Below are 72,089 nucleotides of genomic sequence, written 5' to 3'. Positions count from 1 at the left end.
GCACCATATCAGGCAGTTGCAGGGGCTCCCGGTGACATTAGTGCCAGGGCGCTGCCATTTTGCGTGCGTTCGCGCATGCGCGGGAAGTCGTGCATGCGCAGTGTAGCCCCAGGAGTACCGGCGGCCATTTTGCAACTGGCACGGGGTTCGCGCAGGCGCGGTGCGTATGAGGAGTCGCGGCGGCCATTACCTGTAGTGCAGGGCCCCCTAGATGTTACGCATGTGCAGGAAAGTGGCACGGCGGCCATTAGTCTAGCGCAGGCGCAGATAGAGAGAGGTAGGCGGCCATTAGAGAGGCGCCCATGCGGTCCTGATAGGGAAAGCCCCAGAGTGGACTACAGAAGGGAGGGGGAGGTAGTGTGTAAGTAGCAAATGGCTTCTAAGGCCTGGGACATGGTGCAGGGAGCGGCGCTGGGCAGCGCTGATGCTCATGCTCACCTGCTCATGCAGGAGATTTTTCTTGTCCCTGCATGAGCGTCAGCGAGCGCGCTTGTGTGCAGGGTGGGAGGCGGGCATGGAGGCAGTCCGGGAGGCGGGGCTAGGGCGCCACGTCACGGCGCCGACGTCAAGGACTGCCATTGGCTTCTGGCAGTCACGTGACCGGCCCTGCGCTTGCATGAGCAGCAAAATTTAAACTTGCCTGTCTCCTGCATTTCCTGCATTTCTAAAGCCGCGCTGATAGGGATAATGTTTCCACTCAGCGCGTCTCAGCGCATCTCAGCAGTCTTTTTGACCATGTCCGAGGCCTTACACTAGGCCAGGTTAACCTCAGGCCCCAGCTAGGCCCAACTCACCAGTAGATGTGTGTCATGATAGAGAGGATTTGGCCCGGGATTAAAGGGGTTACACCCCATTTGGCCACCCTCTACTCTCATCAGGGAAGCAAGGGGTTAACTGGACTGAGGTCCAGTAAAGTGTTTTGTCTTGCTTCAATATCCAAATGTTTATTCCCCTGTGTAACTGTATTGTGTTATCCGGGTGTTTGCACTCACACATACACTAGGGTTGATGCGGGAGGGAAGGGGTTAATGTCAAAATAGTGATTCTAGCCCTTTGTTTAAGTTACCCTCAAAGATGCCTGCCTACTAAGGAATGCGACCAAATGTTTAGGAAGCTGGAGTGGTTTGTGAGTGTTAAAACTCACACTTACAAACCATAGTTTCCTGCCAGACACTCCATTTGGTAGACTGGCCAAACGCCCTTGATTTAGGAGTGGGGCTACAGAATGAGTGACCTTATTAGATGTCCTCGGCTGAACGTGCTTAAAGCTACATATGTGTATTCGTGGGACTGATTCGCACATAACGATTACAGCCACCTGATGTTTAGCCAGTACTAAGAGACAGATATTAATATCTCTCTTAATTTTAATATTACACGATAATATTTAGTCTTATTGGGAGCATCATGCGTGCCGGAATGTATTAATATGTCTCGCATGCCAGTAAGTTTTACTGAACTGAAGTTATGAAGTTATTTAGATAGGAAAAGCAGTTTTTAAACGTCCTTGGGTGGGAGGAGTTTTACTCTGAGGAAAACTGTCAACCTCACCACTGATTTATGAGAGGGGCTGGGTTTAGGTTGTGTTCAATGGGAAATAATTGTATAAGAACCAGGCTCAGCCTTTGGCTATTGTCCTTCATGTCTTTTCATGTCTTTCGTGTCTTTGTGATTTTGAAGATTGCTGTATGAACTGCCAGTCCAGAATTATGACTGTTTCATCATTTCCATCTTAAGGGAGTGTCCATATTTTGTCTGTTATTTGTATAATCTCGTGTGTTCACCTTTTTCAAGGAATAAATTATATTTTATCATATCTAAGTCTCGTCCAGTTCAACCCAGTTATATTTAGTGGTGTATTATTATTAGGGTGACCACCCGTCCCCCTTTTGCCGGGACATTCCCGGTTTTTCGAGAGCTGTCCCGGTTTCCTGTGTGTCCCGGAAATGTCCCGGTTTTTCCTCCCTGTGTTCCCGTTTTTTTTTTTTTGGCATCGCCGGCGGTGCGCGAGTAATTAGCTGCGGTGCGCTGTGCACGAGTCTGCGGCGGCGCGGAGGAGGAAACTGCAGCAGCCCGGCTGGTAAGTATATATTTTTTTTTAATGCCCCCCCCCCCCGGCAGTTTCCTACCTTGTTGGCCAATCCCCTGCGTCCCGGCATTAAGCCCCGCCCCCCGGCATCATCCTTCACCAAGGCCCGGCATGTGGGAATGGATGGAAGGAAGGGTGCCGTGGGGGGGGCAGGGCCAGGGTGCCTGGGGGCGGGGGGCAGGGCCAGGGTGCCTGGGGACGGGGCTTCCGCTTCCTGCAGCAGAGCACCCGTGGTGTGTCTCTGCCCGCGCCTGGCTCCTCTTGCGTGGTGTCTCCCCCCCCTCTGCCCGCTGGGGTGATATGAGGTGGGTTTTTGATCCATTGCCTCCTGTCCTGGCGCTCTCTTCCCCTACGGTCCCCTTAGTTCGGGAGATGGGCGCGGGGGCTGGCAGTGGTGGCTGCGCGGTGTCCCCACATTCTGCCCCGGGAACCTGTGGCTGCCCGCCGGGGGAGGGGGGTTGGCAGTTTGTACCTTGGTGCGGGAGATGGGCGCGGGGGTGGGTGCAGGGGGAGGCGGGGAGCCGCCTGCTCGTGGCTGCCTCTGTCTGTACTCCAGTGTGTGTGTGTGTGTGTGTGTGTGTGTGTGTGTGTGTGTGTGTGTGTGTGTGTGTGTGTACCTGTGTGTGTGTGTGTGTGTACCTGTGTGTGTACCAGTGTGTGTACCAGTGTGTGTGTGTGTACCAGTGTGTGTGTGTGTGTGTGCCAGTGTCTGTGTGTGTGTGTCAGTGTGTGTGGGTACCAGTGTGTGGGTACCAGTGTGTGTGTGTGTGTGTGTGTGTGTGTGTGTGTGTGTGTGTGTGTGTGTGTGTGTGTGTGTGTGTGTGTGTGTGTGTGTTTGTGTGTGTGTGTGTGTGTGTTTGTGTGTACCAGGGTGTGTGTGTGTGTACCAGGGTGTGTGTGTGTGTGTGTGTGTGTGTGTGTGTGTGTACCAGGGTGTGTGTGTGTGTACCAGGGTGTGTGTGTGTACCAGGGTGTGTGTGTGTGTGTGTGTGTGTGTGTGTGTGTGTGTGTGTGTGTGTGTGTGTGTGTGTGTGTGTGTGTGTGTGTGTGTGTGTGTGTGTGTGTGTGTGTGTGTACCAGGGTGTGTATCTGTGTACCAATGTGTGTGTGTGTGTGTGTGTGTGTGTGTGTACCAGTGTGTGTGTGTGTGTACCAGTGTGTGTGTGTGTGTGTGTGTGTGTACCAGGGTGTGTGTGTGTGTGTGTGTGTGTACCTGTGTGTGTGTACCTGTGTGTGTGTGTGTGTGTGTGTGTACCTGTGTGTTTACCAGTGTGTGTACCAGTGTGTGTGTACCAGTGTGTGTGTACCAGTGTGTGTGTGTGTGTGTGTGTGTGTGTACCAGTGTGTGTGTTTGTGTGTACCAGTGTGTGTACCAGTGTGTGTTCCAGTGTGTGTGTGTGTACCAGTGTGTGTACCAGTGTGTGTACCAGTGTGTGTTCCAGTGTGTGTGTGTGTGTGTGTGTGTGTGTGTGTGTGTGTGTGTGTGTGTGTGTGTGTGTGTGTGTGTGTGTGTGTGTGTGTGTGTGTGTGTGTGTGTGTACCAGTGTGTGTACCAGTGTGTGTGTGTGTGTGTGTGTACCAGTGTGTCTCTCTCTCTGTCTCCCTCTGTCTCTCTCACCCTGTCTCTCTCTGTCTCTCTCTCTGTCTCTCTCACCCTGTCTCTCTCTGTCTCTCTCTCTGTCTCTCTCTGTCTCTCTCTCTGTCTCTCTCTGTCTCTCTCTGTCTCTCTCTCTGTCTCTCTCTGTCTCACCCTCTCTGTCTCACCCTCTCTGTCTCTCTCTGTCTCACCTTCTCTGTCTCTCTCACCCTCTCTCTCTCTCTCACCCTCTCTGTCTCTCTCACCCTCTCTGTCTCTCTCACCCTCTCTGTCTCTCTCACCCTCTCTGTCTCTCTCACCCTCCCTCTCTCTCTCTCTCTCTCTCTCTCTCCCTCTCTCTCTGTCTCTCACCCTCTCTCTCTGTCTCTCTCACCCTCTCTCTCTCTCTGTCTCTCTCACCCTCTCTCTCTCTCTCTCTCACCCTCTCCCTCTCTCTCCCCTCTCTCTCTCTCTCACCCTCTCTCTCTCTCTCTCTGTCTCTCTCACCCTCTCTCTCTCACCCTCTCTCATCCTCTCTCTGTCTCTCTCACCCTCTCTCTGTCTATCTCACCCTCTCTATCTCTCTCACCCTCTCTCTCTCTCTCACCCTCTCTCTCTCTCTGTCTCTCTCACCCTCTCTCTGTCTCTTTCACCATCTCTCTCTCTCACCCTCTCTGTCTCTCTCACCCTCTCTCTCTCTCTTTGTCTCTCTCACCCTCTCTCTCTCTCTCTCTCTCTCTCTCTGTCTCTCTCACACCCTCCCTGTCTTATCTTAACTGCCGTATACCTACACCGAAGTAACCTACGCTTCTTTCTTCCAGATCTGACTCAAGTTTCACACGGGAGACCTCGGAAGACAGGTAGGGAACACCTCCCCTCCAGTATAGTACCTTGAGGGACTGCGGATCAGGTAAGATGCTTTAGAAATTGTGAAGAGGGGGCATCCTGACACTGGTTAAGGGGTTCAGAATCATTCACATCTGGGTTTTTTGTTGTTCAATAAGTGAGGTCAACACACGCGCACACAAACACACACACACACAACTATGTAACAAGGACTAATGGTAGTAAGTATAAGTGTACTACAATAAATAAACTGTTATGTAAAAAAAAAAAATGTCCCGGTTTTTTATTTTCAAAATCTGGTCACCCTAATTATTATAGCCTGTCTCAAAGCTACCGTCACAATGTGTAGCTGCTGTGTTGGGAAGGCCCTAAGGTAGGGACTTTGCCCTTTTAGCAGTAGCTTAGTCAGTGAGACAGACGCTGCTGTGTGCTCTGACAAGGAGGGAGCAGTGTGACCAGTGTGTCTGGGATCAGACCTGCATCACCCAAGATAGAGACTATCTGTGAGGTGATATCATCTGGATTGGGAGAGGACGCCATTGCTGCGGATTCAGCGTTGGACACAGACGGGTCCTTTTCCTGTTGTTGCTGAACCCGGGTGCAGGAGCCCCGGGCAGGTATTTCTACAAGTGCACCAACTGTACCCTACATACCGGTTTCCTTACAGGCGCTGATCACGCCTAGTGGGTGTGTTGCTGGACTATTGGGACACTTGGATATGGGTGTAAGGGTATAGCCCAGTTAGGGGCAAGGTTATAGCTGCCAGCTTGTGGCAGAGGGTAACACGGCTGTGTTGCTATATGTGATGTGATGTGTTGTTAATGTTTTGCCCATATAGTAAACAGTTACATATATATCCTTCCTTGTATGTGATTCCTATTTGTGGGTCCTGTGTCAGGGGTCATTCTATACACCTGGAATCCCTGCACAGGTGGAGGCGCTGTAAGCATACGTTCCAGGATACACCCCAGGCTCCCAGTGGCGGAGGTTCAGGCCTCCTGTGAGCCTAACAGGTATTGCACCACACTGGTAACAGATGTAGACTTCCCCACATGGTCCCTATCTGCGATTGGGGGGGAATACCCGCTACAGAGGTAAAACAGGACATGTATGTGTATACCGCTATTACCTCTCTGGGCGTGTATGTGTATACCGGTATTACCTCTCTGGGCGTGTATGTGTATACCGGTATTACCTCTCTGTGCGTGTATGTGTATACCGGTATTACCTCTCTGGGTGTGTATGTGTATACCGGTATTACCTCTCTGGGCGTGTATGTGTATACCGGTATTACCTCTCTGGGTGTGTATGTGTATACCGGTATTACCTCTCTAGACATGTATGTGTATACCGGTATAACCTCTCTGGGCGTGTATGTGTATACCGGTATTACCTCTCTGGGCGTGTATGTGTATACCGGTATTCCCTCTCTGGGCGTGTATGTGTATACCGGTATTCCCTCTCTGGGCGTGTATGTGTATACCGGTATTACCTCTCTGGGCGTGTGTGTGTATACTGGTATTACCTCTCTGGGCGTGTAGGTGTATACCGGTATTACCTCTCTTGGCGTGTATGTGTATACCGGTATTACATCTCTGGGTGTGTATGTGTATACCGGAATTACCTCTCTGGGCGTGTGTGTGTATACCGGTATTACCTCTCTGGGAGTGTATGTGTATACTGGTGTAACAGGGGACTTATCCGTGTTCAGTAATGTTCCTTTAATCTAGCAGTGTGGTAGTTAATTACTAAACACCACCTGCCTGATTAGATTGTTTACAAAAAGCCTGCCTTTGAGACAGGAAGTGACTCTCTTTAGCTCTGACTGAGAGCTGACCTTTGGAGAGACAGAGCAGAGGTTCTTGAGTCCCAGGAGAGACTGACCAAAAGAAACCCAGATCTCTGGAGCTGACCAGTCTTGAGCTCTGCACAACAGAGCTGATTTCAAGACACAGGGAAAACTACTACACCTGAAGCTGAACCAGGAAGTGAGATTTTCCCTCCAAGAAACAGATAAGACTTTTATTCTTAAGAGACTGCTAATATCTGCTTATTTCATGCTATATGTTTGGGGTTGGGAGAAATGCTTAACTAATGGAGATGTGAACTAATTGCATAGGATTTCACTAGAAATACTCCCAAGTGAATGGAAGCTTTGTTCCCCCCCCCTGTGTTTGGATGATTTCCTGATGAAAAGGAAAAGGCACAATAAAGCCTTATTATTATTTCACCTTATAAACGTCTCCAAATTGTGTACCTCTGTGAACGTCCGTCTACAACCGGTATTATCTCTCTGGGAGTGTATGTGTATACCGGTATTATCTCTCTGGATATGTATGTGTATACCGGTATTACCTCTCTGGGAGTGTATGTGTATACCGGTATTATCTCTCTGGATATGTATGTGTATACCGGTATTACCTCTCTGGGAGTGTATGTGTGTACCGGTGTTACCTCTCTGGGAGTGTATGTGTATACCTGTATTACCTCTCTGGGAGAGTATGTGTATATCGGTATTACCTCTCTGGGTGTGTATGTGTATACCGGTATTACCTCTCTGGGCGTGTATGTGTATACCGGTATTACCTCTCTGGGCGTGTATGTGTATATCGGTATTACCTCTCTGGGCGTGCATGTGTATACCGGTATTATCTCTCTGGGAGTGTATGTGTATACCGGTATTATCTCTCTGGATATGTATGTGTATACCGGTATTACCTCTCTGGGCGTGTATGTGTATACCGGTATTACCTCTCTGGGTGTGTATGTGTATACCGGTATTACCTCTCTGGGAGAGTATGTGTATATCGGTATTACGTCTCTGAGCGTGTATGTGTATGCCGGTATTACCTCTCTGGGCGTGTATGTGTATACCGGTATTACCTCTCTGGGTGTGTATGTGTATACCGGTATTACCTCTCTGGGCGTGTATGTGTATACCGGTATTACCTCTCTGGGCGTGTATGTGTATACCGGTATTACCTCTCTGGGCGTGTAAGTGTATACCGGTATTACCTCTCTGGGCGTGTACGTGTATACCGGTATTACCTCTCTGGGCGTGTATGTGTATACCGGTATTACCTCTCTGGGCGTGTATGTGTATACCGGTATTACCTCTCTGGGCGTGTATGTGTATACCGGTATTACCTCTCTGGGCGTGCATGTGTATACCGGTATTACCTCTCTGGGCGTGTATGTGTATACCGGTATTACCTCTCTGGGCGTGCATGTGTATACCGGTATTACCTCTCTGGGCGTGTATGTGTATACCGGTATTACCTCTCTGGGTGTGTATGTGTATACCGGTATTACCTCTCTGGGCGTGTATGTGTATACCGGTATTACCTCTCTGGGCGTGTACGTGTATACCGGTATTACCTCTCTGGGCGTGTACGTGTATACCGGTATTACCTCTCTGGGCGTGTATGTGTATACCGGTATTACCTCTCTGGGCGTGTATGTGTATACCGGTATTACCTCTCTGGGCGTGTACGTGTATACCGGTATTACCTCTCTGGGCGTGTACGTGTATACCGGTATTACCTCTCTGGGCGTGTATGTGTATACCGGTATTACCTCTCTGGGCGTGTATGTGTATACCGGTATTACCTCTCTCGGCGTGTATGTGTATACCGGTATTACCTCTCTGGGCGTGTATGTGTATACCGGTATTACCTCTCTGGGCGTGTATGTGTAATACCGGTATTACCTCTCTGGGCGTGTATGTGTATACCGGTATTACCTCTCTGGGCGTGTATGTGTATACCGGTATTACCTCTCTGGGCGTGTATGTGTATACCGGTATTACCTCTGGGTGTGTATGTGTATACCGGTATTACCTCTCTGGGCGTGTATGTGTATACTGGTATTACCTCTCTGGGTGTGTATGTGTATACCGGTATTACCTCTCTGGGCGTGTATGTGTATACCGGTATTACCTCTCTGGGCATGTACGTGTATACCGGTATTACCTCTCTGGGCGTGTACGTGTATACCGGTATTACCTCTCTGGGCGTGTATGTGTATACCGGTATTACCTCTCTGGGCGTGTATGTGTATACCGGTATTACCTCTCTGGGCGTGTACGTGTATACCGGTATTACCTCTCTGGGCGTGTACGTGTATACCGGTATTACCTCTCTGGGCGTGTATGTGTATACCGGTATTACCTCTCTGGGCGTGTATGTGTATACCGGTATTACCTCTCTGGGCGTGTATGTGTATACCGGTATTACCTCTCTGGGCGTGTATGTGTATACCGGTATTACCTCTCTGGGCGTGTATGTGTATACCGGTATTACCTCTCTGGGCGTGTATGTGTATACCGGTATTACCTCTCTGGGCGTGTATGTGTATACCGGTATTACCTCTCTGGGCGTGTATGTGTATACCGGTATTACCTCTGGGTGTGTATGTGTATACCGGTATTACCTCTCTGGGCGTGTATGTGTATACCGGTATTACCTCTCTGGGCGTGTATGTGTATACCGGTATTACCTCTCTGGGCGTGTATGTGTATACCGGTATTACCTCTCTGGGCGTGTATGTGTATACCGGTATTACCTCTGGGTGTGTATGTGTATACCGGTATTACCTCTCTGGGCGTGTATGTGTATACCGGTATTACCTCTCTGGGCGTGTATGTGTATACCGGTATTACCTCTCTGGGCGTGTATGTGTATACCGGTATTACCTCTCTGGGTGTGTATGTGTATACCGGTATTACCTCTCTGGACGTGTATGTGTATACCGGTATTACCTCTCTGGACGTGTATTTGTATACCGGTATTTCCTCTCTGGGTGTGTATGTGTATACCGGTATTACCTCTCTGGGTGTGTATGTGTATACTGGTATTACCTCTCTGAGCATGTATGTGTATACCAGTATTACCTCTCTGGACGTGTATGTGTATACCGGTATTACCTCTCTGGGCGTGTATGTGTATACCGGTATTACCTCTCTGGGCGTGTATGTGTATACCGGTATTACCTCTCTGGGCGTGTATGTGTATACTGGTATTACCTCTCTGGGCGTGTATGTGTATACCGGTATTACCTCTCTGGGCGTGTATGTGTATACCGGTATTACATCTCTGGGCGTGTATGTGTATACCGGTATTACCTCTCTGGGTGTGTATGTGTATACCGGTATTACCTCTCTGGGAGTGTATGTGTATACCGGTATTACCTCTCTGGGCGTGTATGTGTATACCGGTATTACCTCTCAGGGCGTGTATGTGTATACCGGTATTACCTCTCTGGGCGTGTATGTGTATACCGGTATTACCTCTCTGTGTGTGTATGGGTATACCGGTATTACCTCTCTGGGCGTGTATGTGTATACCGGTATTACCTCTCTGGGTGTGTATGTGTATACCGGTATTACCTCTCTGGGCGTGTATGTGTATACCGGTATTACCTCTCTGGGCGTGTATGTGTATAGCGGTATTACCTCTCTGGACGTGTATGTGTATACCGGTATTACCTCTCTGGGCGTGTATGTGTATACCGGTATTACCTCTCTGGGCGTGTATGTGTATACCGGTATTACCTCTCTGGGCGTGTATGTGTATACCGGTATTACCTCTCTGGGCGTGTATGTGTATACCGGTATTACCTCTCTGGGCGTGTATGTGTATACCGGTATTACCTCTCTGGGCGTGTATGTGTATACCGGTATTACCTCTCTGTGTGTGTATGGGTATACCGGTATTACCTCTCTGTGTGTGTATGGGTATACCGGTATTACCTCTATGGACATAGTGACCTGACCGGGTTGGGGGGCCGCGGGATTTCCCAGAGCAGGGAGAGGGCAGGGCTGCTGCTAGGGGGCTGGGCAGCTTCCTCCATCCTGATTGGCTGCTGCTGGGTAATGATGGTACATGGGGCATTCGCCCGCGCCGAGGCGTGAGGTAAGCGAGTGCTCTCCCTGGCCATGGTGGACGGGCCGTGGGGGGCGTGCCTAGGGGCGTCATGAAGCTGGTTCGCCCTCATTGGGCGAACCGCTCACGTGACCGGCCTGTCACGCCAAGAAATCAGTTTGAACTGATTTCTTGCGCAACACACGCCGCATGGACGCGAACACGGCCTTAAGGCAGTCTGCTCACTCAGCGTGCAGACGCCTCCTCCCCGTCTGCGGTACCATGGCCCCAGCCTAATGCAGCCAATCAGGAGGAGTTGTCAGGAGCCTGGGGGTGGGGCCAAGGAGAGGAGGAAACAGCATGGAGCAGAGAGGTGTATGTGGGAGAGGAGGAAACAACATGTATGTATGTATGTCTATTTATATAGCACTATTAATGTACGTAGCGCTACACAGCAGTAATACTCACGACAATCATATAAATAACAAATAATTTAAATAACACATCATGGGAAGAAGTGCTTCAGAAATAAAATTAGCATTTAGGATGAGGAGTCGCTGCTCAGAAGAGCTTACAATCTAATTGGTAGGTAGGAAGAACGTGCAGTAGGAGGGAGTTCTGGTAAGTGCGTCTGCAAGCAGCCAAGCTTTATGTATCAGGTGTATACTATTAGCCACAGTGCTATTCATATGCTTCTTTAAACAAGTGTGTTTTAAGGTGGGTCTTAAAGGTGGATAGAGAGGGTGCTAGTCGGGTATTGAGGGGAAGGGCATTCCAGAGGTGTGGGGCAGTCAGTGAGAAAGGTTTAAGGCGGGAGAGGGCTTTAGATACAAAGGGGGTAGAAAGAAGACATCCTTGAGCAGAACGCAAGAGTCAGGATGGTGCATAGCGAGAAATTAGGGCTGAGCTGTAAGGAGGGGCAGAAGAGTAAAGCTTTAAAAGTGAGGAGGAGAATGAGTGTGTGATGCGGGATTTGATAGGAAGCCAGGAGAGGGATTTCAGGAGGGGAAACGCTGAGACAGATTTACTGTAGGAAAGAGTAGAGTGATTCAGTGACCACAGCTACAGAGAGAATACACTCTGGCACCCTACCTACTGAAGGTAAAAGACCCAAAGCAGAGACAGACTCTATGCCTGCGATAGGAGAGGTGTGTGAGAGACACAGGCAGACCCAGACAGAACTCGAAGCCCCAGGAGATGAGACTGTGCCAGCGATGTGAGCTAGGAGAGGAGTGTGAGAGACACAGGCAGACACAGACAGAACTGGAAGCCATGGGAGGTGAGACTGTGCCAGCGATGTGAGCTATTAGAGGTGTGTGAGAGACACAGGCAGACAAAGACAGAACTGGAAGCCCCGGGAGATGAGACTGTGCCTGTTATGTGAGCTAGGAGAGGAGTGTGAGAGACACGGGCAGACACAGACAGAACTGGAAGCCCCGGGAGGTAAGACTGTGCCAGCGATGTGAGCTAGGAGAGGTGTGTGAGAGACACAGACAAAACTGGAAGCCCCGGGAGCTGAGACTGTGCCAGCGATGTGAGATAGGAGAGGTGTGTGAGAGACACAGGCAGACACAGACAGAACTGGAAGCCACGGGAGGTGAGACTGTGCCAGCGATGTCAGCTAGGAGAGGTGTGTGAGAGACTCAGGCAGACACAGATAGAACTGGAAGCCCTGGGAGATGAGACTGTGCCAGCGATGTGAGCTAGGAGAGGTGTGTGAGACAGCAGACACAGACAGCACTGGAAGCCCCGGGAGATGAGACTGTGCCAGCGATGTGAGATAGGAGAGGTGTGTGAGAGACACAGGCAGACACAGACAGAACTGGAAGCCACGGGAGGTGAGACTGTGCCAGCGATGTCAGCTAGGAGAGGTGTGTGAGAGACTCAGGCAGACAGGCAGACACAGACAGAACTGGAAGCCCTGGGAGATGAGACTGTGCCAGCGATGTGAGCTAGGAGAGGTGTGTGAGACAGCAGACACAGACAGCACTGGAAGCCCCGGGAGATGAGACTGTGCCAGCGATGTGAGATAGGAGAGGTGTGTGAGAGACACAGGCAGACACAGACAGACCTGGAAGCCCCGGGAGGTGAGACTGTGCCAGCGATGTGAGCTAGGAGAGGTGTGTGAGAGACACAGACAGAACTGGAAGTCCCGGGAGCTGAAACTGTGCCAGCAATGTGAGATAGGAGAGGTGTGTGAGAGACACAGGCAGACACAGACAGAACTGGAAGCCCCGGGAGGTGAGACTGTGCCAGCGATGTGAGCTAGGAGAGGTGTGTGAGAGACACAGACAGAACTGGAAGTCCCGGGACATGAGACTGTGCCAGCGATGTGAGATAGGAGAGGTGTGAGAGACACAGACAGAACTGGAAGCCCTGGGAGATGAGACTATGCCAGCGATGTGAGCTAGGAGAGGTGTGTGAGAGAAACAGACAGCACTGGAAGCCCCGGGAGATGAGACTGTGCCAGCGATGTGAGATAGGAGAGGTGTGTGAGAGACACAGGCAGACACAGACAGAACTGGAAGCCACGGGAGGTGAGACTGTGCCAGCGATGTGAGCTAGGAGAGGTGTGTGAGAGACACAGACAGAACTGGAAGACCCGGGAACTGAGACTGTGCCAGCGATGTGAGATAGAAGAGGTGTGAGAGACACAGGCAGACACAGACAGAACTGGAAGCCATGGGAGGTGAGACTGTGCCAGCGATGTGAGCTATTAGAGGTGTGTGAGAGACACAGGCAGACAAAGACAGAACTGGAAGCCCCGGGAGATGAGACTGTGCCTGTTATGTGAGCTAGGAGAGGAGTGTGAGAGACACGGGCAGACACAGACAGAACTGGAAGCCCCGGGAGGTAAGACTGTGCCAGCGATGTGAGCTAGGAGAGGTGTGTGAGAGACACAGACAAAACTGGAAGCCCCGGGAGCTGAGACTGTGCCAGCGATGTGAGATAGGAGAGGTGTGTGAGAGACACAGGCAGACACAGACAGAACTGGAAGCCACGGGAGGTGAGACTGTGCCAGCGATGTCAGCTAGGAGAGGTGTGTGAGAGACTCAGGCAGACACAGATAGAACTGGAAGCCCTGGGAGATGAGACTGTGCCAGCGATGTGAGCTAGGAGAGGTGTGTGAGACAGCAGACACAGACAGCACTGGAAGCCCCGGGAGATGAGACTGTGCCAGCGATGTGAGATAGGAGAGGTGTGTGAGAGACACAGGCAGACACAGACAGAACTGGAAGCCACGGGAGGTGAGACTGTGCCAGCGATGTCAGCTAGGAGAGGTGTGTGAGAGACTCAGGCAGACAGGCAGACACAGACAGAACTGGAAGCCCTGGGAGATGAGACTGTGCCAGCGATGTGAGCTAGGAGAGGTGTGTGAGACAGCAGACACAGACAGCACTGGAAGCCCCGGGAGATGAGACTGTGCCAGCGATGTGAGATAGGAGAGGTGTGTGAGAGACACAGGCAGACACAGACAGACCTGGAAGCCCCGGGAGGTGAGACTGTGCCAGCGATGTGAGCTAGGAGAGGTGTGTGAGAGACACAGACAGAACTGGAAGTCCCGGGAGCTGAGACTGTGCCAGCAATGTGAGATAGGAGAGGTGTGTGAGAGACACAGGCAGACACAGACAGAACTGGAAGCCCCGGGAGGTGAGACTGTGCCAGCGATGTGAGCTAGGAGAGGTGTGTGAGAGACACAGACAGAACTGGAAGTCCCGGGACATGAGACTGTGCCAGCGATGTGAGATAGGAGAGGTGTGGGAGACACAGACAGAACTGGAAGCCCTGGGAGATGAGACTATGCCAGCGATGTGAGCTAGGAGAGGTGTGTGAGAGAAACAGACAGCACTGGAAGCCCCGGGAGATGAGACTGTGCCAGCGATGTGAGATAGGAGAGGTGTGTGAGAGACACAGGCAGACACAGACAGAACTGGAAGCCACGGGAGGTGAGACTGTGCCAGCGATGTGAGCTAGGAGAGGTGTGTGAGAGACACAGACAGAACTGGAAGCCCCGGGAACTGAGACTGTGCCAGCGATGTGAGATAGAAGAGGTGTGAGAGACACAGGCAGACACAGACAGAACTGGAAGCCACGGGAGGTGAGACTGTGCCAGCGATGTGAGCTAGGAGAGGTGTGTGAGAGACACAGGCAAACATAGACAGAACTGGAAGCCCCGTGAGATGAGACTGTGCCAGCGATGTGAGCTAGGAGAGGAGTGTGAGACCCAGGCAGACACAGACAGAACTGGAAGCCCCGGGAGATGAGACTGTGCCAGCGATGTGAGCTAGGAGAGATGTGTGAGACAGGCAGACACAGACAGCTCTGGAAGCCCCGGGAGATGAGACTGTGCCAGCGATGTGAGCTAGGAGAGGAGTGTGAGAGACACAGGCAGACACAGACAGAACTAGAAGCCCCAGGAGGTGAGACTGTGCCAGCGATGTGAGCTAGGAGAGGTGTGTGAGAGACACAGACAGAACTGGAAGTCCCGGGAGCTGAGACTGTGCCAGCAATGTGAGATAGGAGAGGTGTGTGAGAGACACAGGCAGACACAGACAGAACTGGAAGCCCCGGGAGGTGAGACTGTGCCAGCGATGTGAGCTAGGAGAGGTGTGTGAGAGACACAGACAGAACTGGTAGCCCCGGGAGTTGAGACTGTGCCAGCGATGTGAGATAGGAGAGGTGTGTGAGAGACACAGGCAGACACAGACAGAACTGGAAGCCCCGGGACATGAGACTGTGCCAGCGATGTGGGCTAGGAGAGGTGTGTGAGAGACACAGGCAGAACTGGAAGTCCCGGGAGCTGAGACTGTGCCAGCGATGTGAGCTAGGAGAGGTGTGTGAGAGACACAGGCAGACACAGACAGAACTGGAAGCCCCAGTAGATGAGACTGTGCCAGCGATGTGAGCTAGGAGAGGTGTGAGAGACACAGACAGAACTGGAAGCCCCGGGAGATGAGACTGTGCCAGCGATGTGAGCTAGGAGAGGTGTGTGAGAGACACAGACAGAACTGGAAGTCCCGGGAGATGAGACTGTGCCAGCGATGTGAGCTAGGAGAGGTGTGTGAGAGACACAGACAGCACTGGAAGCCCCGGGAGATGAGACTGTGCCAGCGATGTGAGATAGGAGAGGTGTGTGAGAGACACAGGCAGACACAGACAGAACTGGACGCCATGGGAGGTGAGACTGTGCCAGTGATGTGAGCTAGGAGAGGTGTGTGAGAGACACGGGCAGACACAGACAGAACTGGAAGCCCCGGGTGGTGAGACTGTGCCAGCGATGTGAGCTAGGAGAGGTGTGTGAGAGACACATACATAACTGGAAGCCCCGGGAGCTGAGACTGTGCCAGCGATGTGAGATAGGAGAGGTGTGTGAGAGACACAGGCAGACACAGACAGAACTGGAAGCCACGGGAGGTGAGACTGTGCCAGCGATGTGAGCTAGGAGAGGTGTGTGAGAGACACAGACAGAACTGGAAGCCCCGGGAACTGAGACTGTGCCAGCGATGTGAGATAGAAGAGGTGTGTGAGAGACACAGGCAGACACAGACAGAACTGGAAGCCACGGGAGGTGAGACTGTGCCAGCGATGTGAGCTAGGAGAGGTGTGTGAGAGACACAGGCAAACATAGACAGAACTGGAAGCCCCGTGAGATGAGACTGTGCCAGCGATGTGAGCTAGGAGAGGAGTGTGAGACCCAGGCAGACACAGACAGAACTGGAAGCCCCGGGAGATGAGACTGTGCCAGCGATGTGAGCTAGGAGAGATGTGTGAGACAGGCAGACACAGACAGCTCTGGAAGCCCCGGGAGATGAGACTGTGCCAGCGATGTGAGCTAGGAGAGGAGTGTGAGAGACACAGGCAGACACAGACAGAACTAGAAGCCCCGGGAGGTGAGACTGTGCCAGCGATGTGAGCTAGGAGAGGTGTGTGAGAGACACAGACAGAACTGGTAGCCCCGGGAGTTGAGACTGTGCCAGCGATGTGAGATAGGAGAGGTGTGTGAGAGACACAGGCAGACACAGACAGAACTGGAAGCCCCGGGACATGAGACTGTGCCAGCGATGTGAGCTAGGAGAGGTGTGTGAGAGACACAGGCAGAACTGGAAGTCCCGGGAGCTGAGACTGTGCCAGCGATGTGAGCTAGGAGAGGTGTGTGAGAGACACAGGTAGACACAGACAGAACTGGAAGCCCCAGGAGATGAGACTGTGCCAGCGATGTGAGCTAGGAGAGGTGTGAGAGACACAGACAGAACTGGAAGCCCCGGGAGATGAGACTGTGCCAGCGATGTGAGCTAGGAGAGGTGTGTGAGAGACACAGACAGAACTGGAAGTCCCGGGAGATGAGACTGTGCCAGCGATGTGAGCTAGGAGAGGTGTGTGAGAGACACAGACAGCACTGGAAGCCCCGGGAGATGAGACTGTGCCAGCGATGTGAGATAGGAGAGGTGTTTGAGAGACACAGGCAGACACAGACAGAACTGGACGCCACGGGAGGTGAGACTGTGCCAGTGATGTGAGCTAGGAGAGGTGTGTGAGAGACACGGGCAGACACAGACAGAACTGGAAGCCCTGGGTGGTGAGACTGTGCCAGCGATGTGAGCTAGGAGAGGTGTGTGAGAGACACAGACATAACTGGAAGCCCCGGGAGCTGAGACTGTGCCAGCGATGTGAGATAGGAGAGGTGTGTGAGAGACACAGGCAGACACAGACAGAACTGGAAGCCACGGGAGGTGAGACTGTGCTAGCGATGTGAGCTAGGAGAGGTGTGTGAGAGATACAGGCAGACACAGACAGAACTGTAAGCCCCGTGAGATGAGACTGTGCCAGCGATGTGAACTAGGAGAGGTGTGTGAGACCTAGGCAGACACAGACAGAACTGGAAGCCCCGGGAGATGAGACTGTGCCAGCAATGTGAGCTAGGAGAGGTGTGTGAGACAGGCAGACACAGACAGCACTGGAAGCCCCGGGAGATGAGACTGTGCCAGCGATGTGAGCTAGGAGAGGAGTGTGAGAGACACAGACAGAACTGGAAGTCCCGGGACATGAGACTGTGCCAGCGATGTGAGATAGGAGAGGTGTGAGAGACACAGACAGAACTGGAAGCCCTGGGAGATGAGACTATGCCAGCGATGTGAGCTAGGAGAGGTGTGTGAGAGAAACAGACAGCACTGGAAGCCCCGGGAGATGAGACTGTGCCAGCGATGTGAGATAGGAGAGGTGTGTGAGAGACACAGGCAGACACAGACAGAACTGGAAGCCACGGGAGGTGAGACTGTGCCAGCGATGTGAGCTAGGAGAGGTGTGTGAGAGACACAGACAGAACTGGAAGCCCCGGGAACTGAGACTGTGCCAGCGATGTGAGATAGAAGAGGTGTGTGAGAGACACAGGCAGACACAGACAGAACTGGAAGCCACGGGAGGTGAGACTGTGCCAGCGATGTGAGCTAGGAGTGGTGTGTGAGAGACACAGGCAAACATAGACAGAACTGGAAGCCCCGTGAGATGAGACTGTGCCAGCGATGTGAGCTAGGAGAGGAGTGTGAGACCCAGGCAGACACAGACAGAACTGGAAGCCCCGGGAGATGAGACTGTGCCAGCGATGTGAGCTAGGAGAGGAGTGTGAGAGACACAGGCAGACACAGACAGAACTAGAAGCCCCAGGACATGAGACTGTGCCAGCGATGTGAGCTAGGAGAGGTGTGTGAGAGACACAGGCAGAACTGGAAGTCCCGGGAGCTGAGACTGTGCCAGCGATGTGAGCTAGGAGAGGTGTGTTAGAGACACAGGTAGACACAGACAGAACTGGAAGCCCCAGGAGATGAGACTGTGCCAGCGATGTGAGATAGGAGAGGTGTGAGAGACACAGGCAGACACAGACAGAACTGGAAGCCACGGGAGGTGAGACTGTGCTAGCGATGTGAGCTAGGAGAGGTGTGTGAGAGATACAGGCAGACACAGACAGAACTGTAAGCCCCGTGAGATGAGACTGTGCCAGCGATGTGAGCTAGGAGAGGTGTGTGAGACCTAGGCAGACACAGACAGAACTGGAAGCCCCGGGAGATGAGACTGTGCCAGAGATGTGAGCTAGGAGAGGTGTGTGAGAGACACAGACAGAACTGGTAGCCCCGGGAGTTGAGACTGTGCCAGCGATGTGAGATAGGAGAGGTGTGTGAGAGACACAGGCAGACACAGACAGAACTGGAAGCCCCAGGACATGAGACTGTGCCAGCGATGTGAGCTAGGAGAGGTGTGTGAGAGACACAGGCAGAACTGGAAGTCCCGGGAGCTGAGACTGTGCCAGCGATGTGAGCTAGGAGAGGTGTGTTAGAAACACAGGTAGACACAGACAGAACTGGAAGCCCCAGGAGATGAGACTGTGCCAGCGATGTGAGATAGGAGAGGTGTGAGAGACACAGACAGAACTGGAAGCCCCGGGCGATGAGACTGTGCCAGCGATGTGAGCTAGGAGAGGTGTGTGAGAGACACAGACAGAACTGGAAGTCCCGGGAGATGAGACTGTGCCAGCGATGTGAGCTAGGAGAGGTGTGTGAGAGACACAGACAGCACTGGAAGCCCCGGGAGATGAGACTGTGCCAGCGATGTGAGATAGGAGAGGTGTTTGAGAGACACAGGCAGACACAGACAGAACTGGACGCCACGGGAGGTGAGACTGTGCCAGTGATGTGAGCTAGGAGAGGTGTGTGAGAGACACGGGCAGACACAGACAGAACTGGAAGCTCTGGGTGGTGAGACTGTGCCAGCGATGTGAGCTAGGAGAGGTGTGTGAGACACACAGGCAGACACAGACAGAACTGGAAGCCACGGGAGGTGAGACTGTGCCAGCGATGTGAGCTAGGAGAGGTGTGTGAGAGATACAGGCAGACACAGACAGAACTGTAAGCCCCGTGAGATGAGACTGTGCCAGCGATGTGAGCTAGGAGAGATGTGTGAGACCTAGGCAGACACAGACAGAACTGGAAGCCCCGGGAGATGAGACTGTGCCAGCAATGTGAGCAAGGAGAGGTGTGTGAGACAGGAAAACACAGACAGCACTGGAAGCCCCGGGAGATGAGACTGTGCCAGCGATGTGAGCTAGGAGAGGAGTGTGAGAGACACAGACAGAACTGGAAGTCCCGGGACATGAGACTGTGCCAGCGATGTGAGATAGGAGAGGTGTGAGAGACACAGACAGAACTGGAAGCCCTGGGAGATGAGACTATGCCAGCGGTGTGAGCTAGGAGAGGTGTGTGAGAGAAACAGACAGCACTGGAAGCCCCGGGAGATGAGACTGTGCCAGCAATGTGAGATAGGAGAGGTGTGTGAGAGACACAGGCAGACACAGACAGAACTGGAAGCCACGGGAGGTGAGACTGTGCCAGCGATGTGAGCTAGGAGAGGTGTGTGAGAGACACAGACAGAACTGGAAGCCCCGGGAACTGAGACTGTGCCAGCGATGTGAGATAGAAGAGGTGTGTGAGAGACACAGGCAGACACAGACAGAACTGGAAGCCACGGGAGGTGAGACTGTGCCAGCGATGTGAGCTAGGAGAGGTGTGTGAGAGACACAGGCAAACATAGACAGAACTGGAAGCCCCGGGAGATGAGACTGTGCCAGCGATGTGAGATAGAAGAGGTGTGTGAGAGACACAGGCAGACACAGACAGAACTGGAAGCCCCGTGAGATGAGACTGTGCCAGCGATGTGAGCTAGGAGAGGAGTGTGAGACCCAGGCAGACACAGACAGAACTGGAAGCCCCGGGAGATGAGACTGTGCCAGCGATGTGAGCTAGGAGAGATGTGTGAGACAGGCAGACACAGACAGCTCTGGAAGCCCCGGGAGATGAGACTGTGCCAGCGATGTGAGCTAGGAGAGGAGTGTGAGAGACACAGGCAGACACAGACAGAACTAGAAGCCCCGGGAGGTGAGACTGTGCCAGCGATGTGAGCTAGGAGAGGTGTGTGAGAGACACAGACAGCACTGGAAGTCCCGGGAGCTGAGACTGTGCCAGCGATGTGAGATAGGAGAGGTGTGTGAGAGACACAGGCAGACACAGACAGAACTGGAAGCCCCGGGAGGTGAGACTGTGCCAGCGATGTGAGCTAGGAGAGGTGTGTGAGAGACACAGACAGAACTGGTAGCCCCGGGAGTTGAGACTGTGCCAGCGATGTGAGATAGGAGAGGTGTGTGAGAGACACAGGCAGACACAGACAGAACTGGAAGCCCCGGGAGATGAGACTGTGCCAGCGATGTGAGCTAGGAGAGGTGTGTGAGAGACACAGGCAGAACTGGAAGTCCCGGGAGCTGAGACTTTGCCAGCGATGTGAGCTAGGAGAGGTGTGTGAGAGACACAGGTAGACACAGACAGAACTGGAAGCCCCAGGAGATGAGACTGTGCCAGCGATGTGAGCTAGGAGAGGTGTGAGAGACACAGACAGAACTGGAAGCCCCGGGAGATGAGACTGTGCCAGCGATGTGAGCTAGGAGAGGTGTGTGAGAGACAGACAGAACTGGAAGTCCCGGGAGATGAGACTGTGCCAGCGATGTGAGCTAGGAGAGGTGTGTGAGAGATACAGGCAGACACAGACAGAACTGTAAGCCCCGTGAGATGAGACTGTGCCAGCGATGTGAGCTAGGAGAGGTGTGTGAGACCTAGGCAGACACAGACAGAACTGGAAGCCCCGGGAGATGACACGGTGCCAGCAATGTGAGCTAGGAGAGGTGTGTGAGACAGGCAGACACAGACAGCACTGGAAGCCATGGGAGATGAGACTGTGCCAGCGATGTGAGCTAGGAGAGGAGTGTGAGAGACACAGACAGAACTGGAAGTCCCGGGAGCTGAGACTGTGCCAGCGATGTGAGATAGGAGAGGTGTGTGAGAGACACAGGCAGACACAGACAGAACTGGAAGCCCCGGGAGGTGAGACTGTGCCAGCGAGGTGAGCTAGGAGAGGTGTGTGAGAGACACAGACAGAACTGGAAGTCCCGGGACATGAGACTGTGCCAGCGATGTGAGCTAGGAGAGGTGTGTGAGAGACACAGACAGCACTGGAAGCCCCGGGAGGTGAGACTGTGCCAGCGATGTGAGCTAGGAGAGGTGTGTGAGAGACACAGGCAGACACAGGCAGAACTGGGAGCCACGGGAGGTTACACTGTGCCAGCGATGTGAGCTTGGAGAGGTGTGTGAGAGACACAGGCAGACACAGACAGAACTGGAAGCCCCGGGAGATGAGACTGTGCCAGCGATGTGAGCTAGGAGAGGTGTGTGAGACCTAGGCAGACACAGACAGAACTGGGATCCACGGGAGGTTACACTGTGCCAGCGATGTGAGCTTGGAGAGGTGTGTGAGAGACACGGGCAGACACAGACAGAACTGGAAGCCCCGGGAGATGAGACTGTGCCAGCGATGTGAGCTAGGAGAGGTGTGAGAGACACAGGCAGACACAGACAGAACTGGAGGCCCTGGGAGATGAGACTGTGCCAGCGATGTGAGCTAGGAGAGGAGTGTGAGACTCAGGCAGACACAGACAGAACTGGAGGCCCTGGGAGATGAGACTGTGCCAGTGATGTGAGCTAGGAGAGGAGTGTGAGACCCAGGCAGACACTGTAAGGAATCGGGGAACACGTCCTTTGCGACGTGTTCCCTCCTTACCTGTCCTATCCCAGACCTCCACTCTGGCACAAGCGTGTGCACGTACCCCCGCCCCCTCGGACACACCTCGCTTCTCTCATGATGACGTGCACTGCTCCCCAGCTGCGTGGCAAGTACTCATTTAGCCCACTTGTCTCCGGCAGCCAATCCTTGCCTCCGCAGAGGCCGCGCCTCCGCTCCGCCTCCCTTGCTACTGGTTCCTGTGTGCTACAAATACTCTGCAGTTCCTTTCCTACCTTTCTGAGCATAACTTGTTGTAGCCTTGAGCTCCTGCGTCTGTTGTGCATTTCTCCTTGTCCTGTGTTCTTTTGCAGTTAACTCTTCGTGTACCGACCCGGCTTGACTTTGGAACCTCTAGATATTGACCCCGGCTTACCCTCGACTCTGCGGACCTCTCCAACCCAGACCACGGCTATACGGACCTCCACGATTCTGACCTCTCCAACCCCAGACCACGGCTATATGGACTTCCACTATTCTGACCTCTCCAACCCCAGACCACGGCTAACGGACTTGACTATTCTGACCTCTCCATTCCAAGACCTGGGCAAGTATCAGGACTAACCCGCTCTCTCCAACCCAGACCCGGATACGTTTGACAATCCGCCTGCCAGGCACGCTTCCGCTGCTGTGGGTGCGTGGTTTACTACTTCCCCACCTCAGTATCGGGTCCTGTCTTGCTCGTGGGCAGCACAAGCGTTACAGACACAGACAGAACTGGAAGCCCCGGGAGATGAGACTGTGCCAGCAATGTGAGCTAGGAGTGACAGAAGATGAAACACACTTCCTGCTACATTGCCCACAATACTCTGAAGTGAGGAACTCACAGCTCTTATCCAGAACTTTAATGACATAGAAGAGAACCAAAAAATAGCGATCCTCTAGGGAGAAGATGAGGACACAGCAGGACTGGCTGCACACTACATCAGCGCCTGTCACAGGCTGAGACGCCCACTAACCCCCACATCCCTGCGTGTAACTGTTACCCATGTACCATGCAATCATTATACCCTACATGTCACGAGAGACCAGGCAAAATACACCTTTATACCGGGATCTTATCATTGAGCAAAGCCAATAAGTAAAATAAATTGTAATTTATTCCATAGAAACAGGCAAACACACATTGAATTACAATAGACAGAAAAATATACACTTACTGGGGGTCTGGGGTTGACAAACTGACTTTCCCAGTTGAAATAAAGTCTTTAAAACAGTACAGTGCTGAAGTGGGGACTTAGAAAACATTCCTTTTTAAAAAGTCCTGCAGCCTTCCTCCTTGCAATCGCAGCAAGGCATCTCTGGGCCCGGTCCGACCCGTTCTTGCCCTTATGGCAAATTGGACTTCTGGAATCACTTGGGAACACATGGAACCACATAGGAACACATGGACCACCCAAGAAAGAACAACAGCAGAGAGAGTTCTGGGAGGGTGATGAGCTGTCTTATACACTTTGGGACAGGCTGTCCCACAGCATACCCCCCAACCAGTGGCATGGGAATTTCATCCCTGGCCACTCACACACTTTGCCAGGTTTGTAAAACCTGTGCCCACACACTATTCAAACCCACCCCGCTCCCCACCACCTCAATGCCACTAAGTCTGGGCTAGGTTACAGGGGCCCTTTGAATTGAGGATATCGGTGCTCCAGTTAGCCCTCCTTGCTAACAAAGGGTTCACACTGTAGAGGGATAGGGGGATTGGCCCGGTATTAAAGGGGTTGCACCCCATATGGCCACCCCCTGACCTCACCAGGGAGGCAAGGGGTTAACTGGACTGCGGTCCAGAACTGTGGTTTATCTTGCTATAACATGAAAAATGTATGTTCCCCTGTTATAATGTACCATCATCATACCAGTGTCTGCACCACACACACACTGGGATCCATCCGGGAGGACAAGGGTTAATAGTTGAATAGTGATTATAGCCCTTTGTTTAATGTTCCCGCCTTTTCAGGCACCATTTTGCAGAGTCCCATAGGCCGCCATTGAAGCTCCATTCATTTCAATGGCGGAGGGAGCGGTTTTGGACCTGTTTTCTTCGAAGACCAGCAGGTGGCGTCCGAGAGGAGGAGCGGCGGTTTACCATTGTAAGTCAATGGGCCCATTGACTTCAATGAGGATTCCTCGACGTCGGCCTCCAGGAACGAGTTGGCAGCCGTCCAAACCGCAGACCGCAAATGCGGATACTTTGTCTAAAAAAAGAGTTTGATCGCTGTTAGTTCAAGTTCAAAGACAAGTGGCGTGGGAATCTTAGGTTCTAGGGCACCAAGGAATAAAATTCTTTTTGCCCCTAGCTCCTAGGCCTCCCCTCACTTGACCACCACCGGGTCCAAGAATCCAGGATCCCCAGAAAGGGTCGTGCTGGCTGAGCGGGTCGCGCCATAGGTTCCAATGGCGGCGGAAGAAGCAGCACGAGAAAACGGCTATGTCCGAAACCCTGAAAATCATAAGCCCATATCTCCGGTTCTGGAGGGTTCAGAGGGCCGGGATTTGGCCTGCCTGCAGTCACTGTTCCGGCATGACCGCAGATCCATTCCCGACCCTCTCCGACCAACCCGATGGAGTATGGACCACCATAAAGGTTCGTGAGTTTTTCCCATAGACTTCAATGGCGGCCGTTTCCCCATTGACCGGCTATGGCGGAGAAGCCCCATAGGCTTCAACGGTAGCGATGCTCCGTTGAAAGTCAATGGCGGCAGACTCCCATAGCCAATGGCGGAGTTTCACCATTGAAAGTCTATGGCAGCAGAACCCGTTGTTTTCAATGGGGAATGAGGGAAAAACCGAGATTTATTTTACAGTGGAGAATTTTGTGATAAAATAAGAAACGGTTTATGTGGTATTTGCATATCTCCGGTTCTGAAGGTCGCAGCGGGCTGAAACTAGTGTCCCACTTCCGGCATTAAGGCCTGGGTAGTTTGGACCCGCTGGACCTAACAGAACCGGTTATTTTAATATGTGTGTACATTAAAAACCATATTGTATTTCAAAGCGGGGACAAAAGCCAGTGAAGATTCCTGCCCACTAAGGAATGTAAATGATCAGGGGGGCGACCCAATGTCTAAGAACCAGGCCCTGATCAAAAGACTCAGCCACTCTAACTGTTTATATGAGGGCGGAGAAGCGTGAAGCTGGAGTGGTTTGTAGGTGCTATAACTCACACCTGCAAACAAAGAATATCCTGCCAGATCCCCCATCTGGCAGACTGCCCTGCGCCCCTGATTTGGGTGTAGGGCTACAGAAATGAGACCCTCAGGGTCCCAGTACGCATGTGCCAACTACCTGGAGGGCATGGGTTAACAATGTTCCCACGTTAGTAATTGGCACTCAATAAGAATAGGGTTGAAAAGATATATAAACTGATGTCAACCCTACAGTCTGTCTTCTTGTTACATCTTGATTGATACCTGATTGCTGGAGAATTGCTATTTGATACTTCTTCATTCCAACGCCTAAGTAAGTGTTACCTTCTTGTCTGTTAATTGTACTATCTTGTTGTGTTCACCTATCTAAGGAATAACTATACTTTATTATATCTAAGCCTCGTTCAGTTCAACCCAGTTATTTGGTGTTCATTATATCTTGTCATAAGTTACCGTGACACACACCTCCTGGCATCTCTTAGGCTTTCAAGTCCTGGCTTCCTCGCAGATGCATCGGCACCGAGCTTGGTAGCCATGAGTTCGAAATCCCACCGTTCATTTACAGGTTATCAATATATATATATATATATATATATACACATTAAACTATACCCATTTAATAAAATATATTGTGTCCTGTCTTCTGTGTGCTAAAAGTTATGAATTCCTATCCTGCTGTCAGGGATGGAGTGAGGGTATAATTCATCTACCCTCACGAGCCTCATTCCTGGCACACGAGAAGAATACTTTTAAACTTTTTAAAGCACTGCAAACGTGCTCAGCTTTATAACCTTAGCTCGAGCACCTTCCTGAACCCCTACTCTAGGCTCAGGATGCCTGGACATGTATGTGGGTACCTCTGCTATACTGGGGAATCCGTGTATACCTGCAGATATATTTTAACCCCTTCATACCCATTTACCTTGTCTGGAAGATGCTGCAGCAGGGACTTTGGCGGTGAGCCGTAAGAACGTTTCCAGGGTCCGAGGTTGGCGGAGTAATGTGTTTAGCTGTATCCGAAGATATCACTCAATCTCTGGATACAACTTTTGGGGTATCCTATAACTCCGGAACCCCGCTACATAGACACATTCTGCAAAGACTTTCTCTGCCAAACCCACCCTGAAACTTACAGCCTAGAAATCTCCCGATCCCAGCATCCCCGGAGAGGAAATAAAATCACATCATTCTTTAATGTCGCAAAATCAGTATACAGTTGCAGTAATATATTTTTGACATCTGGGTCCCAGAGCTGACACTCTAAGACCCTAACACACAGGTCAGGGTTAACCAAGTGAGCTTGACCTTTATTATAAGCCTGGTTAACCCCTTCACCGTCACACTACCCCCTATAATTCATGTACTGTGTAATAATTAAACCTTACCCCCTGTTATTCATGTAATGTGTAACCATTATACCCGACCCCCTATAATTCATGTACTGTGCAATCATTATACCCTACCCTGTGTTATTCATGTACTGTGTAATAATTATACCCTACCCCTATAATTCTTGTACTGTGCAATCATTATATCCTACCCTGTGTTATTCTTGCTTTGGCAATAGTGAAATGTTCTTTCGGCATGCCAATAAAGCTGATTTGATTTCATTCTGGCAGCAGGTGAGAGAGGAGAGTGAAATAACGCTATGTTAGTTATATCGCCTCACTGTGGGGTTACCCCCATCCAGACCCGGAAATAGGGGTTTATCTCACGGTGAGGGAGAGGGAAATAACGCTATGTTAGTTATATCACGTCACTGTGGGGTTACCCCCATCCAGACCCGGAAATAGGGGTTTATCTCACGGTGAGAGAGAGAAATAACGCTATGTTAGTTATATCACCTCACTGTGGGCTTACCCCCATCCAGACCCGGAAATAGGGGTTTATCTCACGGTGAGAGAGAGGGAAATAACGCTATGTTAGTTATATCACCTCACTGTGAGGTTACTCCCATCCAGACCCGGAAATAGGGGTTTATCTCACGGTGAGAGGGAAATAACGCTATGTTAGTTATATCACCTCACTGTGGGGTTACCCCCATCCAGACCCGGAAATAGGGGGTTATCTCACGGTGAGAGAGAGGGAAATAACGCTATGTTAGTTATATCACCTCACTGTGGGGTTACCCCCACCCAGACCCGGAAATAGGGGTTTATCTCACGGTGAGAGAGAGAGGGAAATAACGCTATGTTAGTTATATCACCTCACTGTGGGGTTACCCCCATCCAGACCCGGAAATAGGGGTTTATCTCACGGTGAGAGAGAGGGAAATAACGCTATGTTAGTTATATCACCTCACTGTGGGGTTACCCCCATCCAGACCCGGAAATAGGGGTTTATCTCACGGTGAGAGAGAGAGGGAAATAACGCTATGTTAGTTATATCACCTCACTGTGGGGTTACCCCCATCCAGACCCGAAAATAGGGGTTTATCTCACGGTGAGAGAGAGAAATAACGCTATGTTAGTTATATCACCTCACTGTGGGGTTACCCCCATCCAGACCCGGAAATAAGGGTTTATCTCACGGTGAGAGGGGGAAATAATGCTATGTTAGTTATATCACCTCACTGTGGGGTTACCCCCATCCAGACCCGGAAATAGGGGTTTATCTCACGGTGAGAGAGAGGGAAATAACGCTATGTTAGTTATATCACCTCACTGTGGGGTTACCCCCATCCAGACCTGGAAATAGGGGTTTATCTCACGGTGAGAGAGAGGGAAATAACGCTATGTTAGTTATATCACCTCACTGTGGGGTTACCCCCATCCAGACCCGGAAATAGGGGTTTATCTCATGGTGAGAGCGAGGGAAATAACGCTATGTTAGTTATTTCACCTCACTGTGGGGTTACCCCCATCCAGACCCGGAAATAGGGGTTTATCTCACGTTGAGAGAGAGAGGGAAATAACGCTATGTTAGTTATATCACCTCACTGTGGGGTTACCCCCATCCAGACCCGGAAATAGGGGTTTAACTCACTGTGAGAGAGAGGGAAATAACGCTATGTTAGTTATATCACCTCACTGTGGGGTTACCCCCATCCAGACCCTATAAAATCCCTATGTCAGCGCCTGGATGTAAGTAACGCCACTTTTAGGTATCACCTAACTAACGTCACGCTAAGTCCCCACGTTAGCCTTAACGGACTTTAGTGGCTATGCCACGTTATGATCACGCCTCATTTGCATATCATTTGCATGTCATTATCACTAACGGCAATTATAATTACCGCTATGCTCTTTACGGGAGAAAACCCGGCTTCACGTGACCTTATTGTCCTGTGAAGATACGCGTTTAGTCTTAACGTGATGTTACGTTATCACCATGTCATGTGACGTGGGTTTATGAGACGCGGATACACAGCGAGACCGCGCCGATCAGCTTGAGGTGACGGGTATGTGCGCATTGATGGAATTAATCAGACTGGTGCTTTAAACTTCTCATTCTGCATGAATAACGCGCTTAGCGATCATATTGCGCTGATTCAGGATATAATCTGGTAACAGTTGGAGTTCTTCTAATAACAAAGCGCTGTGTTACCTCTGATCTGAGCATCAAAATGACACATCACATGTTCCCGGAGCGAGAGGTAAAAAACATAATTTTATTAGTAAAAATACCCACTATTTGGAACCCCCCTTTTCAGCTATTTAAAATGGTTCTCAGCCACACAGCAGGTGACAAGCGCGAGAGTGTAATATAGCAACTAACTCAACTGCTCCTGACTATTCAATTCTGATCAGTCAGGATCCTATACAGTACACTGTACCTAGAAGTCAGGATCCTATACAGTACACTGTACCTAGAAGTCAGGATCCTATACAGTACACTGTACGTAGAAGTCAGGATCCTATACCGTACACTGTACGTAGAAGTCAGGATCCTATACAGTACCCTGTACCTAGAAGTCAGGATCCTATACAGTACACTGTACCTAGAAGTCAGGATCCTATACAGTACCCTGTACCTAGAAGTCAGGATCCTATACAGTACACTGTACCTAGAAGTCAGGATCCTATACAGTACACTGTACCTAGAAGTCAGGATCTTATACAGTACCCTGTACCTAGAAGTCAGGATCCTATACAGTACACTGTACCTAGAAGTCAGGATCCTATACAGTACACTGTACCTAGAAGTCAGGATCCTATACAGTACACTGTACCTAGAAGTCAGGATCCTATACAGTACCCTGTACCTAGAAGTCAGGATCCTATACAGTACACTGTACCTAGAAGTCAGGATCCTATACAGTACCCTGTACCTAGAAGTCAGGATCCTATACAGTTCGCTGTACCTAGAAGTCAGGATCCTATACAGTACACTGTACCTAGAAGTCAGGATCCTATACAGTACACTGTACCTAGAAGTCAGGATCCTATACAGTACACTGTACCTAGAAGTCAGGATCCTATACAGTACCCTGTACCTAGAAGTCAGGATCCTATACAGTACGCTGTACCTAGAAGTCAGGATCCTATACAGTACGCTGTACCTAGAAGTCAGGATCCTATACAGTACGCTGTACCTAGAAGTCAGGATCCTATACAGTACGCTGTACCTAGAAGTCAGGATCCTATACAGTACGCTGTACCTAGAAGTCAGTATCCTATACAGTACGCTGTACCTAGAAGTCAGGATCCTGTACAGTACGCTGTACCTAGAAGTCAGGATCCTATACAGTTCGCTGTACCTAGAAGTCAGGATCCTATACAGTACGCTGTACCTAGAAGTCAGGATCCTATACAGTACGATGTACCTAGAACTCAGGATCCTATACAGTACGCTGTACCTAGAAGTCAGGATCCTATACAGTACGATGTACCTAGAACTCAGGATCCTATACAGTACGCTGTACCTAGAAGTCAGGATCCTATACAGTACGCTGTACCTAGAAGTCAGGATCCTATACAGTACGCTGTACCTAGAAGTCAGGATCCTATACAGTACGCTGTACCTAGAAGTCAGGATCCTATACAGTACGCTGTACCTAGAAGTCAGGATCCTATACAGTACGCTGTACCTAGTAGTCAGGATCCTATACAATACGCTGTACCTAGAAGTCAGGATCCTATACAGTACGCTGTACCTAGAAGTCAGGATCCTATACAGTACGCTGTACCTAGAAGTCAGGATCCTATACAGTACGCTGTACCTAGAAGTCAGGATCCTATACAGTACGCTGTACCTAGAAGTCAGGATCCTATACATTACGCTGTACCTAGAAGTCAGGATCCTATACAGTACGCTGTACCTAGAAGTCAGGATCCTATACAGTACGCTGTACCTAGAAGTCAGGATCCTATACAGTACGCTGTACCTAGAAGTCAGGATCCTATACAGTACGCTGTACCTACTGTAGAAGTCAGGATCCTATACAGTACGCTGTACCTAGAAGTCAGGATCCTATACAGTACGCTGTACCTAGAAGTCAGGATCCTATACAGTACGCTGTACCTAGAAGTCAGGATCCTATACAGTACGCTGTACCTAGAAGTCAGGATCCTATACAGTACACTGTACCTAGAAGTCAGGATCCTATACAGTACGCTGTACCTAGTAGTCAGGATCCTATACAGTACGCTGTACCTAGAAGTCAGGATCCTATACAGTACGCTGTACCTAGAAGTCAGGATCCTATACAGTACGCTGTACCTAGAAGTCAGGATCCTATACAGTACGCTGTACCTAGAAGTCAGGATCCTATACAGTACGCTGTACCTAGAAGTCAGGATCCTATACAGTACGCTGTACCTACTGTAGAAGTCAGGATCCTATACAGTACGCTGTACCTAGAAGTCAGGATCCTATACAGTACGCTGTACCTAGAAGTCAGGATCCTATACAGTACGCTGTACCTAGAAGTCAGGATCCTATACAGTACGCTGTACCTAGAAGTCAGGATCCTATACAGTACGCTGTACCTAGAAGTCAGGATCCTATACAGTACGCTGTACCTAGAAGTCAGGATCCTATACAGTACACTGTACCTAGAAGTCAGGATCCTATACAGTACGCTGTACCTAGAAGTCAGGATCCTATACAGTAGGCTGTACCTAGAAGTCAGGATCCTATACAGTACGCTGTACCTAGAAGTCAGGATCCTATACAGTACGCTGTACCTAGAAGTCAGGATCCTATACAGTACGCTGTACCTAGAAGTCAGGATCCTATACAGTACGCTGTACCTAGAAGTCAGGATCCTATACAGTACGCTGTACCTAGAAGTCAGGATCCTATACAGTACACTGTACCTAGAAGTCAGGATCCTATACAGTACGCTGTACCTAGAAGTCAGGATCCTATACAGTACGCTGTACCTAGAAGTCAGGATCCTATACAGTAGGCTGTACCTAGAAGTCAGGATCCTATACAGTACGCTGTACCTAGAAGTCAGGATCCTATACAGTACGCTGTACCTAGAAGTCAGGATCCTATACAGTACGCTGTACCTAGAAGTCAGGATCCTATACAGTACGCTGTACCTAGAAGTCAGGATCCTATACAGTACGCTGTACCTAGAAGTCAGGATCCTATACAGTACGCTGTACCTAGAAGTCAGGATCCTATACAGTACGCTGTACCTAGAAGTCAGGATCCTATACAGTACGCTGTACCTAGAAGTCAGGATCCTATACAGTACGCTGTACCTAGAAGTCAGGATCCTATACAGTACACTGTACCTAGAAGTCAGGATCCTATACAGTACACTGTACCTAGAAGTCAGGATCCTATACAGTACCCTGTACCTAGAAGTCAGGATCCTATACAGTACACTGTACCTAGAAGTCAGGATCCTATACGGTACACTGTACCTAGAAGTCAGGATCCTATACGGTACACTGTACCTAGAAGTCAGGATCCTATACAGTACACTGTACCTAGAAGTCAGGATCCTATACAGTACCCTGTACCTAGAAGTCAGGATCCTATACAGTACGCTGTACCTACTGTAGAAGTCAGGATCCTATACAGTACGCTGTACCTAGAAGTCAGGATCCTATACAGTACGCTGTACCTAGAAGTCAGGATCCTATACAGTACGCTGTACCTAGAAGTCAGGATCCTATACAGTACGCTGTACCTAGAAGTCAGGATCCTATACAGTACACTGTACCTAGAAGTCAGGATCCTATACAGTACACTGTACCTAGAAGTCAGGATCCTATACAGTACGCTGTACCTAGAAGTCAGGATCCTATACAGTAGGCTGTACCTAGAAGTCAGGATCCTATACAGTACGCTGTACCTAGAAGTCAGGATCCTATACAGTACGCTGTACCTAGAAGTCAGGATCCTATACAGTACGCTGTACCTAGAAGTCAGGATCCTATACAGTACGCTGTACCTAGAAGTCAGGATCCTATACAGTACGCTGTACCTAGAAGTCAGGATCCTATACAGTACGCTGTACCTAGAAGTCAGGATCCTATACAGTACGCTGTACCTAGAAGTCAGGATCCTATACAGTACGCTGTACCTAGAAGTCAGGATCCTATACAGTACGCTGTACCTAGAAGTCAGGATCCTATACAGTACACTGTACCTAGAAGTCAGGATCCTATACAGTACACTGTACCTAGAAGTCAGGATCCTATACAGTACCCTGTACCTAGAAGTCAGGATCCTATACAGTACCCTGTACCTAGAAGACCTAGAAACTCTACAATCAGAATGGTTGTCTAGCACCAAATCTGCCCCCGGTATTACCCGTCGCCACTTAAAGAGGCGTTCCAAGCGGCCATTTAAAAAAACAAAAACATGGGCTTGAAGCAGGGGGTCTTCAGAGCTGAACCCCATTAATCTCAGCTCCGGCGACCCCCTGCTTCCGGAGATACAGACCTCTCCGTAGGGGGTGCCGGGAGCCGCTCAGCCTAATGGCGGAGTTTCATAGCTCCGGAGGCCTGCGGCCAATGTAAAATATGTATCATGTGTTATGAATATACATACATATAAATACATATAATATTATATGTATAGGTATTATACTATATATTATATATATTATATCATATATTATATATATTATAAGTATACATTACCGCATAGCAGCAAAAAGGGAGACAGCACTCAGGTGAATGAAAATAAATGTATTAAATACAGCACATAACTCCAACGTTTCGATCCCACAGGGGGATCTTCCTCAGGGTGGTGCAACAGTTTAGGTATTATACTATATATATTAAATATATTGCTCAAGTTATATGTTGTATTCATGATATTAATTATACATAACATTGTAGATAAGGTACACTACAATATAATATATGATATATCATGAATACAACACATGAATTGAATATAAACACACTTTTATACATTCACATTATATGACAAAGCCTTGAGTACATGGTTAAAATAATGTCATGTATTATTATTATTATTATTATTAATAATAATCATAATAATATTCATAATAATAATAACATTAATAATCACAGTAATAATAATATTAATGGTGATGCTGACGATAATATTAATAATAATAACATTAATAATCACAGTAATAATAATTTTAATAATGATAATAATAATAACATCAGTAATCACAGTAATAATAATTTTACCAGGTAGTGCTAGGAGCTGCACATGTGGTTGTGCCTTGGTGTGGCTTGCAGGCTTATAACGCTTTGACCAACGACGTTAACTAAATAACCCTTACTTAAGAAAATCCGCATTGAAGTTTTGCACTAATATATTTTTTGTCACGTTGGATGTAGCATTCGGCATTTCTGTCTTTTGTGGTATACCTTTGGCCACGCTCAGTAGCCCTCCTTTTGTGGTATACCTTTGGCCACGCTCAGTAGCCCTCCTTTTGTGGTATACCTTTGGCCACGCTCAGTAGCCCTCCTTTTGTGGTATACCTTTGGCCACGCTCAGTAGCCCTCCTTTTGTGGTATACCTTTGGCCACGCTCAGTAGCCCTCCTTTTGTGGTATACCTTTGGCCACGCTCAGTAGCCCTCCTTTTGTTGGCCACGCTCAGTAGCCCTCCTTTTGTGGTATACCTTTGGCCACGCTCAGTAGCCCTCCTTTTGTTGGCCACGCTCAGTAGCCCTCCTTCTGTTGGCCACGCTCAGTAGCCCTCCTTTTGTTGGCCACGCTCAGTAGCCCTCCTTCTGTTGGCCACGCTCAGTAGCCCTCCTTTTGTTGGCCACGCTCAGTAGCCCTCCTTCTGTTGGCCACGCTCAGTAGCCCTCCTTTTGTTGGCCACGCTCAGTAGCCCTCCTTTTGTTGGCCACGCTCAGTAGCCCTCCTTCTGTTGGCCACGCTCAGTAGCCCTCCTTCTGTTGGCCACGCTCAGTAGCCCTCCTTCTGTTGGCCACGCTCAGTAGCCCTCCTTTTGTTGGCCACGCTCAGTAGCCCTCCTTCTGTTGGCCACGCTCAGTAGCCCCCCTTTTGTTGGCCACGCTCAGTAGCCCTCCTTCTGTTGGCCACGCTCAGTAGCCCTCCTTCTGTTGGCCACGCTCAGTAGCCCCCCTTTTGTTGGCCACGCTCAGTAGCCCTCCTTTTGTTGGCCACGCTCAGTAGCCCTCCTTTTGACACTAATATATATGATGTGGTGGGTTTGGGGATGCTTGAGCTTGCTGGGACTGTGTGTTTATTAATGTAATTTGCAGCTGGTGTTAGTCAGTGTTAGGAGGTTAGCGCCCCTCCCCTCAGGGTTTAAGCTCGCCCCTCCCCACTTTCTAAGTGAGCAGGTCCTTTTCATGTTCCTGTGCAGGACAGACCCACTGTGGTCACTCTCCCCCCAACAGAGGTAAATGAGGATTGTACCAGGTAGTGTTAGGACCGCAAATTTGGTTGTGCCTTGGCGTGGCTTGCAGACTTTCACAATACTAATAAAAATCATAGGAAAACATTAATAATCACAGTATTAATAATTATGATAATAACAACATTAATACTCACCGTAGTAATAATAATAATAATAATAATAATAACAACATTAATACTCAATAATAACAATAATGATAATAACATTAATACTCATTAATAACAATAATGATAATAACATTAATACTCGCCGTAGTAATAATAATAATAATAATAATAATAATAATAATAATAATAATAATAATAACAACATTAATACTCAATAATAACAATAATGATAACAACATTAATACTCATTAATAACAATAATGATAATAACATTAATACTCGCAGTAATAATAATAATAACATTAATACTCATTCATAACAATAATGATAATAACATTAATACTCTTTCATAACAATAATGATCATACCATTAATACTCACCGCAGTAATAATAATAATGATAATAACATTTAATACTCACAGTAATAATAATAATAATAATGATAACATTAATAATCACAGTAATAATAATGATAAGGATAAGGATAATATGAATACATGTATATACACAGTTATATATACACACACACACACACACACACACACACACACACACACACACACACACACACACACACACACACACACACACACACACACACGTTCCTATGTCTATACTGTATATATATTACTTTTTAAACACGTGACCAAACAACAAATCCTCTTCAGGCAGTAAGAGGTTAAGGAAATCCCCCTGTCTGGTGACGTCACGAAGAGAGGAGGCGGTGCCCAGTTACAGACACAATCTCCAGGCAATGAGCGGCCGGCCCGCTGAAGCCCCGCCCCTCTTCCACCTCCAACCAGATGGACGGCCACTGCAACCAATAGGCGCTTCTGCTCGGCGGAAATGACGTCTAGGAATTGTAGGTGTTGGTGGCGGAAGCGCCTCAGAGGGGACTGGGGAGAGAGACTCCGACAGGAGGGGGCGGGGCCTGGGGCAAGAGGACAGCAGGAGTTGGGTTATCCTGGGGTAATTATACAGTATCCATTGAGGCAACAATGTCTCTGGGGTTAGGCTGTCATGGGGTAATAAGTCATCTTGGGGTGAGGGTAACAGGAGTTATGTTATCATGGGGTATTAAGACACCTAGGGGCAGCAGGGTCTAAGGAGTTGGGTTATCGGGGTGTATTAAGACTCGTGTCCGTGGAGTGCCAGGAGTTGGGTTATTGGGTGTATTTAGACTGGTGTCCGCAGGATGCCAGGAGTTGGGTTATTGGGGTGTATTAAGACTCGTGTCCGCGAGGTGCGAGGAGTTGGGTTATCGGGGTGTTTTAAGACTCGTGCAGGAGTTGGGTTATCTGGGTGTATTAAGACTGGTGTCTGCGAGGTGCCAGGAGTTGGGTTATCGGGGTGTTTTAAGACTCGTGCACGAGTTGGGTTACCCCAGGTATAATCACATGCACTGGGTTTGTCGCAGGACTTCACGTTACGAGCAATCTCTCGGCCTGTGTCTGCGTGTCATCGCCAACGTGTTTCACCCACCAGCTTCATCAAGAAGAGGCAGACGTGAGGCGTGGCCGTAGTCTGAAGCGCCGGCCGTGACACCGGCGTCTTGGGGATTTTAATCCAGGGGTTCCCAAACTGAAGTCAACCCCCAGAAAAAAAATCAGTTGTGATGCCTATTAACCCCCATTCTGTATTTGCCCAAAAGTGAGATGACCAAGTGGGTTTGGGTCCCTTAAGGGAGACTAAGGATTCCACTCAGTGAATGGTAATAATTGGGTGATTGGTATAGAGGCACTGCAATCTTTCTCCCTCCCCTGCGCGCTCCCTCGCCTGACACTTTCTGTATCATGTGCTGATGTAGCACGTTTGTTATCTCCTTAACTAGGGGTGCTTAACTCCAGCCCTCAACCCCCCCCCCCCCCACCCTCTCAACAGGTCAGATTTTTAGGATATCCCAGCCTCAGCACAGTTGGCTCAATCAGAGGCTTAGTCTTCGACTGAGCCTCTAATTGAGCTACCTGTGCTGAAGCTGGGATATCCTGAAAACCTGACCCATTGGGGGGGGGGGGGGGGTTGATGACTGGAGTTTAGCCCCCTGCCATTACCCATTGTCTTTAATAGAGCTACTCATAACAAAACACGCCAGCGTTAACGCAAAACATAACGTGGTGTTACCTGTACTGCCCCTTTGATCTCTCACCTCTCTTTAAAGCCTCTTGACCGCCCTTGGTTGGGAAACACTGTTATCTGTTTGAGGGTATTCTCTTGACATGAAACATTTTTCAAAGAGGTCTCTCCCTAAAATTCTCTGTATCGCGGTTTTATTGATCTTGATAATATTGACAACCAAATGTTTTGTAACAGCTGCTGTCTGTATTTCGTTGGCAGATCATGAAGCTCCTGCAGCTCAAGTGTGTGACATTAAAAGCGCCTCTTTCACCGTCCTGACCTTTTTTTAAAAATTTTATGGTTTTTACCATGCGGAAAAGGCGACCAAGTCTTCAACGACGCTCGTCTCGTGGGAATCCAAAAGAAACCTCCACGGATTCTCTCTCTGTCCCGTGTGACCCAGAGAAGGCTCCTTTGGAAACCACCGACGTTCAAGGTTCAGGTCGGAGGAAAATTTTAAGTTCCCTGAACTACAGCAAAAACTTGCTGAAGAATTTGAACGACGACCGTCAGAGGCAGACGTCCTTCTGCGACCTTGTCATCGTGGTGGAAGGCAAAGAATTCCCCGTGCACAAAGTGGTGCTGGCCGTGGGAAGCAGCTACTTCCACGCGTGCCTGAGCAAGAACCCGCGGACACAGGTGGTGACTCTGGACCACGTCGGCAGTCCGGCCTTTCAGCACCTGCTGGATTTTCTCTACACTTCTGAGTTTCTGGTGCGGGAGACCGAAATCGGGGCGGTCCTGGAGGCAGCGAGGTTTCTCGATATCATCGAGGCGGTTAAGTTGTTGGCCACCGAGGATGACGGAGGTTGTGCTCCCGCTGGAGACTGGCCGTCGGAGGAACCGGCAGATAAGTCTATTGGTAAACTGGAGAGTAGTCATCAGTGCTTGTTGTGTGGTCGGAATTTCTGCTACAAGAAGACACTGGAAAACCACTTGGGCAAAGCTCACGGGTTGGGGAAAGCAGGAGACGTCCTAGAGGACTCTGACCCGTCCATGAGGAAGTCAACGCGGAAGAGGAAGTGCCCCGTCAAATTTGAAAATGGGGAGCGGGAGAGCGACGGGGCATCAGTCAGCGAGATGGACAAAAGTAGCCGGGACAGGACGGACTCGGAGGATTCTGGGAGCGAGTTTAATGGAGGGGTGGAGGAGGAGGAGGAGAACGGGCAGGCGGAGGGGGTGGAGGAGGAGGTGGACACAGAGGGGGATGAAGGACAAAGTGATGGGGAGCCGGATGAAGAGGGGAATGACAATTCTGACACTCCTGGGAGTTACCCAGACGGACTGGCCCCTATAGTGCTGCAGATGTGTAGCAAAAAGGTTCTGAAATGTCCAAAGTGCGAGAAGGTGTTTGACCGAGTGGGTAAGAACGGTGTTGTTATTATTATTGTTGTTTTAATAAAGGGAACAGAAGATATCAGCCTCTTTGCTGCCAGTGGGAACGGTGCTTCGATCTCCCACAAATAAACACGCTTGTCTCTTTGCAGCGGTTAATTTGCTGCTTCGGTAAAGAGGAAAAAATGTGTGTGCATATATATATGTCTCTCTCTCCCCCTCCCCCTCCCCCTCTCTCTCTCCCCCTCTCTCTCCTCTCCCCCCTCTCTCTGCCCCCCTCTCTCTCCCCCTCTCTCTCTCTCCCCCTCTCTCCCCCTCTCCCTCTCTCTCTCCCCCCTCTCTCTCTCTCCCTCTCCCCCTATCTCTCCCCCTCTCTCTCTCCTCCCTCTCCCCCCTCTCTCTCTCCCCCCTCTTTCTCTCCCCCTCTCTCTTCCCCTCTCTCTCTCCCTCTCTCTCTCCCTCTCTTCTCCCCCCCTCCCTCTCTCTCTCCCTCTCTCTCCCTCTCTCTCCCCCCTCTCTCTCTCTCTCCCTCCTCTCTCTCTCCCTCTCCCCCCTCTCCCTCCCTCCTCTCTCTCTCTCCCCCCTCCCTCCCTCTCCCCCCTCCCTCTCTCTCTCCCCCTCTCTCTCCCCTCTCTCTCTCTCTCCCCCTCTCTCTCCCCTCTCTCTCTCTCTCGCCCCCTCTCTCTCTCCCTCTCTTCTCCTCCCTCTCCCTCTCTTCTCCTCCCTCTCCCCCTCTCTCCCCTCTCCTCCCCCTCCCCCCCTCTCTCCCCCCTCCCCCCCTCTCTCCCCCTCCCCCCCTCTCTCCCCCTCCCCCTCTCTCCCCTCCCTCTCTCTCCCCCTCCCTCTCTCTCCCCCTCTCTCTCTCTCCCTCTCTCCTCCTCCCTCTCCCCCTCTCTCTCTCTCTCCCTCCCTCCCCCCCTCTCTCTCTCTCTCCCTCCCTCTCCCCCTCCTCTCCCCCCCTCCCCCTCTCTCCTCCTCCCCCTCCCCCTCTCTCCCTCTCTCTCCCCCTCCCTCTCTCTCCCCCTCCCTCCCTCTCCCCTCCCCTCCCTCTCCCCCTCCCTCCTCTCCCCCCCTCTCCCCCTCCCTCCCTCTCCCCCTCCCTCCCTCTCCCCCTCCCTCCCTCTCCCCCTCCCTCCTCTCCCCCTCCCCCTCCCTCTCTCTCCCCCTCTCCTCTCCCCCTCTCTCTCCCTCTCCCCCTCTCTCCTCCCTCTCCCCCTCTCTCCCTCCCTCCTCTCTCTCTCCCCCCTCCTCTCTCTCTCTCCCTCCTCTCTCGCTCTCCCCTCTCTCTCGCCCTCTCTCTCTCTCTCACCCTCTCTCTCCCCCCTCACCCTCTCTCTCCCCCCCTCTCTCACCCTCTCTCTCTCCCTCTCTCCTCCTCCTCTCTCTCTCCCTCTCTCTCTGCCTCCCCCCCTCTCACTCTCCGCCTCCCCCCCTCTCTCTCCCTCCCCCCTCTCTCTCCCTCCCCCTCTCTCTCCCTCCCCCTCTCTCCCTCCCCCCTCTCTCCCTCCCCCTGCTCTCTCCCCTCCCCCCTCTCTCCCCCTCCCCCTCTCCCCCTCTCTCCCCCTCCCCCCTCTCTCCCCCTCCCTCTCTCCCCCCTCCCCCTCTCTCTCCCCTCCCCCCTCCCTCTCTCCCCCCTCCCTCTCTCCCCCCTCCCTCTCTCCCCCTCCCTCTCTCCCCCCCTCCCTCTCTCCCCCCCCCCCCTCCCTCTCTCCCCCCCTCATCTCTCCCCCCCCTCCCTCCCTCCCCCCTCCCTCTCTCCCCCCCCCTCTCCCCCCCCCTATCCCCCCCCTCTCTCCCCCCCCTTCTCCCCCCCTCTCTCCCCCCCCTTCTCCCCCCCCTCTCTCTCCCCTCTCCGCCTCCCCCTCTCTCTCTCCGCTCCCCCTCTCTCTCTCCGCCTCTCTCCCCCCTCCTCTCGCTCTCTCTTGCTCTCTCCCCCTCTCTGTCGATCTCTCTCACCCTATCTTTCTATCTTACTTTGTGACCTGTAGTTTTAGAGATGTATTTGTTCTCCCCCAGGTAAGTATGAGTCTCACACGCGTGTGCACACAGGTGAGAAACCCTTTGAGTGTGACATTTGCCACCAGTGTTACTCCACCAATCCAACCTGACGGTGCATAGGAAGCGACACAGCAGGGACACGGACGTCCCCAGTAAGGAGCACAAGTGTCCATACTGCAGCAAACTGCACGCCAGCAGGAAGACTCTCGCCAAGCACGTCAAGAGGCAAGTGTGTCGCTGTGTGTGTGTGTGTGTGTGTCGCTGCTGTGTGTGTGTGTCGCTGCTGTGTGTGTGTGTGTCGCTGCTGTGTGTGTGTGTCGCTGCTGTGTGTGTGTGTGTCGCTGCTGTGTGTGTGTGTGTCGCTGCTGTGTGTGTGTGTGTCGCTGCTGTGTGTGTGTGTGTCGCTGCTGTGTGTGTGTGTGTGTGTGTGTCGCTGCTGTGTGTGTGTGTCGCTGCTGTGTGTGTGTATGTGTCGCTGCTGTGTGTGTGTGTGTGTCGCTGCTGTGTGTGTGTGTATCGCTGCTGTGTGTGTGTGTGTGTGTCGCTGCTGTGTGGTGTGTGTGTGTGTGTGTGGTCGCTGCTGTGTGTGTGTCGCTGCTGTGTGTGCGAGTGTCGCACGTGGCTCGCAGGGCAGAATAATCGCCGCCTCCTTCTGCCCTGTAGGTTTCACCGGAGAACGCCCCGGAGTTCGGGCCATTAAGCGGCTAAAGACAGAAGGGTGGAAATGTGACGTAAGATATTTTCTTTTGACGGCGTAAAAGGAGTAATGAGTTCACGTAGTTTTACCGGTGCAATCCCGTATAGCTGCAAAATAATAAACTTTAGTTTAAAAAAGTAGCAATCAAATTGGCTTCCTTTAACAAACCTAGCAGTACGTAAAGCAAATATTGGGCAGCTTTTTCTTTCTCTGGAAAATAATTACAATTGCGTTCTTTGGGGGCCTCCGAAGGAGGAGTGTCTGTTAAATTGTGTTTTCTTTACTCTTATCACACCCCCTCAGAGAGCCAGTACAGATAAGGAGAGAGGGGGCTTTGCCTGCGCAAACTCTTGTTGAACGCACAGAGACATCAGATAAAAGGAGCAGCCAGAGGAAGTCTCCCCCTCCCGAGTCTCGGCTCATCGGGTTTGAATAATAACTTTACAAAATTAATTAAAAATACCTGTAGTGTCAGTACACTTTGTCCCTAGGAGGGACTGACCCCTTAACCATGTCACTGCCATTAGTACACTTTAACCTTGGAGGGACTGACCCCTTAACCATGTCACTGCCATTAGTACACTTTGTCCCTAGGAGGGACTGACCCCTTGAACATGTCACTGCCATTAGTACACTATGCCCTAGGAGGGACTGACCCGTTAACCATGTCACTGCCATTTGTACACTTTGCCCCTAGGAGGGACTGACCCCTTAACCATGTCACTGCCATTAGTACACTTTGTCCCTAGGAGGGACTGACCCCTTGAACATGTCACTGGCATTAGTACACTTTGCCCTAGGAGGGACTGACCCCTTAACCATGTCACTGCCATTAGTACACTTTGCTCCTAGGAGGGACTGACCCCTTAAACATGTCACTGCAATTAGTACACTTTGCCCTAGGAGGGACTGACCCCTTAACCATGTCACTGCAATTAGTACACTTTGCCCTAGGAGGGACTGACCCCTAAACCATGTCACTGCCATTAGTACACTTTGGCCCTAGGAGGGACTGACCCCTTGAACACGTCACTCCCATTAGTACACTTTGCCCCTAGGAGGGACTGACCTCTTAACCATGTCACTGCAATTAGTACACTTTGCCCCTAGGAGGGACTGACCCCTTAACCCTGTAACTGCCATTAGTACACTTTGCCCCTAGGAGGGACTGACCCCTTAACCCTGTCACTGCCATTAGTACACTTTGCTCCCAGCCAGGGATTCTGAGCCATGACATGCAGATGAGCACTCAGTGTGTCACTCTTTACTTTTTGTCCATTTTAAGCTTACGGCTGCCGCATTATACAGCGTTTTATCTATTGTTCAGGTGCGGACGAGACTTCCATTATAACCCTTTTTCAGTTGTTCAAAACTCTCTAACAAATTCACCAATCCAAGCTGTGGGTTTCAGGCCAGATTGCCAGGGGAACCTGTGTGGGAAGTTTGAGCACAATCCGTTTAGGGGTTTTTGCGTTACAGGGTCACACAATAAGGGGTGTTAAAAAGTTTTAGCCATTAGGTTAACATGGGAAGTCTTGCCCCCCTGTAACTGAGGGAGGGATGGATTTGTGTGACATTTGGCGTGTAGTTGGTGGTTTAGGGGTAGGAGTGCTTGTGAGTGGTTGGGTTGTGAAAGGATAAGGTGTTTTTGCGTTATTCTAGTTACAAAGACAACACACAGACCTGCTGATCCCAAAGATGTCTCGGCAGTAACTAACTCCCGTAGTCATGGCAACAGACTATAGCATCACTGCTCTCCCCGTGATGAAACGAGGGGGTGTACGTATTCTCCTGTTGGTGTTACGGGTTAAAGACGTCCATATCACACAGCGAGCACTGTTTATAAGACAGTCGCCCTGTGGACGTCTCTCTGCTTATCTTACTCAAAGCGCCACAGTGGGTGCAGACTGGCGAGTTTGTTTTGTGGCTGGAGTAAGGCTGCGGCCCGCTGCCTGCCGAGTCCCCCGGTCTGCAGAGAGCTGCAGGGGAAAAGACGGGGGGGGGTGCGTGATGGGGGCGCGATCGTAACGTCAGACGGCAGGTTCGCCCTCATTGGCTGAACCGCCAGAGGCGTGGCCTAGCGCTCCGTCGCGACTCCTGCTCTCAATTTTCTTGAGAGCAGGAGTTTGTCAGCGCGGCGGCCCCCCCTCGCAGCGGGCCCAGCCCCATTGTGGGGCGGATCTTATGGCGGACGCTGCAGTAGCCAGCGGGTACCTGGCCTAAGGAATGCTATCCGGCGTTACAGTGAGCGCCATCGTCTCGTCCACAGGTCTGCAATAAATCGTTCACCCGGAGGCCGCACCTGGAGGAACACATGATCCTGCACTCTCAGGACAAGCCCTTCAAATGCACTTACTGCGAAGAACACTTCAAGTCTCGCTTCGCAAGGCTGAAGCACCAGGAGAAATTACATTTAGGTGTGTGTTATTTATACCCCCCAAAAATAAATATACATACGCACACATACACACATACATACGCACGCGCACACATATACACACATACTGTTCAGACAAAACGGGACCTCTTTTCTTTCTCGTCTTATCTTGCAGAAATTGTATTGTATTGTATGTCTTTATTTATATAGCGCCATTAATGTACATAGCGCTTCCCAGTAGTAATACATGTGGTAATCGAATAAATAACAGATAATATAAATAAGAGATCATGGGAATAAGTGCTTCAGACATAAAAGTAACATTAAGGAAGAGGAGTCCCTGCCCCGAGGAGCTTACAGTCTAATTGGTTGGTAGGTAGAACGTACAGAGACAGTAGGAGGGAGTTCTGGTAAGTGCGTCTGCAGGGGGCCAAGCTTTATGTATCATGTGTTCAGAATATCCACAGTGCTATACATATGCTTCTTTAAGCAAGTGTGTCTTAAGGTGGGTCTTAAAGGTGGATAGAGAGGGTGCTAGTCGGGTACTGAGGGGAAGGGCATTCCAGAGGTGTGGGGCAGTCAGTGAGAAAGGTTTAAGGCGGGAGAGGGCTTTAGATACAAAGGGGGTAGAAAGAAGACATCCTTGAGCAGAACGCAAGAGTCTGGATGGTGCATAACGAGAAATTAGGGCTGAGATGTAAGGAGGGGCAGAAGAGTGTAAAGCTTTAAAAGTGAGGAGGAGAATGGAGTGTGAGATGCGGGATTTGATCGGAAGCCAGGAGAGGGATTTCAGCAGGGGAGATGCTGAGACAGATCTAGGAAAGAGTAGAGTGATTCTGGCAGCAGCGTTTAGGATAGATTGTAGGGGAGACAGGTGAGAGGCAGGAAGGCCGGACAGCAGGAGGTTACAGTAATCAAGACGGGAGAGATTGAGGGCCTGAGTCAGAGTTTTAGCAGTCGAGCAACAGAGGAAAGCGCGTATCTTTGTTATATTGCGGAGGAAAAAGCGACAGGTTTTAGAAATGTTTTGAATGTGAGGGGCGAATGTGAGAGAGGAGTCGTGTGACCCCTAGGCAGCGTGCTTGGGCTACTGGGTGAATGATCGTAGTTCCAACAGTAATGTGGAAGGAGGTAGTAGGGCCAGGTTTGGGAGGAAGTATGAGGAGCTCTGTTTTAGCCATGTTGAGTTTAAGGCGGCGGAGGGCCATCCAGGATGATATAGCAGAGACATTCAGAAACTTTGGTTTGTACAGCAGGTGTAAGGTCGGGAGTTGAAAAGTATATTTGTGTGTCGTCAGCATAGAATTGATAATTAAACCCAAAAGATGTTATTAGGTCACCTAGAGAGAGTGTGTACAGAGAAAAGAGAAGAGGTCCCAGGACAGAGCCCTGGGGTACCCCCACAGAGAGATCAATAGAGGAGGAGGTGTTAGCAGAAGAGACACTGAAAGTACGATGGGAGAGGTAGGATGAGATCCAGGATAGAGCTTTGTTCCGAATACCAAGAGTATGGAGAATGTGAAGGAGAAGAGGGTGGTCCACGGTGTCAAATGCTGCAGAGAGGTCGAGTAATATGAGCAGAGTGTAATGACCTCTGTCTTTGGCAGCATGGAGGTCGTCAGTTATTTTAGTGAGGGCTGTTTCCGTGGAGTGAGCAGTGCGGAAGCCAGATTGTAGAGGGTCTAGGAGAGAATAGGTGTTGAGAAAATGGAGCAAGCGAGAGAATACAAGACGTTCCAGGAGTTTATAGGCAAAAGGCAGGAGGGAGACAGGTCGATAGTTAGAAAGACAGGTAGGGTCAAGCTTGCTGTTTTTGAGTAATGGTATGACTGTTGCATGTTTGAAGGAGGATGGAAAGGTTCCAGAGCAGAGGGAGGAGTTAAAAATGTGTGTGAGCGTAGGGATTATAGTAGGAGCAAGAGGTTTTAGGAGATGGGAGGGAATGGGGTCAAGAGAGCAAGTGGTAGAGGGAGAAGAGGAGATCAGCAATGACATATCCTCCTCTGAGACAGTGGAAAAAGAGTCAAGGAAGGCAGGAGGAGAGTTAGGAAGAGGTGTAGGATGGGAGGAAGAAACAGAGGGGATGTTCTGACGTATGGATTCCACCTTTTCCTTAAAATAGTTAGCAAAGTCCTGAGCGGAGATGGAGGAAGGAGAGGCAGCTGAGGGTGGTTTGAGTAGAGTATCAAAGACAGAGAACAGTCGGCGTGGGTTAGACTTGTGCATGTTGATTAGTGCAGAAAAGTAGGCTTGTTTAGCTTGCGAGAGGGCAGAGTTGAAACAGGATAGCATAAATTTGTAGTGAAGGAAGTCTGCGAGAGTGTGAGACTTCCTCCAGAGGCGTTCAGAGAAACGAGTGGAAGAACGCAGCATGCGCGTGTGGGAATTTAGCAAGGTCTAGGGTTAGAAGGGCGAGTGCGGCAGAGAGAAAGCGGGGCATGTAGATCAAGAGAGGAGGACAAGACAGAGTTGTAGTTCCTGACCAGGTTGTCAGGGTCTGTAGCAGAGCTGAGAGAGGAGAGGGAGGAGCGTAAAGTGGACTCAAAGTCAGGTAAGTGAATAGAGCGCAGGTTTCTGCAGAACCGGGTGGTAGATGGAGGTGGAGAAGGGGAGAAGCGAGATAGAGAGAATGAGATGAGGTGATGGTCAGAGAGAGGAAAAGGGGAAATGGAGAAATAGGAGAGAGAGAAGTTTTTAGTGAAAACCAGGTCTAAGTAGTGGCCATCCTTGTGGGTGCTGGCTGCAGTCCACTGTTAAAGGCCAAAAGAAGAGGTTAGAGAAAGAAAGCGGGAAGCCCAAGGGAGAGAGGGGTCATCAATGTGGCAATTGAAGTCCCCAAGGAGAAGAACAGGGGAGCCTGAGGAGAGGAAGAAAGAGCCAGGATTCAAAGTTAGAGAGAAAGGCAGAAGGGGGATGAGTAGAGGTAGGTGGGCGATAGATGACCACCACATGGACAGGGAGAGGAGAGAAGATCTGGACATTGTGAGCCTCAAAGGAGGGAAAAGCAAGAGAGGGAGGCATAGGAAGGGTTTGGTAACGGCAGAGAGAGTAGAGCAGGAGCCCCACGCCTCCACCCCTGCCATCAGGGCGCGGAGTGTGGGAGAAGGAAAGGCCACCATAAGAGAGGGCAGCTTCCAGAGCAGAGTCAGAGTGAGTGAGCCAGGTCTCAGTTATAGCAAATAGGAGCAGAGAGTGAGAGAGAAAGAAGTCATGCATGGAGAGGTACTTGTTGGAAAGGGAGCGGGCTTTCCAAAGGGCACAGGAGAAAGGGAGAGAGGAGGGAGGGTGGCAGGGGATGGGTATGAGGTTGGAGGGGTTGACACCAGAGGGAGTAGAGTTTGCAATTGGCAGGCGAGGACGAGCGCATGTAGGAATAAGGCAGGGACCAGGATTGGGGGAGATATCCCCAGAAGCAAGGAGGAGAAGCATGGACAGAAAGAGAATGTGTGAGGAAGATTTGTAGGGGTGTGATTTAGTGCAGGGGGTATAGCTGTGTGGTGTCAGAGGACGCAGGTAAGAAAGGAGTTCATGTGAACAGAGAAGTGGGGAAGGAAGGAGAGATGGAGATATATGAATAGAGTTAGAGACATAATGAGGCTGGTAAAATTGTCATGAAATTGTGAGTAATTACAGGTCTGTCGCAGGAGATTATTACATGTAAGAATGATTTCATAACTTAATAAATGTCCTTTGGCATTGGTGATGGCGGATTGACCCCAAATAGTCACACAATGGCGCACAGCACAGTAGATAAGCGCGTTATAACGTGCTGGAGACAGAGCAAGAATTAGGGTCCAAAACGCTGACACTAAGTGTTTCCTGATGAAGGACGGTCACTAGGAGGCCGGAAAAACCTCACCCGTAAAACAACGCATCGTTCAGCAGTGGGAGACGCGGGGTCAGCGCGTTATCAGTGATCAGACCGCGGCGTTCTCGTTATTTTGAAAACACACTTTTACCCCAAACTTCATAGTAATCGCAGGGTTTCAGATTAGATTATAACAGTTCCACACATTTATTAGCTCCGAAATAAAAACTCCTATTTCCGGTGTAATGAGCACGCACCTCCCGCAGTGTATCTGGCACTTGTTAACTAACCTAATGTCGCTGTATTATGTCAACATCAGTTGATTGTCTGCATTGTGCTTCTTATATAGTGTTAACCTACATCACAGACCTACAACTGTGCACATTCCCATGGGGATTGAGTGGGAAAAATGTAAGGTGTAATGAAAAACAAAAGTGGTGTGTGTGTGTGTGTGTGTGTACATGTACAGACACATACACACACCACCCTAGTAACACGGAGATGTTCCCTAATTCGTTGCCTTACCAAAACAATATTGCTGGCGGACTTTTTTAATCCCCCCCCTCAAAAAAACGGGAAGAACACTTGTATATTGGCTGCACTGGGGGTCCTCGCGTTGCTAAAGTGAGCGCAGGTCTGATGTAGGGGACCCCCAATAGATAAATGGCTGGCTGCAGGGATCACCTCTTCTCTTCGTCCTGCCGCCAGGTCCCTTCCCCTGTGACGTCTGCGGCCGTCAGTTTAACGACACCGGCAACCTGAAGCGTCACATCGAGTACACGCACGGCGGGAAGAGGAAGTGGACCTGCTTCATCTGTGGCAAATCGGTAAGGGAAAGGTAAGGAGAGTCTGAGCCCGGCCAGCAGCACGTCGCCCAGCGCGGGCGCTGAGCCTGGGTCACTGTGTGTTCCTAGGATGCCACACAACCACATTCCCAAACACATACCCACTGCCCCTCTGCGGGACAGTTTGTGCGGGAACACTGCATTCTATCCAATGGAAACGGAGTTGATTTGGGATATGTTGTGTTACAATGTGGCGTGTGACATTGTTACCTATTTCAGAGAGAGGGAAGGCCCGGAGGAACAAGATCATTCTCTGATGCTGGGGGGTGGGAGGCTCAGGGGAAGTGTGAGGAAGCATTTCTTCACGGAAGACGTGGTGGATTCATGGAGTAGCTTCCCAGTAGAGGTGGTAATGGGCAATACAGGAAGGGAAGTCACATATGCTCGAAATAGACAAAAGGCTAAATCCTGAATCGAAAAGCAAGCCAAGGATCACACAGGGTCTGCGGTGTTGATAGGGGAATGGGCAGATAAGGCGGGCCAAATGGCTGTGTGTGCCGTCTGTGTTTCTATGTTTAGTTAATGTAGCCCGTACGTCCTATAACGACTTACTCTTCTTACTCAGAACCACGTTGAAAGAGCATCTGCGGATTCACAGCGGTGAGAAGCCTCACCTGTGCAGTATCTGCGGGCAGAACTTCCGCCACGGCAGCTCCTACAGGTAACTGGCGCTGCGTCGCCTCTTAAAGAGCCAGTCCCTCCTAGGGGCAAAGTGTACTGATGGCAGTGACATGGTTAAGGGGCCAAAGTTCCGTCACTTCCAGGTCACCTGATCACTCTAGGAGCGGTCACATGACGACACACAGGCCCCATAAGACAGAAGTGGAAGGGGGTCCACTTTAGTTTTTGATTGGGCTAGACACTCCCATCGGAGCGTCAGCCCCATGAGCCCCTAGAAAATGAGCTTGTGCTTATGCCATATCTGGTAGGTGAAAGTTAATAAAACATGGTGGTCGCCTTGTTCGTTTCCAGACGGCTGCTGACCGGACCGTAGGGCTCAGTTTAACCTCCGCGCCACTGTCGTCTTCTTGTTTCCCAGACTCCATCTTCGCGTTCATCACGACGACAAGCGTTACGAGTGCGACGAGTGTGGCAAGACTTTCATACGCCATGATCACCTCACCAAACACAAGAAGATACATTCAGGTGCGGCCGGCGGGAATAAGTCATGCAGAGCCTGATACGTGGCACTGGGGTGTACAGCAGGGGTCACCAGCAAGGACCACGGGAATCCTAATGTACTTTTGTATACTTTAAAGTGGCAATACAAGCAGCACTTCAAAAAATATATATATTATTTTGTTGTGTTAATATATACCGCATTTGATTACTTTTATTGAAAAGTGATTATTTAAACTGCTGATCGATTAGCTTTCCCGTTACCGATCAGCAAAGATCCTGCTTCCCAGGGTTCACTAAATGGCCGCCTTTTCAGTTTCAATCAATCCTTCAGTCAGTGTAACTCGGCAGATACAATGTATTCTTATATCTTTAATAAGGTAAAATTATCTGTTACAGTTTGCAGCACAAACTGCTGGGAACGTTGGCAACACATGATCACACACAGGAAAGTGTTGCAAGGATCTTGCACTGCTGGGGAGGTGGGATAAACCTGCTATAGAAATCACAGGATGCTCTGTGTATTAACACTCATTAATAATGGCATTAAGAGTTGTATTAAAAAAACAAATCACTATTATCTAACACTACACAACTGATTTATTTTAAAATATATATATTTATCTCTTCACATTTTGCTGCTTTAACACTTCAAAAATAAATCCACGTTTTTTATTAAAGAGGAGGACATGCTCCGGGAAGCAGACACTAACGGGTTAAACTCCTCTTATGGGGGATCGCTGCTTTAATCGGGGGCAACTTGCAACAGATGAAATATTGCACATTGTGTAACATTGACATGTTTTTTTATTTAGGGGAGAAAGCGCATCAGTGTGAGGAGTGCGGGAAATGTTTTGGGCGCCGTGACCATCTGACCGTTCACTACAAGAGCGTTCATCTCGGGGAGAAAGTGTGGCAGAAGTAAGTTGGGATATCTGAGCGTAATATATGTATATCTTTATATAGCACCATCCAGGTACACCGCGCGTCACAGCTGTAATACAGGGACAAAATAATATAACACATAATGGGAAGAAGCGCTTCAGACATGAAAGTAACATTTCGGAAAAGGCGTCCCTTCCCTGAAGAGCTTACGCTCTAAGTGGTAGGTAGGAAGAACATACAGAGACAGTAGGAGGGCGTTCTGGTAAGTGCTTCTGCAAGGGGCCACGGTCGATGTATGAGGTGTATAGTATCAGCCACAGAGCTACTTATATGCTGCGTTACAGAGGTGAGTTTTAAGAAAGGTCCTAAAGGTGGAGAGTAGGTGCTAGTCGGATATTGAGGGGAAGGGTATTCCAGAGGTGCGGGGCAGTCAGTGAGAGAGGTTTAAGGCGGGAGAGGGCTTTAGATACAAAGGGGGTAGAGAAAATATATCCTTGGGCAAAACGCAAGAGTCGGGTAGGTGTATAGTGAGATATTAGGGTGAGATGTAAGGAGGTGCAGAGGAGGGTATAGTGAGATATTAGGGTGAGATGTAAGGAGGGGCAGAGGAGGGTATAGTGAGATATTAGGGCTGAGGTGTAAGGAGGGGCAGAGGAGGGTATAGTGAGATATTAGGGTGAGATGTGAGGAGGGGCAGAGAGGGTATAGTGAGATATTAGGGTGAGATGTAAGGAGGGGCAGAGGGGTGTATAGTGAGATATTAGGGTGAGATGTGAGGAGGGTATAGTGAGATATTAGGGTGAGGAGGGCAGAGGAGGGTATAGTGAGATATTAGGGTGAGATGTGAGGAGGGACAGAGGAGGATATAGTGAGATATTAGGGTGAGATGTGAGGAGGGACAGAGGAGGATATAGTGTGATATTAGGGTGAGATGTAAGGAGGGGCAGAGAAGGGTATAGTGAGATATTAGGGTGAGATGTAAGGAGGGGCAGAGAAGGGTATAGTGAGATATTAGGGCTGAGATGTAAGGAGGTCAGAGGAGGGTATAGTGTGATTTTAGGCTGAGATGTAAGGAGGGGCAGAGGAGGGTATAGTGAGATATTAGGGTGAGATGTAAGGAGGGGCAGAGGAGGGTATAGTGAGATATTAGGGTGAGATGTAAGGAGGGGCAGAGGAGGGTATAGTGAGATATTAGGGTGAGATGTAAGGAGGGGCAGAGGAGGGTATAGTGAGATATTAGGGTGAGATGTAAGGAGGGGCCGAGGAGGGTATAGTGAGATATTAGGGTGAGATGTCAGGAGGGGCAGAGGAGGGTATAGTGAGATATTAGGGTGAGATGTAAGGAGGGGCAGAGGAAGGTATAGTGAGATATTGGGTGAGATGTAAGGAGGGGCAGATGAGGGTATAGTGAGATATTAGGGTGAGACGTAAGGAGGGACAGAGGAGGGTATAGTGAGATATTAGGGGGAGATGTGAGGAGGGACAGAGGAGGGTATAGTGAGATATTAGGGTGAGATGTAAGGAGGGGCAGAGGAGGGTATAGTGAGATATTAGGGGGAGATGTAAGGAGGAGCAGAGGTGGGTATAATGAGATATTAGGGTGAGATGTAAGGAGGGGCAGAGGAGGGTATAGTGTGATATTAGGGTGAGATGTAAGGAGGGGCAGAGGAGGGTATAGTGAGATATTAGGGGGAGATGTAAGGAGGGGCAGAGGAAGGTATAGTGAGATATTAGGGTGAGATGTAAGGAGGGGCAGAGGAAGGTATAGTGAGATATTAGGGTGAGGTGTGAGGAATGGCAGAGGATTGTATAGTGAGATATTAGGGTGAGATGTAAGGAGGGGCAGAGGAGGGTATAGTGAGATATTAGGCCTGAGATGTAAGGAGGGGCAGAGGAAGGTATAGTGAGATATTAGGGTGAGATGTAAGGAGGGGCAGAGGAGGGTATAGTGAGATATTAGGGGGAGATGTAAGGAGGGGCAGAGGAGGGTATAGTGAGATATTAGGGGGAGATGTAAGGAGGGGCAGAGGAGGCTACAGTGAGATATTAGGGGGAGATGTAAGGAGGGGCAGAGGAAGGTATAGTGAGATATTAGGGTGAGATGTAAGGAGGGGCAGAGGATTTTATAGTAAGATATTAGGCCTGAGATGTAAGGAGGGGCAGAGGAAGGTATGGTGAGATATTAGGGTGAGATATAAGATGGGACAGAGAAGGGAGAGATTTCGCCTTCTCCTCTACAAGGGAAACAAAAAGGATGCCTTAATCCGTTGCGTTTTTTTGTTGTGTCCACATGCCACGGGGAATTAAAAAAACTATCAGTGGCACTTTCCTGGCAAATATCCCGAAAACAAGAAGTTCCAGTCACACGGACCCAACGCGGTTCAGTTCCGAAGACCGCCTTCAAGTTTAATGAATCCTTTTTTCATTAACATGGGAGGGGGGGTGGCCCTGTTCGGGGGGGAAGGGGAAGGGCCGTGGGTGTGTGGTGGGGGGGGGGGGCATGTGCGGGGGTGGCTCGTGTGCGTGGGAGGCCAGGTTAAGAAAAAGGGATTCATTTAACTTGGATTCCTCCTTAAAAAAACAAAAACAGTATTTTTGTTTTGTTTTTTTGTTACCGGTGTAAAAAGTAAAGGAAATGTTATTCTCTGTATGTCGTTAATGTATTTTAACGTTCTATGGTTTTCTGTACCCGTTTGAAAACTGCAATGTTAAAAAAAGCGGAAATAATGTGTTTTTTTTCCCGGGGGCGGTTCCCAGGTACAAAGCCACGTTCCATCAGTGCGAAGTTTGCAAAAAAGTCTTCAAGGGGAAATCGAGCCTGGAAATGCATTTCAGGACACATTCAGGTGAGTGGGTGCTCAGTACCAGTGTAGTTTGCCAACAGGAAAACCCGGATCAAAAATGTTCCCCTGAGTCTGACTGGGCACTGCCAGAACCCTCTGCCACCAAAGAGCTAGAGAAAGGATCCATTTATACGTGTGTGTGTGTGTGTGTGTGTGTGTGTGTGTGTGTGTGTGTGTGTGTGTGTGTGTGTGTGTGTGTGTGTGTGTGTGTGTGTGTGTGTGTGTGTGTGTGTGTATTTTTGTATATAGTGCCCTGCTGGCACATGGCGCTTTACAACACACGTGACATAATATAACACATCTGGGAATTGGCTCTTCAGACATAAAACAATAGGTAAGGGAGTCCCTGCTCTGAAGACCTTGACGTGGTTCAGCTTCTTGGACCCCCTGCTTCCCACTAATTTAACGTAGGAAAAAGGGGGCTTTAAACTCCGGTAATTGGTGGCATTAGTAGGCGTCGAAGAACCTGGTCAGAGCATCCCGGGATAAGACGGCTTCACTGGTAAGTGAGAGTGAGAATAAACAGCCGGCAGTGCCATGTGGACACTCTACAGCAGGCTTCGGGCCTTTGCAAATTCAAATTAAATTGCAAAGAACAACATCCATGTTGGTTAATCTGCTTTCCGGGGGAAGCCGCTCCTGTAACCACTTTCTCTTCTCTTTGGTCCCCAGGCGAAAAGCCGTACAAATGTCACATCTGCAACCAGTCGTTCCGCATCAAGAAAACGCTGACCAAGCACATGGTCATCCACTCGGACGCCCGTCCCTTTAACTGTCAGCACTGCGACGCCACCTTCAAACGCAAGGACAAGCTGAAGTATCACATCGACCACGTCCACGGCTCCAAAGCAGAGGAAGAGGAGGCCGGCGGTGGCGACGACGACGAACCGAAGTGCTACCCAGAATCCTCGCAGAGCGTGGGCGCGGACATCTGCGTGCCGCTAACCCTTGTGCCAGTGGAGTTGACCGGGAGCCCGGAGGACTTGGAGGAGCACACACGCGGCTCCGTGCTGCCCCCGCCGGCCGAGTACCAGCGGCCCGCCGATTTGGCCTTCCTGGAGAAGTACACAATTACCCCGCAGCCCGCCACCCTCCTGCACCCCGTGCGCCCGGAGGAGATGCTGGAGAGCAGGGAACACTCTTACCTGGGGAGTTTGCTTGGGCTGGACACTCCGCCACCCGGGCAGAGTATTGCCACGAGCGAGCATCACTGACCGGGGGTCAAGCATTCCACGTGCATTACTCCTTTGCAGCAGGAACTGTGCCCCCCCCCTTCGGCTCCAGCTTCCCCTGGAACAACGCCAACCTATCCGACAAGCCCCTCTCCACTTGGTTTGTCTGGTGTTTGGACACTCCTGCGGCTAGGAAGAGGGTGTGCACCGGCGTTAGAGAAGCAGAAGCCGGGAGGAGCCTCGGCCTGTCTGAAAGCTTCCAGTGTCAACAATCGGCTGACATTTTTTATTTTGTTCGAACCTAAAGAGATATTTATTTTAATATTTGTAGATCATGTTTGGCTGGAAACTAGACGTGTAGAAGGGGCGAGGTTTCTGAATGGGGGTCTGTCCTTGTGCAGCATGCAGTGTAACGAGAAGGATCAGCGAGGCTGCAGCACGCGGAGATTGAGATTCCCCAAGAGCTGCAATTCCATTCATATCTGATCGCTCTTGACGTCATTTACCTTTTTTTTAATGGTGCAAGCCCACCTTTTTCCCCCCCTCGATGAGGCTGATGTGAGAGGAGCCTCAGGAGCCGTGTTTATTTCCGTTTTGGGGGTCATATTTTTAGGAATTAAACACTTCAAAAAAAAAGACGAGAGGTGATAGCAGATGCTATAATGCAGGGAGCTCAACTCCAGTCCTCAAGCCCCCTCGTTCCCCCCCCCCCCCAACAGGTCACGTTTTCAGGATATCCCTGCTTCAGCACTGGTGGCTCAATCAGTACCTGCTTCAGCACAGGTGGCTCAATCAGAGGCGCAGTCTGCGACTGAGCCACTGATTGAGTCACCTGGACTGAAGCAAGGATGTCCTGAAAACCTGTCCTGTTGAAGGGACTTGAGGACTGGAGTTGAGCCCCCTGCTGTATTGTATATTATGGGTAAGAAGTACTTTTAAAGATTGTTTTAATGCCTCCATGTTTGTCGTGTCTGTAGATGGAGGAGCGGGATATTGGCTGTTCTCGATTACACAGAAAACATTCTAAGTGAGGAACCTCTGCAAGAGAGAGGCTCGGATCCACAAAGTTTCGTTAGGTCACGTAATGGCACGTTAACACTAACCACGTATCGTCACACCAAGCCGGCGGGTTTTCTCTCGTAATGAGCATAGCGGTAATTATATTGGCTGCTAGTGATAATGACATGCAAATGAGACGTGATGATAACGTGGCGTAGCCACTAAAGCTCATTAAGGTTAACGTGGGGACTTGGTGTGACGTTAGTTAGGTCATGCCTAAATGTGGCGTTGCTCACATCCAGGCACTGACATAGGGTCTGGGTGGGGGTAACCCCACAGTGAAGTGATATAACTAACATAGCGTTATTTCCCTCTCTCTCACCGTGAGATAAACCCCTATTTCCGGGTCTGGATGGGGGTAACCCCACAGTGAGGTGATATAACTAACATAGCGTTATTTCCCCCTCTCTCACCGTGAGATAAACCCCTATTTCCGGGTCTGGATGGGGGTAACCCCACAGTGAGGTGATATAACTAACATAGCGTTATTTCCCCCTCTCTCATCGTGAGATAAACCCCTATTTCCGGGTCTGGATGGGGGTAACCCCACAGTGAGGTGATATAACTAACATAGCGTTATTTCCCTCTGTCATCGTGAGATAAACCCCTATTTCCGGGTCTGGATGGGGGTAACCCCACAGTGAGGTGATATAACTAACATAGCGTTATTTCCCTCTCTCACCGTGAGATAAACCCCTATTTCCGGGTCTGGATGGGGGTAACCCCACAGTGAAGTGATATAACTAACATAGCGTTATTTCCCCCTCTCTCACCGTGAGATAAACCCCTATTTCCGGGTCTGGATGGGGGTAACCCCACAGTGAGGTGATATAACTAACATAGCGTTATTTCCCCTCTCTCACCGTGAGATAAACCCCTATTTCCGGCTCGGGACGGGAGTAACACTAAGACACACTCACCGTCACGTTACTGGGAGATAACACCACATGATGCTACAATAACGTGACGGTGACCCCATGCTAATGACATGTAGAACGGACGCTGTTTCTGCATATAATTAGCAGTGAGGAGACACGGTAACCTCGGGGAACATCACGCCCTCTCCTGTTTTAGGTCACGTCCCGTTATGAGCCCGGATTTAACTGCACTTTGTGGATTTGGGCCTAATTGAGCAGCAGCCCTCACTGATCGAAAATCTCATAGCTACAGCGTGACTGCTCATTTTGTCTTCTTAATATATTTTACTTGACGCCGTTTTAAAATCGTTACACCCGTCTGTCATAATGTTTTCGCCAAATGAAACCTTTCGTCACCTTCTGTATTCGGGGTCTGGGGATCTTTACACTGAACTTCACACATCGTATAAAGATGTATCCTCCAGATTTGATGAATTTTAACCTTGTACGCAGACTTTTAAACCATTTCTAAGACGGGTATTAAAGTAGCAGCGCTACCTAAATTCCGCATGTCCTTTCATTCCTTCGCGGCGCATCGTTTGTGGCCGAGATGCAAAATGTGGCTATGTCCTTATTTTTGTCGAACCATGTGATGTTGTATAACGTACGTATAAAACATACTGATCCGGAGCAACCAACGGACAAGACAAATAAGGTTCAGAAAATGCTGAGACGATACACGGGGTGTTCAGCAAATCCTCTGCGGCCTAAACTCAGACTCGTCTATTCAACATGTAGCAAATACTTTCTAATATAATGGCATAAAGGAGCAATCCAAGACGAATGTTTAAAAAAGAAATAAAATGTTTATCGCTTTGAAGCAGGGGGTCTCCGGAGCTGAACCCCGTTAACTTCAGCTCTGGGGACCCTCTACTTCCGGAGATACTTACCACCCGAGTAGGTGCCAGTTGCTGCTCCTGCTGAGCAAGCAGGGATTTCAAGTTTAAAGCTCCCGTGTCACGGCCAATAGGAAGCCTCGCCGATGATGTCACGGCTTCTTATCGGCCTGCAGGGTTCGATAACTTTCAACAGTGGACATACTGTGAACGCTGGTAGCCGGGGAGAGTTGCTACCGGCATCTTTGACTCCTTTTGAAGCGAGTGCGAAACGCGTAGAGCCCGGGTGTGAGCTGGAGGACTGCACGGCACCACGTCGGCGACGTCATCGAACGGGAGGAGACATCCGTGTGCTTGGAACGGACTGCACACCAGTTCCCTGCTACAAACGCCGGAGGGATCCGTGGAGACCCGCCAGAAACAGCTGATCACGACCCGGCTGAAACTTTGCTATTGCCTCCGCGGTACTTCCCTGTTTCATTCAAATGCTCAAATCCAAGGTCTAAAATGCGAGTGTGCATTTGGCACGTGGCCATCTGTGTATAATACACTGTTTCTTTTCCATCTGCACTATCCTGTTGTGTTTCTCTCGTTCTACATGAAATCCCCCCACCACGCTCCATGTGTGTGATCCATTTAGAGGCGAACTTCGTGGGGCACGAAAACAATCTACCCCCAATTGATGCTTGAGGAACCATTCCACACCTGCGAGAGCTGACCTGCCATTAATCCCTCACTTTATTGCACTGTGTAGCACTTTGATCCTGTGGCCAGCTCCGGCCTTTTCTTCTAACTGCTCTTTCCCGACCCGGCAGGAGGACGCTGTGAAGGTAACGGGCTGCACGCGGTGTGTTTTTGCTTATACTGCATATCACTGTATATTTTAATTTGATCGCACAGCACTGTTTCTATTATCACTTATTTTATTATTTTTTTTTTTACTACCACTTCATTACTTGAACACTTAGGCTAAGGCCCCGGTCACGGCGCTGTAATGCGCGCCCGCGCTTTCGGCTGCGCGTTCCGGCGATTCCCCGGTCTGCAGCTCACTGCAGCAGCAGAGACCGGGGGGGGCGTGGCGGAGGAGTGACGGGGGCGCGGTCATGACGTCACCCGGCAGGTTCGCCCTCATTGGCTGAACCGCCGGGGGGCGTGCCTAGCCGCTCGACGCGAGTTCCTGCTCTCAATTCTATTGAGAGCAGGAGTAGCTCTCGCGCGAGCGCTGCGGCCCCCCCTCGCAGCGGGCCCGGCGCCATTGCGGGGAGGGCTCTGGTGAGCGCAGCGTCCGCCACAGTGGACGCTGCAGCATGCAGCGGGGGCAAGGCCTAAGAGCGCTGGGTGAATATTATTTTTTTTCAAGTATCTCCGGAAGCCGGGGCGCCCCGGAGCTGAAATTAATGGGGTTCAGCTCCTGCTTCAATACTATATTTTTAAAAATCGCTAAAAAAAATCTGCCAGCTTGGATTGCCTATTTAAATAGAGATAGTCGTGTTACCCAGTTCCATTAGGGCAGCGCAAATGAGTACTTTAGCATTAGGTGATGCTTTTTTTTTTTTAATTTGGACTAAAAATTGATATTATAAGACGAGCTTTCCAGAGCATTCATCATCATCATTTTTTTTTTATTATTATTTATAATCCACATTTTTATAACATTTAACATATACAAAACAATACAACACAACTTAAAACATATCAGGGTTTTTACACTTTTCACTCTGCAGTTTACAGTCAGCCATACTCAAGACTTATTGTATAATATCGTATGAAATGAGTTATATATTAGAGTACCGGATATACAATAACACATTAAGTGACAGCACTGATACTAATAAAAACAAACACAAAACCAGCAATCTGACATAAATAAAAAATTATATCATACAAAAAATAAAATAAGAACTAGAAACAAGTCAATCCCATAAATAGTTGTGAGGGTTATCATTATTATTATTATTATCATCACTGTGGCAAATGTGTCCACTTTCTTATCTTCGCACGGTGTCCACTTTCTTATCTTCGCACGGTGTTCTATTAGCTGTAATCTCTGACCATGTAGCCAGAGGCGTTCACATTGTGACCTGGTGTCAGTGGTTATCTGTGAGAGTTGTTCCATTTTTATGACCTCCCATAGTGGGCTCCTCCAGCTTTTTCCAGTTGGCATCGATGGCACATCTTGCTGCGTTTAGCATGTGTATTAATAAACATTTCCTAATTCTGTGCCCCTTGACCCCTTCTTTGTTGAGCAATATAATACTCGGGTCTTTTGGGATTCTAATCCATCATTTCTTTTTGTAAGTAAATACCGGCCTCCACTTACGGGGACATTGCAATACTTTACAGTCAGTTTTAGAACAACTACAGTTAATTACAATTATTTTGTTACAGATAGGAAAAACAGTTATAATAATAAATGGTTGCATTAAATGAACAAAGTTTATACACATTCAGTTTACAGATATTTCATGGACAGTGAGAGACATGATTATGGCCATAAGTAACATTTACATACAGGATTAAAATTGTTTTGAGAGGTAGAATAGGCTTGCAATGTGCTGTGTTAGAAGAGGTAGGATAGGCCTGCAATGTGTTGTGTTAGGAGAGGTAGGATAGGCCTGCAATGTGCTGTGTTAGAAGAGGTAGGATAGGCCTGCAATGTGCTGTGTTAGAAGAGGTAGAATAGGCCTTCAATGTGCTGTGTTAGAAGAGGTAGTATAGGCCTTCAATGTGCTGTGTTAGAAGAGATAGGATAGGCCTGCAATGTGCTGTGTTAGGAGAGGTAGGATAGGCCTGCAATGTGCTGTGTTAGAAGAGGTTGCATATACCTGCAATGTTCTGTGTTAGAAGAGGTAGGATAGGCCTGCAATGTGCTGTGTTAGGAGAGGTAGGATAGGCCTGCAATGTGCTGTGTTAGAAGAGGTAGGATAGGCCTGCAATGTGCTGTGTTAGGAGAGGTAGGATAGGCCTGCAATGTGCTGTGTTAGAAGAGGTTGCATATACCTGCAATGTTCTGTGTTAGAAGAGGTAGGATAGGCCTGCAATGTGCTGTGTTAGGAGAGGTAGGATAGGCCTGCAATGTGCTGTGTTAGAAGAGGTAGGATTGACCTGCAATGTGCAGTGTTATGATAGGTAGGATAGGCCTGCAATGTGCTGTGTTAGAAGAGGTTGCATATACCTGCAATGTGCTGTGTTAGAAGAGGTAGGATAGGCCTGCAATGTGCTGTGTTAGAAGAGGTAGAATAGGCCTTCAATGTGCTGTGTTAGGAGAGGTAGGATAGGCCTTCAATGTGCTGTGTTAGAAGAGGTAGGATAGGCCTGCAATGTGCTGTGTTAGAAGAGGTTGCATATACCTGCAATGTGCTGTGTTAGAGAGGTAGGACAGGCTGCAATGTTCTGTGTTAGAAGAGGTAGGATAGGCCTTCAATGTGCTGTGTTAGGAGAGGTAGGATAGGCCTGCAATGTGCTGTGTTAGGAGAGGTAGGATAGGCCTGCAATGTGCTGTGTTAGAAGAGGTAGGATAGGCCTGCAATGTGCAGTGTTAGGAGAGGTAGGACAGTCCTGCAATGTGCTGTGTTAGAAGAGGTAGGATAGGCCTGCAATGTGCTGTGTTAGAAGAGGTAGGATAGGCCTGCAATGTGCTGTTAGAAGAGGTAGGATAGGCCTGCAATGTGCGGTGTTATGATAGGTAGGATAGGCCTGCAATGTGTTGTGTTAGGAGAGGTAGGACAGTCCTGCAATGTGCTGTGTTAGGAGAGGTAGGATAGGCCTGCAATGTGCTGTGTTAGGAGAGGTAGGATAGGCCTGCAATGTGCTGTGTTAGAAGAGGTAGGATAGGCCTGCAATGTGCAGTGTTAGGAGAGGTAGGATAGGCCTGCAATGTGCTGTGTTAGAAGAGGTAGGATAGGCCTGCAATGTGCTGTGTTAGGAGAGGTAGGATAGGCCTGCAATGTGCTGTGTTAGGAGAGGTAAGATAGGCCTGCAATGTGCTGTGTTAGGAGAGGTAGGATAGGCCTGCAATGTGCTGTGTTAGAAGAGGTAGGATAGGCCTGCAATGTGCTGTGTTAGGAGAGGTAGGATAGGCCTGCAATGTGCTGTGTTAGGAGAGGTAGAATAGGCCTTCAATGTGCTGTGTTAGGAGAGGTAGAATAGGCCTTCAATGTGCTGTGTTAGAAGAGGTAGGATAGGCCTGCAATGTGCTGTGTTAGGAGAGGTAGGATAGGCCTGCAATGTGCTGTGTTAGGAGAGGTAGAATAGGCCTTCAATGTGCTGTGTTAGGAGAGGTAGAATAGGCCTGCACTACAATGTGCGGATCATTTTATTCAAACAGTTAAAAAAAAATCCACCGGGAAAAATTCCCACTCACAAGTTAAGTGCTGTCACTCAGCCCGCAGACACCGCGTTCCACACCACTAGTGGCTGTCTCCTCTGCTGCCTCTTCTAGGTAGAGTCCCCTCGTGCTGGAGTGAAGCCGCCGAATCACGCGCTTACGCGCCTTTTTCACTTCCGGGTTTGCCGGGATGACCCTCCGATGTTATGGATTATGTGTAGCAGACTTCCCTTGGATGCACTGATCTGCAGCAGATCTCCAAGATTCCTTGGAAGCACTGATCTGCAGCAGATCTCCAGGATCCCTTGGACACACTGATCTGCAGCAGATCTCCAAGATTCCTTGGAAGCACTGATCTGCAGCAGATCTCCAGGATCCCTTGGATGCACTGATCTGCAGCAGATCTCCAGGATCCCTTGGACGCACTGATCTGCAGCAGATCTCCAGGATCCCTTGGACGCACTGATCTGCAGCAGATTGCCAGGATCCCTTGGACGCACTGATCTGCAGCAGATTGCCAGGATCCCTTGGACGCACTGATCTGCAGCAGATTGCCAGGATCCCTTGGACGCACTGATCTGCAGCAGATAGCCAGGATCCCTTGCATGCACTGATCTGCAGCAGATTGCCAGGATCCCCTGGACGCACTGATCTGCAGCAGATCACCATGATCCCTTGCGTGCACTGATCTACAGCAGATTGCCAGGATCCCTTGCGTGCACTGATCTGCAGCAGATCGCCAGGATCCCCTGGACGCACTGATCTGCAGCAGATCGCCAGGATCCCTTGGACGCACTGATCTGCAGCAGATCTCCAGGATCCCTTGGACGCACTGATCTGCAGCAGATTGCCAGGATCCCTTGGACGCACTGATCTGCAGCAGATTGCCAGGATCCCTTGGACGCACTGATCTGCAGCAGATTGCCAGGATCCCTTGGACGCACTGATCTGCAGCAGATTGCCAGGATCCCTTGGACGCACTGATCTGCAGCAGATTGCCAGGATCCCTTGGACGCACTGATCTGCAGCAGATCTCCAGGATCCCTTGGACGCACTGATCTGCAGCAGATCTCCAGGATCCCTTGGATGCACTGATCTGCAGCAGATTGCCAGGATCCCTTGGACGCACTGATCTACAGCAGATTGCCAGGATCCCTTGGACGCACTGATCTGCAGCAGATTGCCAGGATCCCTTGGACGCACTGATCTGCAGCAGATTGCCAGGATCCCTTGGATGCACTGATCTGCAGCAGATTGCCAGGATCCCTTGGATGCACTGATCTGCAGCAGATTGCCAGGATCCCTTGGACGCACAGATCTGCAGCAGATTGCCAGGATCCCCTGGACGCACTGATCTGCAGCAGATCTCCAGGATCCCTTGGACACACTGATCTGCAGCAGATTGCCAGGATCCCTTGGACGCACTGATCTGCAGCAGATTGCCAGGATCCCTTGGACGCACTGATCTGCAGCAGATTGCCAGGATCCCTTGGACGCACTGATCTGCAGCAGATTGCCAGGATCCCCTGGACGCACTGATCTGCAGCAGATCGCCAGGATCCCCTGGACGCACTGATCTGCAGCAGATCGCCAGGATCCCCTGGACGCACTGATCTGCAGCAGATTGCCAGGATCCCTTGGACGCACTGATCTGCAGCAGATTGCACTCCACGTTACACAAAGCATCTGCTTCCTCAGGGGCTGGGGTGTGATCAACAACTTCCAAAGAAGCCCCTTATTTATAGTATCATGGGTGAATTAAACCTTCCAATTAACATAAAAGTGATTGAATAAAACAAACAGCTAAAAGAAACAATCTGCCCCATTGTAGTGGTGCGCTCTTTTGATCCATTACAGAATACACAATCTTCTACACGCTGAGAGTAGGGAAAACTCTTAAAGGAGATGCACCTACTACTGACCAACGTCATGGCTACTCACCCCAACTAATGACCTTTGGATAAACCATATAGTTACAATCTGCTGTGTGCGTTACATCCCATTGGGATTGGTGATTGCTGTGCAATGTTAGCGCTTTTTGGTTAAATGATTTCTGTATTTCACTTTTAAATCTCCCGCTCAGGTCGGGTCCCAGCCCGTTTTCGGATGCCTCCGGCACAGCCTCGGAGCGCACGGCTCAGTCCGTCTCCACCACAGGACCATGAACTGCTGGACCTGCGGAGGAGAGAGAACTCCCCAAAGCTTGTCTATAATATGAATTGTTAGTCCAAATAAACAAGGTCTCGCCCAATGCTGAAGTACTCATTTACTCTATAAAAAAACACAGGATACAATTGATCAACTAATAGTCTCTTAATCTATCAACCCACCTATATTGTGGATAATCCGTTTATAATGTGATTAGTCTGTAAGGACAAGTACTGTGAATGTAAGGCTGAGGACACGCTGCGTCCGCGGGCCACCAGCCCCTTACCTCCAGTCTGGTGGTCCCTGCTGCGGCCGCAGGCCACCAGCCCCTTACCTCCAGTCTGGGGGTCCCCGCTGCGGCCGCAGGCCACCAGCCCCTTACCTAGTCTGGTGGTCCCCGCTGCGGCCGCGGGCCACCAGCCCCTTACCTCCAGTCTGGGGGTCCCCGCTGTGGCCGCGGGCCACCAGCCCCTTACCTCCAGTCTGGGGGTCCCCGCTGCGGCCGCAGGCCACCAGCCCCTTACCTCCAGTCTGGTGGTCCCCGCTGCGGCCGCAGGCCACCAGCCCCTTACCTCCAGTCTGGTGGTCCCCGCTGCGGCCGCGGGCCACCAGCCCCTTACCTCCAGTCTGGGGGTCCCCGCTGTGGCCGCGGGCCACCAGCCCCTTACCTCCAGTCTGGAGGTCCCCGCTGCGGCTGCGGGCAACCAGCTCCTTACCTCCAGTCTGGTGGTCCCCGCTGCGGCCGCGGGCCACCAGCCCCTTACCTCCAGTCTGGTGGTCCCCGCTGCGGCCGCGGGCCACCAGCCCCTTACCTCCAGTCTGGTGGTCCCCGCTGCCTTCTTTTTTTTTTTTTGGTTTCAATTTTGTTATTGTTTTCTTAGAGAAACACATTAAACACACGTTACATTATAAGGAATACAGGCTCACAATCGCAAGAACAGAGAAATAAAACATTTGTATATATCCTGAAACATAGTGCCATTGTCCTCTTTACTTGTGTTTCCGTTTTCTTTTGGTGGCATTGGTGTATCCTTTTCACATCTTATTAGAGAAGCGGCCGCTTCTTGGTGCTTCCCTTTCAAAAAGAAAAAGGCTAAAGGATAGAGTAAGAAGAGAAGAGAAAGCGGGGGGGTGGGAGGAGGGGGGGGGAGTGGGAGGAGGGGGGGGGGAGTGGGAGGAGGAGGGGGGGGGAGTGGGAGGAGGAGGGGGGGGGGAGTGGGAGGAGGAGGGGGGGGGGGGAGTGGGAGGAGGGGGGGGGGAGTGGGAGGAGGAGGGGGGGGGGAGTGGGAGGAGGAGGGGGGGGAGTGGGAGGAGGAGGGGGGGGGAGTGGGAGGAGGAGGGGGGGGGAGTGGGAGGAGGAGGGGGGGGGGAGTGGGAGGAGGAGGGGGGGGGAGTGGGAGGAGGAGGGGGGGGGAGTGGGAGGAGGAGGGTTGAGGCTAGCAATCCCAGGGATACATAGGGTCGTTCCTTGGACTTGTCAGTCTTCTGGCCATATTTCCCAGACCTTGAGAAATGTATCTACTTTGTGACTAAGCTGTGCCGAAAGAAGTTCCATTACCTTAATTTCTCTAATTCTTCACAATACTGTCTGTCTGGAGGGGGTATTAACCTTTTTCCAGGCCGCAGCGATCGAGCAGCGGGCTGCTGTCAGGACATGGTTTATCATCTTACTCGTTTGCGGCTGTAAGCCCTGTATTGGTTTGGCTAAAATCAGAGTCAGCGGTTCCACCTCAACCTCCACCCCCAGAAGTTCTCGTATCATATTTTGTATCATGATCCAGAACCCCTGAATTTTTGGGCATTCCCACCAGATATGAGCCATATCTCCTCTTTGCCCACATCTTCTCCAGCACAAATCCGAGGATCCGGGAAAATCTGGCTCGGCCTACTCGAGGTTAGGTACCAATGGAATAAAATGTTGAATATATTTTCTTTTAATGTAGTACAAATTGATGTTTTAGAAGCTGCATCCCAAATATCCTCCCAGTCTTCCCTATCTACTTCTAGGCTTAAATCTGCTGCCCATTTTAGCATATAACTATGGTTGGAGAGTGCTGCCTTTATCGCCAGGCCCAGATACACCTCCGAAATCAGACCTTTGCAGCAATAGCCTCTTCTGCATTGTCTCTCAAATTTTGTTAGGGGCGAGAACGCCGAGTCCTTTGAGATCATTTGTAGATAATGTCGAATTTGTAGAAAGCTGAAAATTGGAAGGTTTGTAATTTGGTATTTTTTCTGTAGATCTGGAAATGGAAGAATCTTGCCTTTAGATACAAAGTCATCGGCTATTACCATCTTTAGCTCTCCGTATTTCCCCAGTCGCTTCGGAATACAGCCTGGGAGAAACTCTGGGTTATTTAATATAGGGGTCAATAATGGAGGAGAGGATGCCAGATCATATTTCCCCTTATTTCTAGTCCATATCTTCCACGTACATCTCATTGCTCCCAGTTTTACTTTCTCTGCAAAGGTCTCTCTTCCTCCCTCGGCCCAAAGCGCTGCTGGGAGAGATAGAGGTTTCGCGTAGGTAGACTCAATCCCAAGCCAGCAACATGTAGCCGGATCATTGTCCCACATTATAACTTGCTTTAGTTGGGCCGCCAAATAGTATTTAATGATGTCCGGGACTCCCAGACCTCCGCAGTCCTTTGGTGCTAGCAAAATTGATCTAGCGACCCATAGTTTTTTATTTTTCCAGATAAATTGGAAAATTGTTTTGAATATTTTTGAGCTCGTACAGTGGGATGTCTATCGGAAGAGTCTGGAAGTAATACAGAAGTTTTGGTAGAATATTCATTTTAACTGTAGCTATTCTTCCTAGCCAAGATATCTGATATTCATTCCAGCTCTGGAGGTCTTTTTAAATCTTTTCAAAAAGAGGGGGATAATTATGTTGATATAGGGATTTATAGGAGCGTGATATCTGTATTCCCAGATACTTAATCTTTGTCGAGCTCCATTTATAGTTAAAATTTGCTTGTAGCAGTTTTACTTCGGGTATTGCCAATGAAAGATTTAGTGCCTCCGACTTGTCCGTGTTAATTTTGTATCCCGAAATTTTACCAAAAATTTTACAGGTTTGGGAGGGAGGTAAAGGGGTAGGCCAGGGTTAGAATAATATCATCGGCAAAAAGCGATATTTTGTAGTTCGTCTCCAATTTCAATTCCTTTAATATTTTTTTCCTCTCTAATTGTGGCTGCCAAGGGTTCTATGGAGAGAGCAAACATGAGCGGAGATAGGGGACATCCTTGTCGGGTACCATTATTAATTTTTATAGGGCTGAGTCTCCTCCTGGGAGTTTCACGACTGCAGTGGGAGTTTTGTAGAGGGCTCTGACCCCCTCCAAAAACTGGCCCTTAAATCCGAATTTAATCAGTGTTTGGTCTAAAAAGTCCCACCTTATCCTGTCAAATGCTTTTTCAGCATTCAAACTAGATAGCTTACGTGTTTGAGAGATGTACATGGTCAATAATGTTAATAATTTTCCTAGTATTGTCAGAGGCCTGTCTTCCTGAGACAAACCCTACCTGATCGATATGTATTAAACTGGGCAGTATTGGGATAAGTCTATTTGCTAAAATTTTCCTGAAGAGTTTTAAGTCCGAATTAAGGAGGGCTATGGGGCGATAGTTACCACATTGTAGAGGATCTCTCCCGTCCTTATGGATTATTGCCAAATTTGCTTTAGACATTGTTGTCGGAATGGCCTCTTCTCCTAGAAACGAGTTAAATACATCAAGCAGATATGGGGTTAGTACCAACTTAAATTTCTTATAGTACTGATTTGAGAAGCCATCCGGGCCTGGCGTTTTGCTAGCTTTCAGTTTGGTAATAGCATCTAACAGTTATTCTTGGGTTATATCCTTGTTTAATTCTTGAACGTTCCCTTCCGATAGTTCAGGGAGCTTACATTTCTCCAGATATCTGGAGATAGCTTCTAATCCTGATGATCGTTTCTTTGGGAAATTTAGATTATACAATTTAGAGTAGAAGTCTGAGAACTCTTTTGCTATTTGCTTCTCATTAAATGTTTTATCTCCAGCTCTAGTTTGGATAGCTGCAATTTGCGATTTGGTTCTCAGACCTCTAAGTTTGGATGCTAGTAAACGATCTGCTTTGTTTCCTTTATCGTAGTACTTTTGTTTAGTCCACCTTAATGCTCTCTCCACTTCGTCTAGTTAGACCTGTTTAAATTGAGATCTGGTTTTGTCTAGTAATTTGAATAATTTTTTTGAAGGGTTATTTTTATGTTTTTGTTCCAGGAGCTGTACTTTCTCAGCCAATTCATTGTATAACTTTTGTTTAGCTTTTTTCTTGTATGATGCTATAGAAATGATAGCTCCTCTTATTGTGGCCTTATAGGCTTCCCATAGCATAGTTGGTGACTCTACTGAGCCCTTGTTCAGCATGAAATAATCCCTAAGCTTTTGTTTAATATCATTTACTACGTCTGCTTGATTTAATAATGAGTCGTTTAGTTTCCAGTTATACTGGGTATTTTTGCAGAAGGGGAGAGAGAGTACCATGATATAGTTCCTATATCTGACTGGGAGGATGCTTGTAGAATATCTTTGGTACCTAGAAAATAGTCAATCCTCGACTAGGTCTGTTGCAGGGGTGAATAAAGACACAAGTTTTAGGGATGTTGTATTGGTCATTTTATTCTTTTTTGAGAAAGAAATATCTTGTGCTCCCTCCGCTTTCCCAAGGTGGAGGGACATCCTATTCACTTCCATATTATATTTTCCTATATACAATCTTTGGGTGTTATAGTTCTCTGGTCCTCTAAATCCCCTGGAGCTTAGTTGACTGGTATTGGATTGGGCGGGGAGGAACAGAGGGGGGATAGGAGACGGAGACTTCTCCATGTGTCGCGCCCCGGCAACCTTTAGGGCAAACATGGAGCCCTCAATATAGAACAGTATGTTTACAACAGTTAATAACATACTTGGGCCTAACGAAAGCTTTTTGGCCTTCTGGGGCCTCTGAACATCTGGTACATATACCTATACTTATCCAGTTCTCTTAATGTAAGAGGGACATGATTATACCACCATTCCTCAGATTCACCACAAGATGGTGCCAGAGGATCAGTAATACTCAGCCTGTGGAACAAATATAGAAAATTACATTGCTTCAACATAGCATACCTTATATTAACTTTCTTAGGCTTCGGTCCCGCTGCGCTCGTTGGCGCGGGCGGCCACACGCGATATCCCCACCAGCAGGGGAATGCTCCCGAGCCGGTCCCCCCTGGCGGCACAGCGCACTACACGCTGTGGCGCATCAGCCGCTATGGGACACAAGAAAATGGTGATCCCTAGCGTTGACGCGTCACGTGGTGTGGCTGTGAGCCAATGGGGAGGGGAGGCTTCGGGAGGAGGAGAGGCTTCGGGGAGCGGGGAGGAGTGTGGAGTGAAAGAGCGTGAGTGCCTGTCTGTGTGTGTGTGTGTGTGTGTATGTGTGTGCCTGTGTGTGTGTGTGTGTATATGAGTGCCTGTGTGTGTGTGTGTGTGTGTGTGTGTGTGTATATGAGTGCCTGTGTGTGTGTGTGTGTGTGTATGAGTGTGTGTGTGTTGCTTACCATCAGCAGCTCCAGCCCGAGTCCGTGGAGGGAGGGGGGGGATAGTAACGGGTCCCTCCGCTCAAGCCACGCCCTCCCTCCCTGTCAAGCCTCCCACTCCCGCCCACCTCCCGCTCCGGCTCCCGCTCCCTACAGACCGCATATCGCGGTCTGTGTATGTTAGCGCACCGCCTGTCTGCAGTGCGGGCGCGCTGACTCTGGGAGCGGGGCCTTAGTCTTAGGGTAGAACTTCCCCATTTTCCCGCTTTAAGGAGATTAGTGCTTTAACTTTATCCTTAACTTAGACCTAAACATAGTCAACCTGGTTTTAAATGTCCTCATTCCCTCCGCTCTCCCTCCCCCTTCCCTGGCCATCTCCCCCCTGTCCTCCTCTGGAAGTAGTTTGCCTCTTTATCTAAGGCTCATCGCTCACCAGGGAATGGCAGGATTTGGTACCCATACCCCAAATTCTCACGTGTTTTTTTTCCTGGTTTCTCCAACTCCAACCCGGTCTTGCGATCTGGCCTCCGCTCCCTGGGGCTTAAATGCCGGCCTGAGCAAAGGGATCTGCGTGACAGGACAGCAGGTCCGGCGGGAGGCTGTGCGAGGGAGATCCATGCTGCTGCGGATCAGTAAAAGGGGGGGGGGGGGTATGTATTGCTCAGCTATTGCACTTCATTCTTCGTGCGTCGGGTTCCTCTGGGAGGCGAGGCGTTGCGAGGCCCTTGGTGTTTTCGCTGGTCTTTGGCTGCTCTGTCCTTCCTCCCGACCCTTCAGGAGCCGCTTCGTCCTCTCTGGGCTGCAGACCCAGTCCCCTAAGGAACCGGGGGCCATCCTCCCAGTAGGACCCCGCGTGGAACTTCCCCCCCCACCTGCACCACCAACGTGAAGGGAAAGCCCCACCGGTATCTCACTTTGTGTGTCCTTCGCGTCTGCGCCAGGGGCCGCGTTCCCTTCGCCGGTCCACTCTCGCTTTAGACAGATCACTGTACATTTCCAGGTGGGAGTTGTGGAACTGTATGGCGCCTCTTTCTCTGCTGCCTGAGAGGACTTTGTCTTTTGTTGTGTAGGAGTGAAAGCGGATTAGAACATCCCTGGCTCTCTTGGGATCTGCCGACTTCTGTCCCAGGGTCCGATATGCGCGGTCCAGTTCCAATTGATCCTGTGCCAACTCGGGGACCAGGTTAGTAAACGGTTCTTTCAGGTAGGGCTGCAGTTGGACCGTTTCTACGGACACGGAGATTTGGGCGGCGGTCTCTGTTCTCTTGTTCCTCCGCATTTTCTTTAGTGCCCGAATTTCGCAGTTTAACCTATTTATTTCATCCTCCGCACGAGAGTAGGACTGTTCAATATCCTCTACCTTTTTCTGGAGGATGTCCGTTTTCTCCGTTAGGACATTCATGTCCGTTTTGAACGCGTGGATGGCCTTAGCCAGATCCTCCTGGCACCCCAGGCGCATTCTCTGGAATAATTCCTCCAGATAGTCTTTTGTTATTTCTGGCTGGATCTTCCTTATGTCCTGCTCGGGCCTGTGTTCGGGGCCTTCCGACAAGCGCGCTGGGCCGCCATCTTGGATCATGCCGGCGCTATCAGGCGGTTTGTGGGCCGGCATAAAATAGCTTGACGCTCTGTTGTGCGGGACCTTTTGCTTTTTGGCTCATAGCCCGCGAGCTCCGCCATGTCCTGTTTGCCTTGGGCGGAATTTTTTGTCCAATCGGTGCTATACTAATCAATTATGCAGCGGAGGGCTCCGGAGCTGCCCCCTCAGGCGGCCATGCACGCTGACGTCACCGGAAGTCGTCCCCCCGCTGCCTTCTTCCGACGCGGCTGACTACGTGCTGCGACGCGTCAGCCAGCCGGAGCTGCAAGGCTCTGGTGTTCAGAAGCGCTGACGCGTCACGTGGTACGCAAGGGAACCAGTCCCATTACCCTTCCCTATTGCTCCTGCTTTCCAAACGTTACAAGGAAGTGGGAAAAACATGTTGTTCTATTATTACTTTTGCTGTTATCAGAATACTGTGAAAGTAAATGATATTGGTACAATAGGTATTTAGGTGCCAGTTTGGGAAGAGGATCTTTGTTCTTCTGAGTTTTCGTACTGATGCGGTTAAAGTGTCTGGACAAGGGGGGGGGGTGTAGATTTTGACTCACCGACACGTGAGAATTGATGTCTACAAGTAACAAGAAGATTACAATTACTTTATCACAATGTTGTATTGAAGCAGCCCAAATGTCTTCCAATGCAAAGTTCTTCTCCCTGCTTTATTTTGCATGACACAACCCCTGGCACAGAAAGTGTGATGGCCCCGCCCCCCACGTCATTGCCACGCCCACCCGTTTTGGTCATGTTCCCCCGCGCTGAAAAAAAGTTTACTGCAGACCGCAGGTCGCGGTGCAGTGACTTGCACGCGCCGCCATCAAGCGAGGCGGCCGTGCGGGCGCGTGCAGCGGGTCCTTAGCCTAGTGGTGTGTGGAACAAAAAAAAGCTGTGTGTGCTGTGCACGCGCATAGTAAGTGAAACTTCTTTGACTTTTGTCACAGAAATTGTATTTGTGTTGGTGTTGGTGATGTTTTAATTAAAAATCAAAATACAATCTCAATGACAAAACGCAAATAAATTTGACTTAGAATGCGCGTGCTCGGCACACATCCCCTGTATTAGCTATTTGCACTAAGTGTGAATTCCGCGTGTGACAGTGTGCGTGTGACTGAGAGTGTGCGTGTGACTGAGAGTGTGCGTGTGACTGAGAGTGTGCGTGTGACTGAGAGTGTGCGTGTGACTGAGAGTGTGCGTGTGACTGAGAGTGCGCGTGGGACTGAGTGTGCGTGTGACTCAGTGTGCGTGTGACTGAGAGTGTGCGTGTGACTGAGAGTGTGCGTGTGACTGAGAGTGTGCGTGTGACTGAGCGTGTGCGTGTGACTGTGCGTGTGACTATGCGTGTGCGTGTGACTGTGCGTGTGACTATGCATGTGCGTGTGACTGT

General features: G+C 49.9%; 1 protein-coding gene across 1 annotated transcript; it reads left to right on the top strand.

Annotated features, from left to right (window-relative positions):
* Positions 1-36,110: 36,110 nt before the first annotated feature.
* On the top strand, positions 36,111-56,736 carry ZBTB41 (zinc finger and BTB domain containing 41). Its single transcript, XM_075617042.1, is given in 12 exon segments — positions 36,111-36,771; positions 37,395-38,538; positions 40,527-40,604; positions 40,607-40,759; positions 41,196-41,239; positions 43,475-43,622; positions 48,099-48,228; positions 48,801-48,896; positions 49,275-49,381; positions 50,170-50,275; positions 52,997-53,085; positions 53,755-56,736. Coding segments are annotated over 11 exon segments (2,559 nt in total). The 5' UTR covers positions 36,111-36,771; positions 37,395-37,472; the 3' UTR covers positions 54,297-56,736.
* Positions 56,737-72,089: the final 15,353 nt, after the last annotated feature.

The sequence above is a fragment of the Ascaphus truei genome, chromosome 10 (assembly GCF_040206685.1).
Source record: "Ascaphus truei isolate aAscTru1 chromosome 10, aAscTru1.hap1, whole genome shotgun sequence".
NCBI classification, from domain to species: Eukaryota; Metazoa; Chordata; class Amphibia; order Anura; family Ascaphidae; genus Ascaphus; species Ascaphus truei.
The sequence above is the reverse complement of the archived record's forward strand: the minus strand, read 5'-3'. Positions and strand labels throughout refer to the sequence as shown.